Consider the following 72089-nt stretch of genomic DNA (forward strand, 5'->3'; position numbering starts at 1 on the left):
GAATTACTATGTTGTTGATGATGGGGGAGGGAGGAACCAGGGAAGGCAAAATATAAGTAGATTAAAGGTTAGCCTTAAATAAGGTTTTATGTTCGGATTTACAGAGAAAAAAAAAAGCCTATGATCGCATCTCAAATAATAATCTGAACTTTTCCAGGAGTTTTATGTTCGTTCTTTATCATTTATCATTTATTTTTTGGATGTTTTCTCGCCATTGCGACGTCTCTCGCTTTTAAATATTTATAAGTTGGGATAATTACCTTGGCTTCTCATTATATGTTAGTTGGAGAGATCAGAGATCCTCAACTGAAAATATTTTATTTAGAATTAATTCTGTATCTCTCTCATCTTTGTCTCCTTGATCCGTGGCGATACAAACACTGATTCTATCGGCCGGATCGCCGGCGAGACGCATGGCAAAGGAATGGCTGTGATTAATTAGTCAGTGTTACATACAGGACCTGCAGAAAGCCCGTTTCATCTCCGTCTCTTTAACCCACACACTGCAAACATTCTTCATTAAATGCAACTTTTAACAGAAAATGTAGAAATATTCACTTGCCTTCTAATGTTTCCACTGCAACCTGGAGAAATTTTTCGACTTTTTCAGTAACGCTTGTTACACATATTGGGTTTGGTTTGTTAAAGCTGAACCTCGGGCAATCAGATGTGCTGCGATGCAAGGAGCATGCTGATAGGTGGAGAGAGCAGAGTGACAGAGAGATGATCTCATCAGTCTGACGCTTCTCCTTCCACTGTCCAATCACAAGCTGGGGGAGGGACCAGACCTGTAAGCATTACTTATCTGCAACAGAAAAAAAAATGAGGTCTCCTGCTCAGCCAGATAGGGCTTTGGGCAGAGTTGTGTAACTCTAAGGATTGAACGGTCAGCCCCAGTTGTAGGCCACCACTAGCTACTACTATTTTATTATTTATTTATATATGTATTTTTAATGTATACTTTCCTTTTTAAGATATCTTTAAAATGGTCGGATGATGCACTGGATCCTTTTCCTCTATGACAGCCTTTCTCAACCTTTTCAACACAGAGGAACCCTTGAAATAGTTCTCCAGTCACAGGGAACCCTCTGCTAAAAATTAGAAATCTACAACTCATGATACATTACTGATAATTAAAAAGATCAATGACGTGAGTGGGAACTTACCTGAGAGGCAGAAATTGCCCAATTCTGAAGGAACCCCTAGCAACCTCTGGTGGAATCCTGGGGTTTGACAGAACCCTGGTTGAGAATCACTGTTCTATGAGCACCACTGTTGAGAGACTGAGGACATCTGCTGGTTGTGAAGAGGTACTGCAGAGGGGCAGCTGTCACGGTCCGGGATCAGACTTGAAGGCCAGTAGCTATAGCAGTACAAACAAATGGCCATTGCCCTCGCCTATAACTGGCCTTTGCAGCAAGGAGCACATGGAAGGGCAATGCCTGCAAAACAAAACCAAAGCAATTGCAAGCTCAACTTAATGACCAGTCTGCAACCAACCGAATTATCCTGTCTAACAGTATGCGTTAAAAACCGGGTTTTAGTTTGCACACATTTGCAAATACATGCGTAAGCTATAGAGCCCCTTCAAGGCACCCCAGTATTCTGTAGTCCCTAACTCTCTAAATATAGCAGTAGACAGGCTCCCACCGACCATCTGGATAGTTGCAGCAGCAGGTCACCCTGGAGGATGCCACAGGCTCACTGGAGGTACAAAGTCTAAACACTAACTGGTCTTGACTAGAGCAACTGTTGGTGGAGATGGGCTTTGCTGCATGTCAGTACCAAGTCACGGTCCTCAGGATTTTTCCACTAGCAGATGAGAAAGTTGGGGTCCAGTAGCAGATATAGCAGGTAGGGATCAAACAGAAGCGTAGTCAGTAAGCAAGCCAAAGGTCAGTAACAAGCAGTTGCAGGTTGGGATTAAGCAGAAGCATAGTCAAGGAGCAAGCCAAAGTCGCGGCCCTCAGGATTTTCCCACCAGGAGATGAGAAAACTGGGGTCCAGTAGCAGATATAGCAGGTAGTGGTCAAGCAGAAGTGTAGTCAGTTAGCAAGCCAAGGGTCAGTAACAAGCAATTTCAGGTTGGGATTAAGCAGAAGCATAGTCGAGGAGCAAGCCAAAAGTTGGTAATGATCAGTTGCGGAGATACAGGTGGCAGCAGTGGCGGTCCGTCCATTAGGGCGCGCCTGGGCGCCACCCCCACTCTCCACTCCACCCCCCTATAGCATGTATCTATCCACAGCTGCCGCGGCCACCCCCTATTCATGCATGTATTACAGCGGCCAGGGATTTTATTTTAAGCATCCGATTAGAACCAGAGGCTCTAATAGGCTTCAAAATAGGGTGGGCTTGGGACATATTGAATGCGAACGGAGCCCACCCAGGTGTGTTACAACAGCGAAAGAACATTCACTGTTGAAACACTGATCCTCAATCCTGCCAATCAGAAGGGGGTGTGAGACCCTTTTTTTTTCGATTGGCCGAAAAAGAGAAAACTCTCCGCTGACCCGTGGAGAGCAGGAGAACAGGAGGCTGACACTGCTGAGCATGGGAAACAACCGGTGATGGAGTAAGTGCTACCAACCGACCTGGGAATGGGGGGTGGTGGCATACTGTTTGCCACCCCCAATAAATTTTCCACCGGTTGCCACTGGCAGCAGGACTGACATATTGGCTGGAGAGAGCAGAATAATCTGTCAGGTTGGAGGTGCAGAAACATGGCTTTGTTGATGGGAGGAGCAGAGTTCGAGTATTATGAGTTAAGGTTAGCGATCGGGCAAAGAGATAGTGTGTGGCTCAGTTAGAAGAGTCACTGCCAGCCACAGCAGAGGTCTCGGATCCTCCTGACATTAGCACTGGAGAAGAGGTGAATATTGCCAAAGCTGATTTTTTTTTTTTTTCCCTTAAAGCAACTTGGGTTCTAATTTCTTTAAAAAAAAAAAAAAAAGTTGGAGGTTGGGCTTCAAACAAAATAGCCATCTAATGAATAAAATAACAATGGAATGCGTGAATCGGTAATGATAGCAACTTAGGAGATGTATGCGTTTGTGGTTCCTAAAGCGCTCTGCATTCGCTGTCTTCACGAGCCCTCTGAGGGTTTAATCAGAGTCTTGTTGGGAGTTGGCAAAGTAGTCAGCAATAGAGAAAGTCAAACAGAAAGGAAAATTCAAAGTCCAGTAGCCAACCAGGTCAGAGCAGAGCTCAGGATATGAGCTTTCAAAGGAAGGTCTGGTCTGCAGTGCCCACACCGCTTTGTGGTGCTGCTCAGTGGAAGCCTCAAGTTACCATCACAGGGTCCTCATGGGTTCTGAAGAACTTTCACTGGGATGCCTAGATGATGGGTGAACTCAAGGTTGGTCAGTTGAGCAACAGAGACCAAAGAAGGCTTCTGGAAGAGTTGCCATGCAGGATTCTGTCCAAACATGTAGAAATAGGGCATTGAGTACAGATTTTTATTAGGAAATGATCATTGGGCACACCGGTTTTGGTTCAGAAGAACTCCACAAAAACGGTGACAACCCTTATGCGTCGTACACACAATGGGACTTTCCGCCAACAAAACCGTGGAATTTTGTCCGAAGGGGCTCAAACTTGTCTTGCACACACACGGTCACACAAATGTTGGCCAACAATCACGAACGTAGTGACGTACTACCTGTTTGTTTCAGCTCTTTAGCGCCACCCTTTGGGCTCCCTTTGCTAATTTCGTGCTAGTAGATATTTGGTGATGAGTGTTGATTTGCGCTTTTTCGTTTTTGCGTTTTTCATTTCGTGCTTTTCAGTTCGTTTCTGGACGGCCGTTCGTCAGCCAGACATGTTGCGGAATCGGAGGAGATAACGTGTTATTTATTATTGGCCTTGGAGTTATTGCTTTGACATTTTTTTCTTTTATGGTTGAATAATAAGGATTTGATTTGGTATATTTTCTATATTTTTGGATGCATAGAATGTACGTTTTGGTTAAAGAGGAGGGCCGGTTAAAACAAAAAAAAATTAATAAGCAGACTTACCTGTCCAGGGCGCCCGCGATGTCGGCCGCCCGAGGCCGACCCGTCCCTCGGCTCTCGGGTCCCGGCGCCGCCATTCTTTCTAAGGGAAACAGGCAGTGGAGCCTTGCGGCTTCACTGCCCGTTTCCTACTGCGCATGCGCGAGTCACGCAGCGCTTTTTGAATGGGACGCGCTGTGTTCTGGAACACACAGTTCCCAGAAGACAGCGCAACCCATTACCCAGAAGACAACGCGACGAGGAGAGAAGAAAGAAGATCTCCGCGGAGGAGGAAGAGGAAGATTAGGATGATGTGCCTAGCAACAGGCATTTCTGGTAAGTTAAAAAAAAATAAAAAATTCATTTTTTTTTTTTAAGATTTTTTTCTAATTTTTAATGTCTTTTTTTTTTTCAGGGTGGCCCTCCACTTTAAGTTCTTTTGGCAGAGAGCATGTTTAATTTTTTTTTTTTTTTTTTTTTTTTAATGTACAATAAAAAAATCTCAAATTTTGTGTGTCAGAAATTCAGATGGAAAATGTCCGATGGAGCCTACACACGGTCGGAATTTCCGACAAAAAGCTCACATCGAACATTTTCCGTCAGAAAATCCGACCGTGTGTACGCGGCATTAGCCATGATGAAGGTGGACTCTGTTTGGCCCATGAAATGTGTTGGATTTTTTGTTGCTGGACTGTAACTGATAACTGCTGCAGAATTTCTTCCTTTGTTGCTGCTGTGTTGTCCCTCTGCAGTTTGGACAGGGTTAAACTGCATATTTATTAAAGTGATATTAAAGTCTTGTATTTTTTTGTTTAAAAATAACAAACATGTTTTACTTACCCGCTCTATGCAGTGATTTTGCACAAAGCAGTCCCGATCCTCCTTTTCTGTTGTCCCTCGCCAGCACTCCTGGCCCCTTCCTCCAAGCAACTTGCTATGGGGGCACCCAAGCTGAGCCGCTGCTCTGTGTGTCCATTCAGGCAATGGGGCGGCAGCTTATCCCCACCCCTCGCTTTCCTCATTGGCTCACTGACTTTGACAGCAGCGCCCGCTGTTGTGTCTCAGCCAATCAATACAACTTTGCTGGATCGAGATGGGGCTCAGGTAGTTATTAGGGGAGCTGAGGGGGACTGCTGCACACAGAAGGTTTTTTTTTATCTGAAAGCTGAGGTCCACCCTAAAAAAAAAAAAAAAAAAAAATTACATAAAAATGCACCTGGACAGGTAAGTGTGCTTATTAAAAGTCAGCAGTTTTGAAATTCGAATTTCAAATAAAATACATAAAATAGAAAGAACATAACCATCATCTGAAGTTCGAGTTTTGAAAAGAATAGAATAGAACAGAATGGAATATAAAATGAAAGATTAGAATAGAAAATAAAATAATAGAATAGAAAAAAATGTATAAGAAAAAAAAAAAGAATAGAAAGAATATAGCCGTCTTTCGATATTCAAATTTTGAAATTTGGATTTTGAATAAAAAATATAAAAATAGAACATAACCATCATCTGAGTTTTGAAAAAAATAGACTAGAATAAAACAGAATAGAATATAAAATGAAAGAATATTATAGAAAATAAAAGAATAGAATAGTAAAAAATGTAATTGAAAAAAATAGAATAGAAAAAATATAGCTGTCTTTCGATATTCAAATTTTGAAATTTGGATTTTGAATAAAAAATATAAAAATAGAACATAACCATCATCTGAGTTTTGAAAAAAATAGACTAGAATAAAACAGAATAGAATATAAAATGAAAGAATATTATAGAAAATAAAAGAATAGAATAGAAAAAAATGTAATTGAAAAAAATAGAATAGAAAAAATATAGCTGTCTTTCGATATTCAAATTTTGAAAGTCGAATTTTGAATAAAATACATAAAAATAGAAAGAACCTAACCATCATCCGATGTTCGAGTTTTGAAAAAAAAAAAAGAACAGAATAAAACAGAATAGAATATAAAATGAAAGAATAGAACAAAAATGTAATAGAAAAAAAATAAAAGAATAGAAAGAATATAGCCGTCTTTCTATATTAAAATTTTGAAATTCGAATTTTCGAATAAAATACATAAAAGTAGAAAGAATATAGCCTTTATCCGAAGTTCGAGTTTTGAAAAAAAAAGAACAGAATAAAACAGAATAGAATATAAAATGAAAGAATAGAATAGAAAATAAAGGAATAAAATAGAAAAAAAAAATGTAATCGAAAAGAAATAAAATAGAAAGAATATAGCTGTCTTTCGATAATATAAATACAAACAAATAAAATACATAAAAATAGAAAGAATTTAGCCGTCTTCTGAAATTCAAGTCTCTAAATGGATGGAACCAGCTATTCTTCACAATGAATTTGGATCTACGGTATTCGATATTTTCCATTCAAATTCGATTTGAATAATTTGAATCCGGTTGAAAATACATAACTGAAATGAAACTCAATGAAAGTTAATTACGAATGCAGCAAAATGAAAAGAGTAAATCAACAAACTGATCCGAAAAGTGACGAAGTTTTGAAGATTTTGAAATTCAAATTTCGAATTGAATCTAATAAAATAGAAAGAATATAGCCGTCTTGCCAAAATTTGAATAGAATTGAACCAGCCATTCTTCACAATGAATCGTTTCTATTTGAATACTTAGAATCCCTTAGAAACATTTTAATCCGGTCGAAAAACAAACAAACAAAAATAAACTAAATTAATTTAGTTTACGAATGAAACAAAACAAAATTAGTAACTTAAAGTGGAGGGCCACCCTAAAATAAAAAATGTCATTAATATTCTTAAAAAACAAAAAAACAAAAAAACAAAAAAAACATTTTTTAACTTATCTGAAACCACTGTTGCTAGGCAGTCTTCTTAATCTGCCTCTTCGGCGACCTGCCCCGTTGCCTTCTGGGACCTGTGTTTGTCCCAGAAAACAACGGGGCCATTCACAAAGGGCCACGCGACTCGCGCATGCGCAGTAGGAAACAGGCAGTGAAGCTGCAAGGCTCCTCTGCCTGTTTCCCTTCGTTAAGATGGAGGCGTCGGCAGCCGATCCGATGCATGGATCGGCCTCGGGCGGCCGACATCGTGGGCTTGCTGGACAGGTAAGTGTCCTTATTAAAAGTCAGCAGCTACAGTGTTTGTAGCTGCTGACTTAAAAAAAAAAAAAATCGTGTCCGGAACGCCCCTTTAACTAATTTATTAAAATTAATTATCCAAAACTAAAAAAAAAATAAAAAAGAAAAAAAAGAAAAAAAGTTTCGTTCTGCGTATTCCTTATAAAGAGAAAGTATCAGGGTCTGCATCCCTTTTAGCGGTGATTTCCTTTTGGAAGTATCTGGCCAAAAATGACATTTGTGTTGCAGGGGATGCCTGAAATCTGACTTGTATCTTAGGTGTAGACTTTTGGGAAAAATCTGCGAGCCAATCACACAAGCAGGAAATGACATTTCTGGCGGGGCGCTCTGTATACCATCTGTGTACAGAACGCCTCCAGGTGGCCATATTGAATTTTAATGAAAATTACAGGCGGCTGCAGATTGAAGAGGAAAGATCATTTTTAGTTATATTCAATTAAAATATGACTTGTGCCGCAATTGCATATGCTATAGTATTATTATTAGGGATGTTACTGATTAAAATTTTTGCGTTCAAATTTTTTTAAAATCGATTAATCGACTAATTTTCGATTAATTATAAGATCCACCTACTTTTAGCTGATCTCCTTGCATTGCACCTCTGCATTAGTCAGTGGTAAATGTGGTATACACTATATACAATCACCTGACACTAGTTCATTTCCACAATCCATGACTTGACTTCACAGTTCACACAAATACCTTTTAAATTCAAACTGTAGCACTGATGTAAGTCATTTTTTTTCCACAGTAGTGTGACAATCCCTCCACCTCCGATCTAATTAATCACTCTCACCTAATGGCATGGACCCCTGGTCCAACAGGTGGTCATACAAGTGGATATCAAAAGGGTTAACACCGACCATAAACTTCTCTCACGTCTCCTTAGATCTCAGCAAGGACACCAGGTCATGGGTAGAAAGAAAAGATCGAAGTGCTCCCCGCTTAAGTATAAGATTTCATTTTTGTGTTCAAACACAAACTACTCACATAAAGATGATAAAAACACAGCATGTAAAGGCGGCAATCGTGTTAGTTCCCGTAGGGTAGCAGCGGGTGACGTCATGCGTAGCTCCTCCCCTGTACGCGTTACGTTCAATCAGAACTTAGGGTTAGGGTTAGGGGGTTGGGGTTAGGGTTGGGGTTAGGGTTTTGGGGATAGGGTTTGGGGTTAGGGTTAGGGTGAGGGTTAGGGTTAGGATTGGGGTTTAGGGTTAGGGTTTAGGGTTAGGGTGTCCCCTAGAAGAACAAGGTTAGGACTTAGGGTTAAGACTTGAGGTTAGGGTTTAGGTTTAGGGTTAGGGTTAAGGATTAGAGCTTCCCCTAGAGAAAGGTTAGGACTCAGGGATTGGAATAGGGACCTCCCCCAAAGGTCAAAGGTCAGCAGGCGTGTTCCCCAGAGGTCAAAGGTCAAGTGTCAGGCTGACCCACCCCCCACCAAAGTGTTCCGCCTGCCTACCCCTACCCCAACTCCACCCCCCCCCCCTTCCCTTCGTTAGCAGACGGAGGAACTTGGGGAAGGGGGGAGGAGTCCGGCGACGTCGATGTCCGTAACGTCACCGGATCTTCCGACGGAACTCCCTGAAGACCCGGAAGCCGACGGAGAGGTTGAGTGCCGATCGAAAGAATTTTGATCGATCAAAAAAAATTCATCGATTAATCGAGGAATTCATCTTTCATTTCCACAGCCCTAATTATTATTTACCATATTTATCGGCGTATAACACGCACTTTTTCCCCCTTAAAATCAGGGGAAAATCATGGGTGCGTGTTATACGCCGATCCCCCCGCCGATCTGCCGATCTGCGCTGTCTGTGGAGCGCCGCCGACATTTACCGAGCCGAGCCGAGAGTGTACTGTGTACTCGGCTCCACTCTCAGTCACGCCCAGTCCTGCCTCCTAGCCTTTACGTCCCGCCATTGGCCCGGTGTTGTGTCCATCACAGGAGCCAGGACAAAGGGCGGGACGGGGGCGTTACTGCGAGCAGAGCCGAGTAGCCGAGTACCTTCGGCTCGGTCTATGTCGGCGGTGGGAGGAGCCGAAGATCTTGGCGGCGGTGGCAGGAGGAGCCGAAGATCTTGGCGGCGGCGGCGGCGGGAGGAGCCGAAGATCTCGGCGGCGGCGGGAGGAATCAAATATCTTGGCGGCAGTGGCGGGAGGAGCCAAAGATCTCGGCCGCGGCGGGAGGAACCAAAGATCTCGGCGGCGGTGGCGTGAGGAGCTGAAGATCTCGGAGGCTGCGGGAGGAGCCGAAGATCTCGGCGGCGGCGACGACGGTAAATTTAAAACTAAACCATGCTGCCATTTTGGGGAAGGCTGTAGGGGGACAGTGGAAGGCTACATTGATGGGCATTTAAAATGTAAGGTTTTTTCCTTAAACTTGCCTCCTAAACTTGGGGTGCGTGTTATACGCCAATAAATACGGTATTTGCTATTTTTTTCCCCCGTGAAAGTGGAGTTACCCTTAAATCGTAATAATTTACTCTTTATTAACTGGCTGATATAAATTGCTAAACCTAAAACCTGCTCCATGTTGTGGAGAGCTGACACGCTACATTTTGTTTCCTGACCTCCATGCGTTCATATCCATCCTTCGACCCTCATTACCATCACCAGGGCCGCTGATAGAAATCATGGGGCCCCGTACCACCTACCTGATGGGGCCCCCTTCAGCTCCACCCCTGGCCCCCGCCCATGGTCCCTCCTTCAGCCCCGCCCTGTCCCAGCCCCTCCCCAGACCCCACCTTGAAACAAAGTGCTGGTTTTCTACAAGTGATAGGCATGGCTGGCACTGTCTGCAGCACATTACGGCATTGGCGGCATGGGTGGCACTGTCTGCAGCACATTATGGCATTGGCGGCACTGTCTGTAGCACATTACGGCATTGGCGGCATGGGTGACACTGTCTGTAGCACATTACGGCATTGGCGACACAGGTGGCACTGTCTCTGCTGGCAGCACATGCGTTATGGGCCATAAAGCATGTGCTACCGGCAGACAGTGCCGCCAATGCTGTAACGTGCTGCAAACAGTGCCAGCCGTGACACTAATGGCATAACGCATGTGCTACTTGCTGACAGTGCACCCATGCCGCCAATGACATATTGTGCTGCAGACAGTGCCACCCATGCCGCCAATGGCATAATACCATTGGCAGCATGGATGGCACTGTCTCTGCAGGCATCACATGCGTTATGACATTAGTGTCATGGGTGGCACTGTCTGCAGCACAATATGGCATTGGCAGCATGGGTGGCACTGTCTGCAGGCAGCACATGTCTTATGGGCCATAACGCATGTGCTACCTGCAGACAGTGCCACCCATGCCACCAATGCCATATTCTGCTGTAGACAGTGCCACCCATGCTGCTAATACCATAATGTATATACGCTGCTGCATCAGTAGTAGATCTTGAATTCCCCCCCCCCCAAGCAAGTACACACCTGTGTCATTTTTAGCTGGGCTCCATGAGGCACTTCTTCCCTGATCCTGCTGCGCTGCTGCCTGGACTGGAGTGTCCAACTGTCCACAAATGATTCCATTCAGATGTGATCATGTCAGCTACTTATTTTTTGTGTTCTGCCAGTCTGACACCGCCGCTCGCCTCACTGGCACTTCTCGCAAGAGGAGGCGGAGGAATCACTCCACGGCGCCAAGGGGGACGGCACGATAGAGGACGCACTGGCTGGGACTTGAGCCACAGCCAGCATGAAGAGCGGGTGCAGAAGAGGTATTCTTCTGCACCCGAAATAGAGGAAATAGTCCCTCCCTGCCACCACCTAGTCTGCAGATAGCTATCTGCAGAAAAAAAAAAAACGTAAAAATAACCGAGGGGTGGTGGGGGCTATTTGGTTGGTAGTTGAGCCGGAACGGCCATGGCTGGAGGATTTTTTTTTTTTTTTATCATTTATCTGCTCAGCTTGCCTGGGCCCCCCTGCTGGCCGGGCCCAGTACAACAGGGCCAGTCGTACTGGCCTATCAGTGGCCCTGACCATCACTTCCATGTTATGTACACGTTGTGTTTATTGTCATGGGAACATACGTGGAGGTCACTCTCCCGTGTCATTCTCTGGAGACTCAGCAAACCATTTCATTAACAGTATCTCAAATCTCTAATAATTGGAACTACTTACATTGCTTTTCACCCCCCCGCTTGGCATTTTTCGTGTTTTGTTGCCTTTCAATCTGGAATTAACATGCATTGTTTGAGGATTTGCATCATTTCATTTACAGAACACGCCCACAACTTTGAAGATTTTTTTTTTTTTAAAGTGTGAAACAAACAACAAAAAGGACAAAATAAAATAAAAAGTCAATGTGCATAACTATTCACCCCCCTAAAGTCAATACTTTGTAGAGCCGCCTTTTGCGGCTATCGCAGCGTCTTCCCACATCTCACCACTGGGATTTCTGCCCATTCCTCCTCCTTCCAAAACTGCTCCAGCTCCTTCAAGTTGGGTGGTTTGCGCTTGTGAACAGCGATCTTTAAGTCTGACCACAGATTTTCTATTGGATTGAGATCTGGGCTTTGACTCGGCCATTCCAACACATTTACATGTTTCCCCTTAAACCACTCAAGCGTTGCTTTAGCAGTGTGTTTGGGGTCATTGTCCTGCTGGAAGATGAACCTACGTCCTAACCTCAAATCACACACAGAGTGCTACTGGTTTTGCTCAAGAATATCCCTGTATTTAGCACCATCCATCTTTCCCTCAACCCTGACCAGTTTCCTTAAAAACATCCCCACAGCATGATGCTGCCACCACCATGTTTCACAGTGGGGATGGTGTTCTTTGGGTGATGTGATGTGTTGGGTTTGTGCCAGACATAGCGTTTTCTTTGATGGTCAAAAAGTTAAGTTTTAGTCTCATCAGATCAGAGTACCTTCCTTCATATATTTTGGGAGTCTTCCACGTACCTTTTCACAAACTCAAAACGCGCCATTTTGTTCTTTGCTGAAAGTAATGTCTTTCTTCTGGCCACTCTGCCATAAAGCCCAACTCTATGGAGCGTACGGCTTATTGTCATCCTATGTACAGATACTCCAGTCTCTGATGTGGAGCTCTGCAGCTCCTCCAGGGTTACCTTAGGTCTCTGTGCTCCTCTCTGATTAATGCCCTCCTTGCCCGGTCTGTGAGTTTTGGTGTGCCGCCGTCTCTTGGCAGGTTTGCTGTTGTGCCATGTTCTTTCCATTTGGTTATGATAGATCTGATGGTGCTTCTAGGGATCGGCCAACTCAGAGAAGGAAGAGCTGAGCCCAGCCCTGACACTTGTGCTGTGACTAATCACAACACAAGTGGTGCGTACCGCCCTTCCCAGAAGTAAAACCACAGTGCGTGGTCGGCAAGTGGTTAAACTATAGAATCATAGGGGTGTGCAGGGGTGTGCCTGGGCACAATCCTTATCACTATGTGTACTTTATAGCAGATGATGTAAGAAGGGAATCATCCACAGGAAACTTTACCGGATTCTTTACACCGTTCCTCCGTGGTGATCTGTCTGAGAAGTCTCCAATAAAGTGTCCACTCTGGATGATACCGGCGGAGTGCCACCCTACTTTTCACAGAATTGTATTATTCTCATAATAATTCTAAGCAGATGTCCAGAGCAACTGCCACCCACATCGGAAATCCTGAGCCCCTCCCACCCTCCCATACATTACAGTGCAACCCCCCTTATCTTATGCTGCTGTCAGGAAGAAGCTGGGGGTGGATCTGGGTGGCAGAAAGTGCAGGGTCTGGAGAAGGACCAGAGGATCAGCTGAATGCTGCTGCCGGAGTCTGTGGGGTGCTGCGACTGCACAGAGGCGCACAGGATTTGTAGGAGGAGCTCTGCCCTCCTCTCTACTGAGGAGGGGGATGAGGAAAAAAGGGGCCTCCCCCGCTGCTGCATGGAGAGGCACCGAATCTGGCAAATGAGTTCTGTCCTCCTCCTTGCTGCTGACTGCTGAGACAAAGTGGGGGTGGAGATGAGGGGATGCTGCGGCTGCACAGTGAGGCACAGGATCTGTAGGAGGAGCTCTCCCCTCCTCTCTGCTGCGGAAGGGGTGGGAAAAAAGGGGCCTCTCCGCGGCTGCACGGAGAGGCACTGAATCTGGCAAAGGAGTTCTGTCCTCCTCCTTGCTGCTGACTGCTGAGACAAGATAGGGGCAGAGACGAGGGGATGCTGTGGCTGCACAGTGAGGCACAGGATCTGTAGAAGGAGCTCTGCCCTCCTCTCTGCTGCTGACTGCTGAGGAGGGAGTGGGAAAAAGGGGCCTCTCTCCGTGGCTATATGGAGAGGCACAGAATCTGGAGAAGGAGTTCTGTCCTCCTCTCTGCTGCTGACTGCTGAGACAAGGTGGGGGCAGAGACGAGGGGATGCTGTGGCTGCATAGTGAGGCACAAGATCTGTAGGAGGAGTTCTGCCCTCCTCTCTGCTGCTGCTGACTGCTGAGTGAAGGTGAGTGCAGAGATGAGGGGATGCTGCAGCTGTACAGTGAGGCACCGGATCTGTAGGAGGAGCTCTGCCCTCCTCTCTGCTGCTGACTGCTGAGGAGGGAGTGGGAAAAAGGGGCCTCTCCGCGGTTACATGGAGAGGCACAGAATCTGGAGAAGGAGTTCTGTCCTCCTCCTTGCTGAGCAAGGTGGGGGCAGAGACGAGGAGATGGTGTGGCTGCACAGTGAGGCACAGGATCTGTAGGAGGAGCTCTGCCCTCCTACCTGCTGCTGACTGCTGAGACAAGGTGGGGGTGGAGATGAGGGGATGGTGCGGCTGCACAGTGAGGCACAGGATCTGTAGGAGGAGCTCTCCCATCCTCTCTGCTGTGGAGGGGGTGGGAAAAAAGGGGCCTCTCTGCAGCTGCATGGCGAGCACAGAATCTAGTGGAGTTCTGTCCTCCTGCTGCTGACTGCTGAGACAAGGTGGGTGCAGAAAGGAAGCTGCAGGAGAGATACGAGGGCCACATGAAATGGCTGGATTCGGCCCGATGGCCTTGTGTTTGACACGTGTGATCTAAATGATGGGTAACCAAACTACGGCTATGGGCCCTCAGCTGATGTGCTCACTCTCCCGCTCTGATGAGGACCTCGATGTGTGGTGAGTGTCCGATGTGCTTTCTGATAAAAGAAGGATGCAGATGTAAAGGAAGACTCTGATGTGGACTCTGACATAAGGAGGACTCTCATTGAAGGGAACACTGTGATGGGGACTCTGGTGTAATTGGGGACTCTGAGGGGAACCTAATGGGGGGATTATAATGGGGGACTCTGATGTAGACTCTAACACAAGGAGGGCTCTGATGTAAGGGGACACTCTGGTGGGGACTTTGATGTAAGGGGGGCTCTAATGTAAGGCAGAATCTGAAGAGGACCCTGATAAAAGGAGAAAAGGGGGACCCTGATGTAAGGAGGGACTCTGATATGATCTCTGACATGAGGAGGACTCTGATGTATAGCAAGTGGGGTTCTAATGGGGACCCTGATGTAAAGGGGGACTCTAATATGGTTTCTGACGCAAGGAGGATTCTGATGTAAGGGGACACTCTGGTGGGGACTTTGATGTAAGGGCATTCTTATGGGGACACTGATATAAGGGGGGACTTTGATGTGGACTCTGACATAAGGAGGACTCTGATGTAAGTGGAAACTCTGATGGAGACTCTGATGTAAGTGGAAACTCTGATGGAGACTCTGATGCAAAGGGGATCTGATGTAAGGGGGATTCTGATGGGGACCCTGATAAAAGGAGACAAGAAGGACCCTGATCTAAGAGGGGACTCTGATGTGAACTCCGACATATAAGAGGGGACTCTGATGTAAGGGGGCACTCTGATAGGGACACTGATATACAGTAAAGGGGATTATAATGGGGAGCCTGATTTAAGAAGGGAATCTGATGTGGTCTGTGACACAAGGAGGATTCTTATATAAGGAGACACTCTAGTGGGGACTTTGATGTAAGGGGGACTGTGATGTAAAGGGGACTGTGATGGAAATCCTGATGTAAGGGGGGGGGGAGATTTTGATGTAAGAGGGGACTGTGGTGGGGGCCCTAATGTAAGGGGAACTCTGATGAAAAGGGGACTCTGATGGGGACCCTGATGAGGTCTCTAATGTAAGGGGGGATTTTGATGTAAGACGGGACGCTGATGGGGCCCTATTGTAAAGGGGACGCTTATGTAAAGGGGCATTCTGATAAGGACACTGATTAACAGTAAAGGGGGTTCTAATGGGGAGCCTGATTTAAGGAGGGACTCTGATGTGCTCTGTGGCACAAAGAGGATTCTGATATAAGGAAACACTCTGGTGGGCACTTTGATGTAAGGGGGACTCTGATGTAAAGGGGACTCTGATGGGGATCCTAATGGGGTCTCTAATGTAAGGGGGGATTTTGATGTAAGAGGGGACTGTGATGGGGTCCCTAATGTAAGGAAAACTCTGATGCAAAGGGGACTCTGATGGGGACCCTGATGGGGTCTCTAATGTGAGGGGGAATTTTGATGTAAGATGGGACTCTGATGGGGCCCTGGTGTAAAGGGGACTCTGATGTAAAGGGGCACTCTGATAGAGACACTGATGTACAGTAAAGGGGATTCTAACGGGGAGCCTGATTTAAGGAGGGACTCTGATGTGGTCTGTGACACAAGGAGGATTCAGATATAAGGAGACACTCTGTTGGGGACTTTGATGTAAAGGGGGCTCTGATTGAGATCCTGATGTAAGGGGGAGGATTTTGATGAAAGAGGGGACTGTGATTGGGACCGTGATGGGGTCTCTAATGTAAGATGGGACTTTGATAGGGCCCTGTTGTAAAGGGGACTCAGATGGGGACACTGATGTAAGGAGGGATTTTGATGTAAATGGGACTCTGATTTAAAATGACTCTGATTAGCTAATTTTCTATTGGTTTTCTTTACTGAAGTTCAGAATTCTATCACACTGATTAAAAAATAAATAAATAAAAAAAAAAGCTTTAGTGCAAAACATTTTTATTCATTTATTTATAAAGCTCAGTTTTATTTTATTTTGTTGCCTTCTCCATTATCTGCTCTCCCGCTGGCAGGGAAGGAGGTCGATCGGCGCGTGTTCCGCATCTCATGCGGCTCCCCAATCATTATTAATACCGACTCTTTTATACAGCCGAATTCTTCCAGCCGCCAGACGTTTTATACTGTTTTGCGACCAAAGCAAATAATAAAAAATAATGAAGAAATAACCCGACAATGACTCTGGGTTCAGCTTCTTCCATTGACTTTTGATCATGTTGATCGATAATCCTAATTGTTTGATAAACCCGATCACAGGAGGCCGCCTCCCATTATTCATTTAGTAGCTGCCCTGTAATTGGCTCAGTTTGGACTAAAATCCATTTCAGTCATCTGGCAGCGGAACGCCACTCCGCACTTCCCAATGAAATACTCGGCTTTTCCTTCACATAACCGGCTCAGACATCGGGCTGAGTATAGTGTAGGGGGGTCTGCATGGAGTTTGCATTCTCTCACTGGTTCAGTGTTCTCTGTACAGCACTGCAGTATATAAATGTATAATAATAATAATAGTGTGTGACTGTGGGGGGACATTAGAGTGTAAGCTCCTCTGGTACAGATACTGATGTGATTGGCTCAGTGTTCTCATAACAGCACTGCGGTATACACTCACTGGACACTTTATTAGGTCCCCCTTGCTAGTAGCGGGTTGGACCCCCTATATTATGAACACCTTGCTAGTAGAGGGTTGGACCCCCTTTATTAGGTCCCCCTTGCTAGTAGCAGTTTGGACCCCCCTTATTAGGTGCACCTTGCTAGTAGCGGGTTGGACCCCCTTTATTAGGTGCACCTTGCTAGTAGCGGGTTGGACCCCCTTTATTAGGTCCCCCTTGCTAGTAGCGGGTTGGACCCCCTTTATTAGGTGCACCTTGCTAGTAGCGGGTTGGACCCCCTTTATTAGGTGCACCTTGCTAGTAGCGGGTTGGACCCCCTTTATTAGGTCCCCCTTGCTAGTAGCGGGTTGGACCCCCTTTATTAGGTCCCCCTTGCTAGTAGCGGGTTGGACCCCCTTTATTAGGTACACCTTGCAAGTAGGGGGTTGGACCCCCTTTATTAGGTCCCCCTTGCTAGTAGCGGGTTGGACCCCCTTTATTAGGCCCCCCTTCTAGTAGCGGGTTGGACCCCCTTTATTAGGTACACCTTGCTAGTAGTGGGTTGGACCCCCTTTATTAGGTCCCCCTTGCTAATAGCAGGTTGGACCCCTTTGTTAGGTGCACCTTGCTAGTAGTGGGTTGGACCCCCTTTATTAGGCCCCCCTTGCTAGTAGCGGGTTGGACCCCTTTATTAGGTGCACCTTGCTAGTAGCGGGTTGGACCCCCTTTATTAGGTGCACCTTGCTAGTAGCGGGTTGGACCCCCTTTATTAGGTGCAACTTGCTAGTAGCGGGTTGGACCCCCTTTATTAGGTGCACCTTGCTAGTAGTGGGTTGGACCCCCTTTATTAGGTCCCCCTTGCTAGTAGCAGGTTGGACCCCCTTTATTAGGTCCCCCTTGCTAGTAGCATGTTGGACCCCCTTTATTAGGTCCCCCTTGCTAGTAGCGGGTTGGACCCCCTTTATTAGGCCCCCCTTCTAGTAGCGGGTTGGACCCCCTTTATTAGGTACACCTTGCTAGTAGTGGGTTGGACCCCCTTTATTAGGTCCCCCTTGCTAATAGCAGGTTGGACCCCTTTGTTAGGTGCACCTTGCTAGTAGTGGGTTGGACCCCCTTTATTAGGCCCCCCTTGCTAGTAGCGGGTTGGACCCCTTTATTAGGTGCACCTTGCTAGTAGCGGGTTGGACCCCCTTTATTAGGTGCACCTTGCTAGTAGCGGGTTGGACCCCCTTTATTAGGTGCAACTTGCTAGTAGCGGGTTGGACCCCCTTTATTAGGTGCACCTTGCTAGTAGTGGGTTGGACCCCCTTTATTAGGTCCCCCTTGCTAGTAGCAGGTTGGACCCCCTTTATTAGGTCCCCCTTGCTAGTAGCATGTTGGACCCCCTTTATTAGGTCCCCCTTGCTAGTAGCGGGTTGGACCCCCTTTATTAGGTCCCCCTTGCTAGTAGCGGGATGGACCCCCTTTATTAGGTACACCTTGCTAGTAGCGGGTTGGACCCCCTTTATTAGGTACACCTTGCTAGTAGTGGGTTGTACCCCCTTTATTAGGTCCCCCTTGCTAGTAGCGGGCTGGACCCCCTTTATTAGGTACACCTTGCTAATAGCAGCTTGGACCCCCTTTATTAGGCCCCCCTTGCTAGTAACGGGTTGGACCCCCTTTATTAGGTACACCTTGCCTGAACCGGTGATACCCCATTCCCCACACCATTACACCCCCCACCACCAGCCTGAACCGGTGATACCCCATCCCCCACACCATTACACCCCCATCACCAGCCTGAACCGGTGATACCCCATTCCCCGCACCATTACACCCCCACCACCAGCCTGAACCGGTGATATAAGGCAGGATGGATCCATGCGCCAAATTCTGACCCCACCATCTGAATGTTGCAGCTGAAATCCAGACTCATCAGACCCAGGGCCGTCTTTAATATTGATTGGACCCTGGGCAAGAATTTTCTCCCCCCCCCCCCCCTCCCATGCAATTTCACTCTCCACCTTGCTCTGAGACATACAATAATTAGCAGCTAGACTTAAAATAAGTTTACTGTATCAGATCAGGCTGTGATTGCGATTGGTTGTCATTGGTTACAGCATATCATTACTGCTTAATGCCTGGTTGCTAGAGGTTACAGCACACATTACGGTTCACTGATTAGTTGCTAGAGGTTACAGCAAATGATTTCTGCTTGTTAATTGGTTTCTAGAGATTAATGTGCAGTAATACTGCTCACTGATTGGTTGCTAGAGGTTACAGCACACCATCTCCTCACTGCAGGGGAGCATGATACACATATCAATGCCGCCGGCCGCAGCTATTTACTTAGTAATGCCACCGCTATTTACATATGAATTCCGGTTATTTACATGTAAACACAGGGTCTGCAGGTGAGTCATCTGTACACAACAATAGGGCAGAGCTGGGCAGCATTAGTACCAGCACTTCACACTGAGATATCGGGACACAGCACAGGACTAAAACTTCAAGGGACAAGGGAATTTAAACTGGGATAGTTGGCAAGTATGAGGCAGCTGCTTTGGGCCCCACAACAATGGCAGGGCCTAGGGCAGCTGCCCCTTTTGCCCTGCCTTAAAGACGGCCTGATCAGACCAGGCAACGTTTCTCCAATCTTATATTGTCCAATTGTGGTGATCCTGTGCGAATTGCAGCCTCAGTTTCCTGTTCTTATGTGACAGGAGTGGCACCCGGTGGGGTCTTCTGCTGCTGTAGCCCATCTGCTTCAAGGTTGGAGGTGTTGTGCATTCAGATATGGTATTCTGCATACCTTGGGTGTAACGAGAGGTTATTTGAGTTACTGTCGCCTTTCTATCATCTGGAACCAGTCTGCCCATTCTCCTCTTGACCTCTGACATCAACAAGGCATTTTCCTCCACACAACTGCCGCTCATTGGATATTTTCTCTTTTTCCCACCATTCTCTGTAAACTCAAGAGATGGTTGTGCATGAAAATCCCAGAAATACTCAGACCGGCCCATCTGCCACCAACTACAATAATATATAATAGACTGATATTTTAACCACTTGACATCTGCGCTATAGCTGAATGACGGCCACAGCGCGGATGGGAATTCCCGGGAGTCCGTCATATGACTCCCTGCGTGCGCTCTACAGGGTGCACGCGGAGCGAGCGGTGTTCACCGAGTCACTGAGACTCGGTCCCGACCCCTTACCATGTGATCAGCTGTCAGCCAATGACAGCTGATCACATGATCAAAACAAAACCTCAGTGATCGCTTTTTTTTTCTCCTCACGCTGACAGTGGAGGAGAAAACAAAAAAAAAAGGAGATCACCAGCTCATCTTAAAGTGGTTGTAAAGTCATTTTTTTAACTTTTACCTACAGGAAAGCCTATAATAAGGCTTACCTGCAGGTAAAAAAAAATATCTCCTAAACCTGTACGGTTTAGGAGATATTCCCCTCGGTATGCGCAGCTGACTGCAGCGGGGCATGCGCACAAGGGGATTCTCGGCTGAAAGCCCGGCAGTGGCCGGACCCGGCCGGGATGAAATCTCCCGCGCCCATGCGCGGGAGTGACGATATCGCGGCTCCGGCCACTCACAGCGCCGGAGCCGCGATACCCGGAAGAAACGCAGAGGGAGCATGTCCGCTCCCTTGGTGTGGATCGGACCAGATGTCGGAGCCTCGTTCGAAGGTATTTCATAATGAGCTAGTATGCGGTGCATACTAGCTCATTATGCCTTTTTCTTTGCAGGTAGAAAAAAAAAACATCTGCGGGTTTACTCCCGCTTTAAAGGGACATCGGTCCCAAAATGGAAAAGGCAATTATGCCTCATGTATGCCATATGGAAGTGCGTACAAGTGCCACCTATCAATGCCTACAAGTGCCACCTAGAAGTGCTGCCTATCAGTGTAACCCTTCAGTGCCCATGGCGGCACAGTGGTGTAGTGGTTAGCACTCTCGTCTAGCAGTAAGAATGGTTGCTGGTTCCTATCCCAACCATGACACTACCTGCCTGGAGTTTTCATGTTCTCCCTGTGCCTGCGTGGGTTTCCTCCGGGTACTCCGGCTTCCTCCCACACTCCAAAGATATGCAGGTAGGTTAATTGGCTTCTGTCCAAAATTGGCCCCTAGTATATGAATGGGGACCTTGGATTGTGGGCTCCTTGAGGGTAGGGACCAATGTGGGAGTGCAGTGCACAGGGATAGGGATTGTAGACACTCACTCAGGTTGAACTGGATGGACTGGTGTCTTTATACAACCTTACTAACTATGAAAACTATGAAAACTGCCACCCATCAGTGCCCATCACTGCCATAGCATCAATGACAGACAAAAATTACCAGTTTTAAAATTTTATAACAAAATACTTTTTTTCTTTTATTCAGTCTTTTTACATTTTTTTTTAACAAAAAATAAAAATCGCACAGGTGATCAAATACCACCAAAAGAAAGCTTTATTTAGAAGGAAAAAAATGATAAATTTCATTTGGGTACAGTGTTGTATGACCGCGCAATTGTCATTCAAAGTACATCAGCGCTGAAAGATGAAAATTGGTCTGGATAGGAGGGGGGTTTAAGTGCCCAGTAAGCAAGTGGTTAATGTATTGTTTACAACAAAAACAACAACAGAACCACATATTAATAACAACAGTCATGATAATAATAATAATAATAATAATAATAAATATTTTAATCACCATCATCATGATCATTGTTATTAACATGTGATTCTGTTGTTTTTGTTGTAAAAACAATGAATTTATTATTATTATTTGTATTATTATTATTGTTATTACTATTATTATTATTGTTATTATTTTAGCTCCTATGGGTAATATACAGACATGTTTTGTAGACTTCTGGAAGTCACAGTAAAATAATACAATGTTGAAATGATAAACTGAACAAAAACAGCAACATCTGATATTATAATGGAGGACCCTCCACTCTGCATTGTGATACATTGTCATCTTTCTTGTATTGCGCTTTTGACAAGATGACATTGTGTATGATATTTCCAGAAAATAATCACAGATTAGGATCAAAACGCTAACATGAAAACCACCTATATGTATATTTTCTTCTTGAGATGATAGAAGATGATTAACAGTTGGGGAAAAAAAAAAATGACAAGTGTTTGAGGTGCTAAGAGGATTATGTATAAAGCGATAATGCAAATCCAGTTACATCTGATCTCCGGCAAACATGACTGGCTGTTTTCAACGATCGGTTTCCGTGATTTTGAAGAGGGTTTATTTTTTATTTTTATTTTTTTTTCTTGCCATCTCAGTCCGTTACTTTATCCTCGCGGAGTGTAATCAACTCAATGTTCATATCTCCGCTTACTCCTTTTGACATCATTATGGCAAATTTTTATTTTTATTTTCATTACCTTTAATAACCTTCCTTTTTATTTTCTCTTTCTCTTCTCTTTTCTTTTACTTTATCGGTTTTACATTTGAACATATATGAATACATTACAAGAAATTACTTATACTCCCTAATTTCCTTAACCCTCCCCCTCCCGACAAAAAAAATAAAAAAAAAATAACCTGTCCAATATAAATCTTTCTTTTTTATTGAGTGGGAGGGTCTGTCCCCCTCACTTCACACTCAATGTCCTCTCCCTCTCTGTCCCCTTATCCCTCAATTATTTCACGACAGTCCTCCCTCTCCAAGAATGCCAGCCATTGTTGCCACTCCCCATGATCTTCTACCTCTATATCTTGTAATTTATGTATTGATTCCTCCATTATCCTCGTTTGCTCCACCCTCTGTACCCATTCCGTTATTCTTGGGATTTGTTTGGATTTCCAATAGCGAGGAATCAGTACTTTAGCAGCATTTAGGAGATGGGGGACTATCGTGTTTCTATATTGTGTTACTCCTAATTCGGTGTCATGGAAAAGGCATGTCCAGGGGTTTTTCTTAAGTTTCTTTTGTGTCACCATGTTTATGATTTCTACAATTTTATCCCAAAACAGAGTTATTTTGGGGCAGCCCCACCAAATATGTGAGAGGGAGCCCTCTTCCGAACACTCCCTCCAACACAGTGCCTGCTGTGCCCCTGTAAACCTCTGCATACTTTGGGGGGTCATATACCATCTTGATAGTAATTTATAAGACATCTCTATCATGCGGACTTCTCTTGATACTGAGTGAGTCAGTTTAAATATTTTTATCCTGTGTTCCTCGTTCCTTAGTGAGCCTAAATCTTCTTCCCATTTCCCTAAAAATCTCGGAAATTCTAAATCCGTTTCCTGTCTTAATATTTTATAAATTTTTGATACTTTTCGAACTAAACACTTGTTGTCCTTCAGTAAATTCTCCAAAGGTCTCAAATACTCTAATCCCCGTAACGGATGTGGTAAACTTTGTGAAAAGTGTAAAATTTGGGCGTGCCTCCATTTGTCTAACGGTTTGTGTCCCCATTCTTGTGTAAGTTCCCTATATGTATATAACCTATTCCCTTTAATGATTTCTCCTAATTTTATTTCCTCTTTACTTGCCCATCTACTAAAATACAGTCGCTCCTCTTTACCTGGTAAAAAATAATCTGTGTCCAAAAGTGACATTAAAGGTGAATTGTGAGTCCAGTTATGTGCCCTATTGATACTATCCCATACTCTTAACGTGTGTCTCGTTAAATTACTTGTGTTTTCTCCTAAGTTCCGCTGCTCAGCTGGTATCCATACCATTTTTTCCAGAGGCACCCCACTCAGTCTTGAAGAGGGTTTATGACTTACTTTTCCTGTTCAATTTTTTTTTCTTCTCCTTTTCTCTCTCTCTTTTTTTTTTTTTTTTTTTTCAGGCATGCTTATGATACTCTTCTGAAATGTTTAAGAGAAGATTTGTATTGTAAATCAGAAGTGCTTCACTTAATAAGTCTGAACATCAATGAATCCCAAAAGTCCATAATACGCAATAATCTCAAAGTGTAAAAAAAAAACATTCACAGTCCATACGCTATACTTCTCCCCACCTACTTAAAAGCTCCACCATCTTCCACGTGTCTTACTTTTGTTTCTGTATTAGGCGGAAGCACCCAGTTGGCTTTAGTACCTCCCAAAACACTATAGTTGGCTCCACATCTCTCACTTGCGGGGATATTATCCAGTGGGGGTGTTGGCATCCGCACTGCACCCCGGGGCACCTGACTCTCCCTTGTCCCCATCCTGCATTCAGTGGGGGGGCCACTCAGGAAATCAGATCTGTGGAAGCCATAGGGAGACAAGCTGTCACTTGTAAACACAGAAGCCGGACATCTGTGTTTACAAGTGATAGTGGGGAGCAGAGAGCCAGAGGTGATGGAACTCCCACCAAGTTCCAGCTGAAAAAAAGCCCTGGCGTAACCGTATATGGATGAGGACCCAGGATACGCTCCAGGAACCACCAACAAGAGACACGGCCAACTGAATGCTTCTCAATTTATACATCCACAAGTACAGCTGTGGCCAAAAGTTTTGAGAATGACAGAAATATTAATTCTCACGAAGTCTGCTACCTCAGTTTTTATTATGGTAATTTGCATATACTCCAGAATGCTACAAAGAGCGATCAGATGAATTACAATTAATTGCAAAATCCCTCTTTGCCATGAAAATGAACTTAAAGTGGGGTTACACCAAAAAAAAATAAAAAAAATAATAAAAATTCATTAAAAAAAAAAAATTGGATTTTTTTTTAACTCACCTCTAAATGCCTGTTGCTAGAGGGTCCTTCATAGTCTGCCTCCTTCAGTGCCTGGGCTGGGGACATCACTTCCCCTCGGTGCAGGAAGGGCTCAGCTCTGCCCCCTCCCTCCTGTCAGTCATCTGGGACACGTGACAGGTCCCAGATGACTGCGTGGCCAATCACGGCGTGTGGCGCCACTTGCGCATGAGCAGTGGGTGCCCGGCTGTGAAGCCACAGTCAGGTGCCCACAGTTACAATGCCAGCGCCGCTGAGCGGAGGGGGGGGGGGGCTGCAGTATTTGTAGCTGCTGACTTTTATTTTATTTTATTTATGGAAACTCCTCTTTAATCCCATAAAAAAAAATTCCACTGCATTTGTGAAGAAGGCTTTGGGGCACCCAAGAAAGTCCAGCAAGCGTCAGGACCATCTCCTACAGTTGATTCGGCTGTGTGATCGGGGCACTGCCAGTGCAGAGCTTGCTCGGGAATGGCAGCCGACAGGTGTGAGGACATCGACATGCCGAGTGAGGAGAAGACTTTTGGAGGATGGCCTGGTGTCAAGAAGGGCAGCAAAGAAGCCACTTCTCTCCAGGAAAAACATCAGGGACCGACTGATATTCTGCAAAAGGTGCAGGGATTGAACTGCTGAGGACTGGGGGAAAGTCATTTTCTCTGATGAATCCACTTATTTGGGGCATCTGGAAGAAACCTTGTCCAGAGAAGAAAAGGCAAGCTCTACCATCAGTCCTGCAGTCAAGCATTCTGAGACCATTCATGTGTGGGGTTGCTTCTCAGTCAAGGGAGTGAGGGGCTCCCTCATAATTCTGCCTTCGAACACAGCCACGAATAAAGGATGGTACAAAATCATCCTCTGAAGTTTTTCTCGGAGGAAGTAGCTGATATTGTATAATCAATCAGTTTAAGGTCTCATGCACACTGGACATTTTTAATGTGGCTGTTAGGGGCGTCTGGCATTTTTTTTTGTTTGTTCTGCCTCTAAACGCCCTTGCATGTTCTCCTATTTGTCCATGCAGTGTTTAGAGGCAAAAAGAAAACCCTGCCAGCGTGGGGCCGGTGGCGTTTTGGCAGAAAAAGACTTGACGCGTGTAAACGCTAGGCGCATATATTGCTTATGCATTGGTTAATTTTAAAGGCCAGAATTAATTTTTATTCTGGCCAATTAAATTAATTATGCCCAAGCCCTTGATGCGCCTAAAAGAGTTACACACGTTTGCAAGCGTCCAGCGTTTTTTTTTGCCAAAACTCTTCTGCCAGGAGGAAGGCATCTAGAAGAGACGATGAGACATCCGGTGTGCAGGAGGCCTCGTTGTTTTATATCCCCTTTCCTGAATTGGCAGTTGTTCAGCTTAACATGTAAAAATAAAAAAATAAAATGTAATCCTCAAGAGCTAAACCATGGGTCATGTCAAGGAAGTCTATAGAAAGCAAACCCAGTGCAGCTGACCAGAAAAACTTGGAAATGTGGTGTGCAGAAGAAACTTGGGTGGACAGCGCTCAATGGGTTAAATGTGAAGGTAAGTGCAAAGTCAATGCAACCAGATTCATGGAAACAAGAACAATGTTTAATAGCATCAAAGCATAATAGTTCTGATAATAAGATTGGCGAATAAAAAGTTACCATAAAACGGTATCACTGGAGGTCTCACGGGCAATGAGAAGTTAAACACCATCTGTTGATCCAGGCTGTGAAATGGGGGGGGGGGGCACCAATGCCCATGCTATGCAGGATGGAACCCATGGTAAGGGACCCACTGACCGGGAGCAGAGATTTGGGCTGACATGCAGGCTGGTGGTACCACAGATGGCAGGATCAGACTATGACAAAGCACATGCGCGTGAAGCGCGTCGTCACGGCAACAGACGAGCCTGTGTTTCACGCTGGTTCCTGGTTCTCCACCCTCTTTGTACTTCCAGCTGTCACTGCCCACCATCTGGATGCATCCAAGGCTCGGCTCCCCTGGCTCCCGACTCTGGGTTATGGAGTCATTGGTTATTGGTCAGCTGACCATCCTGTACACACATGCTGTCACGTACCTGGTGGCTGAGCCCACGGATGCTTGTATTCCTCTGGCTCAAGAACTCCTGGTAGAGCGGACAGATGTTCAGGAGCACAGAAGGGGCACAAGCGCCTAGCAGGTCACTGGTGCAAGGGCTGGTCCGGACTTCAAGAAGCAGAGGGGTACCGGATGCAGGCTAGAACTGAGGTCAGCGAGGAGCAGGAGCAGCAGGAACACTCACACCGGATCGGAGAGGAAGGTGTCACAGCAAGGCAGCAGGCAGGCGTAGTCGGAGACGAGCAGGGTCATACACGGGTGGGCAGATATGGTACCAAAACAGCAGGCGGAAGAATAGTCAGACAGGCCGAGATCGGAGGCTGGCAGCAAGCGAGGAGTAGTCAGAGGCAGGCCGGGTAACAGGAATCAGGTAATGATCAAGGTAGTAACAGGGGGTCTCTCAGGAACACTGTAGACCGGACAGCAAGGAGGCAATGTGACAGGTCCCTTTAAATAACCCCTTTTGCGCTAAGAACTGTCATACTGCGTGCCCGCGCTCACGCGCATCCGCGCATGCCTGCGCGCACACACCAACTCCACCGCGCACGCGCGTGCGCCCACCAGTATTAGCGCGCACACCGCGTGTGTCCATCCGCGTTAGTGCGCACCTGTGTGCGCCCGTCAGCGTGCACCGGTTGGCTCCTTTGCAAGAAGCTTCACAGGTAAGACCAGAATGTCCTTCTTGACATTGCCCCCTCCCAAGGGGCAGCCTTCGGATGCCCAATTGAGCCAACTTAGTTGGGTGCGCTTTCTTGAAAGCCAGGATCAGTCTTTCTGCATGAATGTTAGATTCCGGCTCCCATGAATTATCTTCCGGGCCGTACCCCTTCCACTTCACCAGGTACTGAACCTGCCCACGACTCTTCCTGCAGTCCAGAATTGATTCCACCTCAAACTCGATTTCTCCATAGATCAGGACGGGTTCAGGCGGACCAGTATTTATGCCAACGAAGGGATCTGGGACAGTGGGCTTGAGTAGAGCCACATGGAAAACCGGGTGAATTCGGAATGACTCTGGCAGCTGTAACTCGTAAGTCACGCTGTTGATCTTTCTTTTCACAGGAAAAGGACCGACGAACTTAGGGCCCAACTTCCTAGAAGGGCATGCCAGCTTTAGGTTCAGAGTTGACAACCACACTTGCTCTCCAGGCTCCAAGCTAAGTTCCCCTCTCCTCTTCCTGTCAAATATTTCCTTATAATACTCCTGGGTCCTGGACATTTTTTCCTGAAGAAGTTTATTGTTGGTACTGAAAAAGGTTAAAGTCTCTTGAGCAGCAGGTACCGAGCATTCCAGAAGGTTATTCGTCAGAAACAGGGGATGAAATCCATAGTTAGAAAAGAATGGGGTTTGCTTGGTGGCAGAGTGGACAGAATTATTGTATGCAAACTCAGCAAGAGGTAAGAGAGGAACCCAGTTGTCTTGGGAGAAGGAGGAAAAACATTGTAACAACGTAAATATTGTTCCAGAGTTTGGTTCGTCCTCTCCGTCTGGCCATTAGTCTGCGGGTGGTAGGCTGAGGAGAAGGAAAGGTTAATCTCCAGGGAGCCACATAATGCCCTCCAGAATTTTGAGGTGAACTGCACCCCTCGATCGGAAACAATATCTACAGGAATCCCATGAAGTCTCACAATTTCTCTGATGAAGACCTTGGCAGTCTCGGCAGCAGAAGGGGTTCCCTTCATAGGAAGAAAATGTGCCATCTTCGAGAGTCTGTCCACAACCACAAAGATGGTAGAATGGTTTTCAGAAGGAGGCAGCTCGACGATAAAATCCATGGAGATCATCCTCCATGGTCTTTCAGGAACGGGCAGAGGTTTCAGAAGACCCCAGGCCTTGGATCTGCTGCCCTTGTTCTTAGTGCAAACAGAGCAAGGCTCCACGTAATCCTTGCAGTCCTTAGCTAACCATGGCCACCAAAACCTGCGCTGAAGAAGTTCAAATGTCTTGTGCACCCCGAAATGACCAACTTGTGATCATGGCAGGCACTGAGAACAGCAACTCATACCTCCTAGGGTACAAAGACTTTATCCAGATGCCACAACAGATCGTCCCTTGCTTGCAGTGTGACACCAGACGGAGAAGAGGTACGAACAGAAGCCCGTTTGATCTGGTCCAATAGGTTTTCCTGGAGTAAAAGGAAACTTCCTGGAGACAGGATGGTGTCTGGGGGTGAAGAGGCCTCAGACTTGCTAAACATCCTTGAAAGAGCATCTGGCTTGGTGTTCTTTAACCACTTCAATACAGGGCACTTTCGCCCCCTTCCTTCCCAGCCCAATTTTCAGCTTTCAGCGCTCTAGCGCTTTCAGTGACAATTGCGCGGTCATGCTACACTGTACCCAAATGAAATTTTTATCATTTTGTTCGCACAAATAGAGCTTTATTTTGGTGGTATTTATTCACGACTCCGTTTTTTATTTTTTGCGATATAAGCGCAAAAAAGCGGAAATTTGGAAAAAAAAAACAATATTTTCTTTTTTCTACTTCAATAAAAATCCAATAAAATCAAATTTTGTCATAAATTTAAGCCAAAATGTATTCTGCTACATGTTTTTGGTAAAAAAAAATCCGTTAAGTGTATAATAATTGGTTTGTGTGATCACGGACATATGTACGCAAATGATCATGTACATATGTGTGCAGGTGATCACGTACATATGTGTGCAGATAATCATTGGGACATGTGATTTTAGTGGGACATATGTGGGGGACATGTTTTTATTATTAGGGACATGTGTTTTTATTATTTGGGGACATGTATGTTTTGGGGACATGTGTGGGGACATTGTGTTTATACTGTGTGATGTGTTTACTGTGTGGTGTGTTTACTGTGTACACTAGACTGGTGATCAGTGAGTAAAAAGCTGTAAAAAGCAGCTCATACTCACTGATCAGCAGCCGGCTGCAGCGATCTGCTCTCCTCTCCACAGCGATGACTTCTGTGTGAGGAGAGGAGGAGCCGATTGCCTAGCAACCGGCTGTTTGTTTACATCACATGACGGCCGTGATTGGACACGGCCGTCATGTGATCAGGAGGGCCAATCACAGAGCCCTCCTGCCGATCTGAGATGCGCCGTGTCCGGGTGACACGGGCGCATCGGGATCGCGCCGCTGTGCGGGCGCGCGCGCGCGCGATCCCGCTACTCCTGAATGACGTTCCTGAACGTCATATCAGGAGTAGGCGGCTCCCACCCGGCCGTATATGTGCATTGGCCGGGTGGGAAGTGGTTAACCCCGGTCTGTATGTGATATGAAAAGAAAATCGAGTAAAGAAGAGTGCCCACCTGGCCTGACGTGGTTTCAACCTCTTAGCGACTTTCAAATACTCGAGATTCTTGTGGTCGGTGTAGATGAGGATGGGGTGTGCAGCTCCCTCCAGAAGGTACTGCCATTCCTCAAGTGCCGACTTGATGGCCAGCAGTTCCCGGTCTCCCACATCATAGTTCTTTTCAGCTTCATATAGTTTACGGGAAAAGAATGCCACCGGATGCAGGAGAGCCTTGGATGCTTGTCTCTGAGAGAGTACTGCCCTCACTGCAATATCGGAAGTGTCTACCTCTAGAATGTAAGGTAGCGCCGGATCAGGATGCTTCAGGACCGATGCAGAGGTAAACAGGTTCTTGAGGGTCACAAAGGCTTTCTGGGCCTCAGATGACCAACGGAAATGATTGCCCTGTTTTGTGAGTTCCGTAATGGGGGAGATGATAGTGGAGAACCCCTTAATAAACTTCCGGTAGAAGTTTGCAAAACCCACGAAACGCTGAACGCCCTTCTTATCCATAGGGGCAGGCCAGTCCAAAATGGCAGAAACTTTCTGTGAGTCCATCTGGATGCCCTCCACAGAGATGATCAATCCCAGGAACTGAATGCTCTGCTGCTCGAACACACATTTTTCAGGTTTAGCGTAAAGGCCATGGCATTGCAGTCTTGTTAACACTTTTTTAACGTGTTCACGGTGCTCGGGCAGAGAAGGGGGAGAAAATCAGCATATCATCGAGGTAGATGATAACGAACAGATCAAGATAGTCTCTGAAAATGTCATTCACAAAGTGCTGGAATGTAGCAGGGGCATTGCACAGACCAAAGGGCATAACCAGGTACTCGAAGTGCCCGAACCGGGTGCGAAAGGCAGTCTTCCACTCGTCACCACTCCGGATGCGGACTAGGTAGTAGGCTCCGCGAAGATCCAGTTTAGTGAACACTGCTGCCGTCCCCAGCCTTTGGAATAGCTCGGGTACCAAGGGTAGAGGATACCGGTTCTTGATAGTAATTTTATTGAGCTCCCGATAATCTACACAGGGACGCAGCGAGTGGTCCTTCTTTTCTACGAAGAAGATTCCGGCTCCTGCAGGGGAGGTAGAAGGCCGAATGAATCCCCTCTCTAAGTTTTCATCTATATAAGTCTTTAAAGTTCCCCACTCCAGCTCTGTTAGGGGGAAGATTCTCCCAAAGGGGATTTCGGCTCTAGGGAGGAGCTCGATCGGGCAATCGTATGGCCTGTGAGGAGGGAGAGTATCCGCACCCTTCTTGTTGAAGACATCCAGGAAACCATGATAAACTTCGGGAACAGATTGGAGGCGCTCCTTGTCAGTTTCCAAGCACAATAAAGACGGGGAATGATCGGCAGTTTTTAACAGGCAGTGCTGGTTACAGTAGGGGGAAGAGAAGCTGATCTTTCCGGTACACCAGTCAATCTGTGTGTTATGGGTCTTCAGCCAGGGCATGCCAAGGATGATGGGAAATAAAGGAGATTCAATAATGTCCAGGCATAACAGCTCCTGATGGTTCTTGGTTAGCAGGGGTTTTGTCTCCTGCGTGACTGGCCCGGATTTAAGAACAGAACCATCGGCCAGGTGAACTGAAAGTCCTCTCGGTCTGGGATGCAAAGGAATATGGTGTCTGGTGGCAAAAGTCAAGTCCATAAAACAGCTGCAGGTTTCGGAGTCAATAATTGTGGTGACCTGGATATTCCCTCCTGGGAGCTGTGAGGCCGCGTACACACGGGCGGACTGTTCGCCCAACTTTGTCCGTCAAACAGTTTCGGCAAACAGTCCGCTCAAAATTAGCATGGACGGACATGGCCACACACGACGAACGAACAGTTTGCTGAAACCGTGCGCGATGACGTGAACGGCACGTACGACGGGACGAAAAATACGACGTCCTATACACTGCATTATAACTTTCGGCGTGTAAATCCTTTCTGAGCATGCGCGGAACTTAGTTTGACGAACAAGCCTACACATGGGCGGACTGTTCGCTCAAACAAGGTTTCAGCGGACAGTTTTACGGAATTTCCGAAAAACCTTGTTCGTCAAACTGTCCGCTGAAACTGTCCGCTGAAAGCCCACACACGAGCGGACTGTCCGCCCAAACACTGTTCAGCGGACAAAGTTGGGCGAACAGTCCGCCCGTGTGTACGCGGCCTAAGAGAGCGGAAACAGCCAGATGAGAAGCATTGTCAGACAAAGTGGAGACAGGAACAGAGGTAGTGGCGAAGCACTTACGGAGCTTGGCGGGGCAGGTCCTCACGTAGTGCCCAGGTTCCCCACAATAAAGGCACAGGTTGTTAGTTCTCCTGCGTTGTCGTTCCTCTGGAGTGAGAGAAGGACGCAGGAGGCCTAGTTGCATGGGCTCAGAGGAGTCTGAGGTTGAAGTCACTGGAGCAGAGAAAGCTGACTGAGGATAGCTGGTAACTCGGGGAAGCATTCAGACTGGTCGGGAAGGACCGGCAGAGCGTTCGGATCCTCGCTCCCTTAGCCGCCTATCTATCTGGATGAATAGGTTAATGAGGGCATCTAAAGTCTCAGGAATACCCACTCGGGCCAGTTCATCCTTCAGGGATTCAGAAAGACCCATACGAAATTGATAGCGCAGAGCGGCGTTATTCCAGTTGGTATCGTAACTCCAACGTCTAAATTCTGATACATAGCCCTCCACTGGTCTGCGGCCCTGCTGTAAGGAGTGCAGAGCTGCCTACACGGTGGCTGTCAGTTGGGGGTCTTCGTAAAGCTGGGACATGGCTTGAAAAAAAGAGTCCGGATTGTTAAGGGAGGCATGTTTCTGTTCCAGAAGACGATGGGCCTAGGCCTGAGGTTCTCCCAGCAGCAATGAAATGACGAACCCCACTTTGGTAGACTCAAGAGAGAAAGTTCGGGGTTGCAGGGCGAAGAACAGTCCTAAATTTGCTTCGGTCCCCTGAAAACCTCTCGGGTGTGGGGACCCTTGGCTCGGGTGGCAGCATCACCACTGAGGGAGCTGAGGCTGTTCCAGACGAAGAAGGTGAAGGTGCCTACAGGGCCTGAACTTGCCCCTCCAGGCGATTATAACCTTCTTGCAGGCTCTTCACGGCTTGGGTAAGACTGGCAAGATGGCGGCAAAATTCATCCATTGGAGAGGCTCCCTGCGTGGGCTCGGACATGGCTGTCCGGTACTGTCACGTACCTGGTGGCTGAGCCCACGGATGCTGGGAGCTGCTGCTCGTATTCCTCTGGCTCAAGAACTCCTGGTAGAGCGGACAGATGTTCAGGAGCACAGAAGTAAGGGCTGGTCCGGACTCCAAGAAGCAGAGGGGTACCGGATGCAGGCTGGAACTGAGGTCAGCGAGGAGCAGGAGCAGCAGGAACACTCACACCGGATCGGAGAGGAAGGTTGGTCTTGTAGTTCAGGACACTCAGCGGACCTTCAAGCAGATCGGGTAGGATGCTGGTCGGCAGGAACACAGCAAGGCAGCAGGCAGGCGTAGTCAGAGACAAGCAGGGTCATACACGGGCGGGCAGATATGGTACCAAAACAGCAGGCGGAAGAATAGTCAGACAGGCCGAGGTCGGAGGCTGGCAGCAAGCGAGGAGTAGTCAGAGGCAGGCCGGGTAACAGGAATCAGGTAATGATCAAGGTAGTAACAGGGGGGTCTCTCAGGAACGCTGTAGACCGGACAGCAAGGAGGCAATGTGACAGGTCCCTTTAAATAACCCCTTTGGCGCCAAGAACTGTCATGCTGCGTGCCAGAGTTAACGCGCACCCGGGTGCGCCCATCAGCGTTAGGGCGCACCCGCGTGCGCCGGTTGGCTCCTTTGCAAGAAGCTTCACAGATAAGACCTCCAGGGACAGCCGGACGACCAGAACGTCCTTCTTGACACACGCACAAGGCAGCACCATCAGGCTTTCCATTGAGTCCGTTGGTCAGCTGACCATCCTGGACACACCAGCATGCACAGGGCAGCACCATCAGGCTTGTCACTTTGTCCGTTGGTCAGCTGACCATCCTGGACACAACAGCAAGCACAAGGCAGCACCATCAGGCTCTCCACTGGGTCCGTCGTTCGGCTGACCTTCCTGTACACACCGGCGTGCACAAGGCAGCACCATTAGCTTCCCACTGGGTCCATTGGTCAGCTGACCCTCCTGGACATACCGGCACGCACAAGGCAGCACCATCAGGCTCCCCACTGGGTTCGTTGGTCAGCTGGCCATCCTGGACATACCGGCACGCACAAGGCAGCACCATCAGTCTTCCCACTGGGTCTATTGGTCAGCTGACCATCCTGGACACACCAGCACGCACAAGGCAGCACCATCAGGCTCCCCACTGGGTTACGTTGTTTGGCTGACCCTCCTGTACCCACCGGCACACACAAGGCAGCACCATCAGGCTTCCAACTAGGCTCCCTGTGTACACACTCCATCCCACCATCTGCGGTACCACTAGCCTGCATGTCAGCCCGAACCTCTGCTCCCAGCCAGTGGGCCCCTTACTCTGGGTTACATGCTGCATAGTATGGGCATTAAGGCCCCTTCCGTGCTTTACAGCCTGGACCGTCGGATGGCGTTTAACGTCTCATTGACCGCAAGACCATCAGTAAAACCGTTGGACCTTTTTATCATAACTTTTTATTCACCAATCTTATTATCAGGATTATTATGCTTTGATGCTATTAAACATTGTTCTTGTTTCCATGAATCTGGTTGCATTGGCTTTGCACTTACCTTCACATTTAACTCAATGAGCGATGTTCACCCACGTTTCTGTCTAAAGCAGGGGTCCCCAACCACCGGGCCGCGGCCCACTATCGCTTCAATCATCCTGACACCATATCAACCATGGTGCTGGGATGATTGACACACCAACACCAACCAGCCACTGCCCCAAAAAATTGCCCATGAAAAATCACATACACCCCCCCCATTTTCTTCCCCGAAGCCAGTCCTAGCTGGCTAAAATGTTGGGGACCACTGGTCTAAATGCACCAGGGTTTGGGGCTGTCTATGCTGTAAAGTAACAGATGTAGATAGGCCCCCTTCTCTGGTGAGAGTGAGACACATAACTCATCTGGTCAGACATGCCCCCACCCTGCTCAGACATCCCCCGTCTAGTCAGAAATGCCCCCTCTCTAGTCAGAAATGCCTACTATCTGGTCAGATACACTACTGACACCTTAAGAGGGACATGTCCTCTTCCTCAGAGCTCTGGGTAGAGGGCATGTTTCTCGAGATGCGTCAGAGTTGCCCTATTCAATGAGTTATACAGTAATGCACTGGACTGGTGCGCCTTCTTCTTTTGTTTGCTTTTAGCATTGGTTTTCCCCCGAATTGAAGAGGGCAGCAAGGATTTAGTGCCCACATTGGTGGTCAAAGTTGGTGGAAACATATATGGGTCCATTTGGGGTTGTTCACTGTGGAAAATCTGTTCACTGGGGCTCCATGAAGATTGAACTGCCAGTAAGATTATCGTATCTGTAGCACGGACTCTATGCACCATTTTACCTAGGTCTACCCTAAAGGGTTCACTTCCTGGGCCTACATGTAGGGTTGCACCGATACAGTTTTCTTTTATCGGTGAGTACGAGTACCGATACTTTTGGTCAAGTACTCGCTGATACCGAGTACTGATGTTTTAGAACTCACAGTACATATTTGGCCACATGCAAAATAATCAACATTGATGTCCCGGTCAATGATAGCAAATCACAGCTTGCTGGAGGTGCTCACAGGGCTGGAGGAGAAGCTCCGGGACCCCATGGGTAACGGGCGGAAGTGATGTCAGCTTGGGGGCGGACCGCCTCTACATCTCCTCCAGCCCTGTGAGCACCTTCATCGGCGGGCCGGGACACCCATGTAGATTATTTTCCATGTGGCTTGATATGCACTGTGGATTCTCCCATTTTTTTAATTACCTACTAGAATGCACATTTCCCTTTCTATCCACACACATAGAAGAGCAGTGGGGGAAATCACATGCAATTCGGACAGGAATCGCACCACATTCTTGTTCAATTTGCATGCGATTCTTTGCAGTGCGATTTGAGCCCATTCATTTTGTATTAATGCAAATCGCATTGCAAAGTATTGGTTTCGGTGTTGGGAGCTTTTGGGCGAGTACCAATACTTGTTTGGCATCGGCACCGGTATCGATATTGTTGCATCCCTAGCTACAAGCTTGCATGGTAGTATGCTGAGGTTAGCCGCTTCCCATAAACCTCTGTCCCAAGTTCTTCTGGGAGTAAGCTAGTCCTACCAACAGTATCCCCCCCAGGGGAGGGGTCTCCCAGAAAGGGGTACTAGCCCCTGCTTACAAGCTATTAACTGAAAGGCTCACTACACTATCAGTGCCCAGGATATTACATCCGCTATGATGACATCTGGTGGTGGAGAACCAGGGGGCGTTAAAGGGCGCCCTGAGGCGATTCAGTTCGCATAGGTAGCGCTATACAAGTCATTCATTCATTCATTCTACACTATCAGTGCCAAGGACATTACCTCTACTATGGTGACATCTAGTGGAGGGCCAGGGGCATTAAAGAGCACACTACACTATTGGTGCCAAGGACATTACCTCTACTATGGTGACATCCAGTGGAGGGCCAGGGGCATTAAAGGGTACACTACATTATCAGTGTCCAGGATATTACCTCTACTATGGTGATATCTAGTGGAGGGTCAGGGGCATTAAAGGGCACCCTACACTATCAGTGCCCAGGATATTACCTCTACTATGGTGATATCTAGTGGAGGGTCAGGGATATTAAAGGGCACACTACACTATCAGTGCCCAGGACATTACCTCTACTATGGTGACATCCAGTGGAGGGCCAGGGGCATTAAAGGGCACACTACACTATCAGTGCCCAGGATATTACCTCTACTATGGTGCGATCTAGTGGAGGGCCAAGGGAGTTAAAGAGCACCCTACACTATCAGTGCCCAGGATATTAACTCTACTATGGTGAGATCTAGTGGAGGGCCAAGGGCGTTAAAGGACACACTACACTATCAGTGCCCAGGACATTACCTCTACTATGGTGACATTTAGTAGAGGGCCAGGGATATTAAAGGGCACACTACACTATCAGTGCCCAGGACATTACCTCTACTATGGTGACATCCAGTAGAGGGCCAGGGGCATTAAAGGGCACACTACACTATCAGTGCCCAGGATATTACCTCTACTATGGTGAGATCTAGTGGAGGGCCAAGGGCGTTAAAGGGCACCCTACACTATCAGTGCCCAGGATATTACCTCTACTATGGTGAGATCTAGTGGAGGGCCAGGGGCGTTAAAGGACACACTACACTATCAGTGCCCAGGACATAACCTCCACTTGGGTGACATCTAGTGGAGGACCAGGGGCGTAAAAGGGCACACTACAGAATCACTGCCCAGGACATTACCTCTACTATGGTGACATTTAGTGGAGGGCCAGGGATATTAAAGGGCACACTACACTATCAGTGCCCAGGATATTACCTCTACTATGGTGACATTTAGTGGAGGGCCAGGGATATTAAAGGGCACACTACACTATCAGTGCCCAGGACATTAACTCTACTATGGTGACATCCAGTGGAGGGCCAGGGGCATTAAAGGGCACCCTACACTATCAGTGCCCAGAATATTACCTCTACTATGGTGAGATCTAGTGGAGGGCCAGGGGCGTTAAAGGACACACTACACTATCAGTGCCCAGGACATTACCTTCACTTAGGTGACATCTAGTGGAGGACTAGGGGCATTACCACATGGACTACTCTCTTGTGCATCCTAATCTATCCTGCATTCCCCTACATGTATATTCTACATTAAAAAATGATCGCTTTCCTTTAACATTCTAAACTCAACAAAAGTTCTGAAAGACAAAAGAATGTGAAAATTCAGCAGCTTTTCTTTGGATTCCTTCGTTTTTTTTCTAGGTCACAGCCGGTGAAGGTGTCCAATATCTACACGTCTTCTAACGATGCCTCCTTACACCATAATTACCACACTTGTCTTACGCATTGCCGAAAGTCCGCTTGAATCTTCTAAACAGGCCCGGCGCATCCCCGCCGTGTAACTCTCTAATTCTCCGAGCAAATAAGCAAATTAAGACACCGCGCTTTCCAAACCACGCAGGGAGGGCGCGAAGGATTACCACTTTCCAAGGTCGTAAAACGTAAGATGTTTAATATGTTCGGCAGATTATTCCTCCTTGTTTCAAATTGCCTTTTAGTACATGATGAATGCTGAAGGTGTCTTTGCAGACTTGTCAGCACAGATTGTGTGCGCCGCGCCGCGAAGCTTTCAGAAAAGTCCCCCACTGCGTGTTTTATCCTCACCAAACAAAACAAAAAAAAGGTAAGGATGCTGGAAACACTTCCACATTTTAATAGGATTTAGAGATACCGAAAATAAGTTATTTATGATATAAATGTGTTTCTCTCACAAGTCAGTATTCATAGCAAATTCATACGGTGTCAGTCCAGAAATCAGACATGTGCAATTCGTTTCATACCGAATTATTTATTTTTTTAACAAATTTAAACGAATTTGTTCGTAAATTCGAATATTCTAAAATTCATAAATTCAAATATTTGGAAATTCATAAATCCGAATATTCATAAATTATTTGAATATTTGAAAATTTGAAAATCCGTGAATTCATAAATTTCAAAGTTCATAAATTTGTAAATTAGAAAACTCGTAAATGCGAAAATTCAAAAATCTGTAAATTCATAAATTCAAAAATTTGTAAATTTGAAAATTTCGTAAATTTGAATGTTTGAAAATTTGGAAAATTCGAAAATTCCTAAATTTGTCATTTACATATTCAAATAACTTATCTGATTAATCGAAAATTTGTAAATTTGTAAGTTTGAATATTTGAAAATTCGTAATTTCGAAAATCCACAAATTCCAAATTTCATAAATTCGAAAATTTGCAAATTAAAAAATTAGTCAATTTGTAAATTCATAAATTAGAAAATTCGTGAATTTGAAAATTCATAAATTCATAATTTACGAATTCACATAATTTAGTCGAATATAAAAAAATTCCAAGATTTGTAAATTCAAAAATCTGTAAATTAGTCATTTCAAAAGTTAGTCAATTTATAAATTGGAGAATTCATAAATTTGAAAATTCGTAAGTTCGAAAATTCTAAATTAATTTTGCAATTTACATATTAGAATCATATTTTTCATTATTCAAACCTTTGTAAATAAAAAAATCTGTAAATTTGAAAGTTCATAAATTCATAAATTTGAAAATTTGTAAATTGTAATATTTGAAATTCGAAAATCCGTAAATTCTAAAGTTCGTAAATTAGAAAATTCATAAATTAGAATATTTGAAAATTCATAAATTAGAAAATTCATAAAATAGTCATTTACAAATTTGAATAATTTATTTGACTGTTCGAAAGTTAGTAAATTTGTAAATAAGAGAATTCGTAAATTTGAATATTTGAAATTTCAAAAATTCATAAATTCGAAATGTTAAAATTCATAAATTCGAAAATTCGTAAATTTGAAATTTGGAAATTCGGAAATTCAAAAATACGGAAATTCGAAATTCTAAAATCCGACAATAAGAATGGAAATTCAAAAGAACGAAAATCCGAAAATAAGCATGAAAATCCGAAATTTTGAAAATGATAAAATATGAAATATTAACTAACAATAATAACTTAACTATTACAAACTATTATATATATATATATATATATATATATATATATATATATATATATATATATATGCTCCTGCGCTATTTATGGAACGGAAAAAATAACATCTAAACGGATGCTGCACACACCTTATGAGCCAAACACTCTCATTAAAATAAATGGTGATAATAAAAGTGGTGTTGCGCTCCCACACGTGAATATATATAAATATCACAAAAGAAAACCAATCATTATTAACAAAACAATCTCAAATATAAAAGCAAACGTGTCACTTGTGCAATTATTATGTTGGTGTCCAAGACCAATAAAGTGCTGATGTGCATAACAAATCAATAAATAAACCCACCCATAAATATCCTAAAATATATATAAGCGGATAAAATGAATAAAAATGATGTAGTGGACAATGAAGGAAAACAAATAAACCAATAAAAAAAAAAAAAAAAAGCAAAGTGATGGTGTCACTCAAAGTGAAAAATCCATATAATCAATAAAAAAATAGTCCAAGTGAAAGTGTCACTTAAAGTGAAAATCTATGACACAGTGGATAGCATCCTCCACACAATAGTGAAACACACATATATGACAAACAAAGCAACGGCCAATTGGACACTAACACTTTTGACATGTTGGAACGAGTGATACTAATACAGTGATTGGTGCTAAAAATATGTACTGTCACTGTACTAATGTCACTGGATAGGAAGGGGTTAACATCATGGGGCGATCAAAGGGTTAAATGTGTGCCTAACAGTGCTTGGTGCAATCACTATGTGCTGTTTTTTACTACAGGATGTGTTTTGCAGGGAAACAAAAACCGGCACATCCCTGCTGAGAGGACAGAGCTCTGCATTTACATTCACAGAACTCTGTCCTTTAATCCTCTTGGCTGATCAGCAGGTGTCGATGGCCAATCATTGGCCAGGATCCGCTGATCGGCTTGTGCTGTGACCAATCACAGTACAGCCGGCGCGGCGCGCACGCGCGCCCTTTACCCGGGACATCTGGGTCACTTTTCAGAGACATGATGCAGCGCAGAAGAGGCGCTCTGCCACCATACTTCTACGTGATGCGGTCGGCGAGCTGTTAACGCAGCTTAAGGTCCACTCACAGTATACAGTATATACTGCAGATGGTTGGTTCCGCTGCACTTGATCACGTACATGATTCAGGCTTTCTAGGTATAGGCCGCTCCCTGCCCAATCTGTGCTGCCATTCAGTACAGCACAAGTTGGGACCCGCAGATCGGCTCAACGAATCACAGTACAGAGCTATGTGTTTGCTAACAACACAGGGCTCTGTACACGGAGCAGGGATCTGGCTGTATCGTCTCCCTGCTTGCAGGGAGAAAAAACTGCCAAATCTCTTGGTAAAAGCAGCACATATCAACATTGTTAGGCACACAGTTAACCCTTTGATTAGACATGTGCACTGCCGAAAAATTTATTAATTTTCATTTAATTCGTTGTTTTTTTTTACTTCGTTTTTCGGGTCATTCGTTATGATCGAAATTTGTAAATTTGTAAATTCGAAAATCTGTAAATTTGGAAAATCTGAAAATTAGGAAATTCAAAAATTCGGAAATTATAAAATCCAAAAATAAGAAAGAAAATGTAAAATTCGAAAACTAGAATCCGAAAATTCGAAATAATAGAATCCAAAAAAACTAACTAATAATAACTAACTATTAAATTATAGGTATAGGAATTTCCTTTCAAATTTGTTGTTAGCAAACGTAACAAATACGAATTATCCAAAATAACGAATGCCGCATTTAACAAATGGAACAGAACAAATTAATAATGGATAATAATAATAAAACATTTTTATTATTATTATTGTTATTTATTATTATTAATTTGTTATGTTTCATTCGTTTAGATACTGCATTCGTTATTTCGGATAATTTTTAACTTTGGATACATTCGTATCCGTTACGTTCACTAACAGCCACATTTAAAAGCAAATTCCAATAACTATAATTGAATTGTTAGTAATACTTAAGTTATTATTAGTTATTACTTCAGATTTTAGAATTTTGAGATTTTCATTCTTATTTTTTAATTTTCGTTCTTATTTTCAGATTTTCAAATCTAAGAATTTCCGAAATTTTGGATTTTCATTCTTATTTGTGAACTTTCGTTCTTATTTTCGGACTTTCAAATTTCGGACTTTCGAATTTCTGAAATTTTGGATATTCATTCTTATTTGTGAACTTTCGTTCTTATTTTTGGATTTTCAAATCTAGGAATTTCTGAAATTTGGGATTTTCATTCTTATTTGTGAATTTTGGTTCTTATTTTTGGATTTTCGAATCGAGGTTGGGGTTAGGGTTATTTATTATTTATTTATTTTTGTTATATACTGTTATATACTATATTAGTGTTAATACTACTACTACCTTGTTTCCGCGAAAATAAGACCTAGCGGGATTGTCGGTGATGGCTGCAATATAAGCCCTACCCTGTTTCCCCAAAAATAAGCCCTACCCTGAAAATAAAACCTACACAGACTTTTACTAGGGCTTATTTGGGGGGGTAGGGCCATCACGGACAATCACGCTAGGTCTTACTTTCGGGGAAACAGGGTAGTACTACTAATAATAATAGTAATAGCTTAATAAATAAATGTAATATTAATATAAAAATAATAATAAATAAATAATAAATAAATACAATAAATGTAATAATAAATAAATAAAAATTTTGTGGTTGAACTAGATGGACTTGTGTCTTTTTTTAACCTGACTAACTATGTAACTATACATTTATAGGTAAAGTTGATCGGGGGAAAATCCGATTGCCTCTCGGGGGATCAGGAAATGTTTTCCCCCGCTTTAGCAAATTGAATCATGATCTGCTGTTTTTTTTTTTTGACTTCTTCTGGATCAACTGTGGGTATAAAATTGGGTATATATGGGATTGTATGATATTATTATTATTTTTTTTTTTGTGGTTGAACTAGATGGACTTGTGTCTTTTTTCAACCTGACTAACTATGTAACTATTTAACTATGTAAATAAATAATTAACCGGTTCACACTGCAGGCGAGGCAAGGTGACTCCGACTTGCCTCGCCGCGACCTGCCGCGACCTCAGCGGCAACTTGCAGATGACTTCTGTATAGAAGTCAATGCAAGTCGCCCCGAGGTCGCCCAAAAGTAGTACAGGAACCTTTTTTCTGAGTCGGAGCGTCTCGAGTCGCTCCTCTCAGAACGGTTCCATTGTACAGAACGGGGGCGACTTGCAAGAGGGCGGCGAGGCGAGTCGTGTCGCCTCGCATCGCCCGCAGTGTGAACCGGCCCTTACCTCTAATCCTTGAAAAACAATACTAACATAATAATAATAAACTAAACAACCTAACACAAAATAAATAAATTTGGAATTCACGAATTTTCGAATATTCGAATTTACGAATTTACGAATTTTCGAATATTTGAATTTAAGAATATTTGGGAAAAAACATTTGTTAAACGGGTTTTCGTTGATTTGGATATTTTAATAATAATTAATGAATTTGTCGAAGTTCGTTAAAAAAAACAAAAAACTAATTCGGAACGAAACTAATTGCAAATGTCAACCTTTTGTTAACCCCTTCTCAGCCAGTGTCCTTAGTACAGTGACAGTCACTATTGACGTCAGTTAGCCAGTAAATGGGGGAGAAACAGCCCCACTCAGTAGGCATCCATAAAGGTTAATACATTTTTATTTACTGCATATTATTTTTAATTTATAAAAGGGGTTAAAGGGCAGGGTTACATGGGGCCACTTATCTTCGGTGGCACTGATTTCCGATCCTCAAGAAATAAGATATGACATGATTATTGTTATTTTATTTTCTATTTTATTTTTTTATTTCCATTCCTTTGGTGTTACAAATGTCATCATTATCTACAAGGATTGAATGGCATAAACAAGTAACTAGTGCTTAATAGCAAAATTTCCCACAATTAGGATCCGAGAATTCCAGATGGAGAAGAGTTAACGGGGGGGGATACATTTTAGCAGACGCGGTGATTGTCTGAGTTTTAGGGATTTTCAGGACTTTACTATATAATGTAATAATATTATAATCTCCTTTTTTTTTTTTTTTTTTTTTTTTTTTTTTAACTGCTTTAGAGAGATCAAATAATTGTGTGGAGAGACCAGCTGGCTTTGAATCACTTGGGGCTGTTTAAGGTGAACCCGCCTAAAGCCGGAGCCAAGGAAGATATTTTATTATTTTATTTTATTTATTATAAAACGAAGATTATTTAATCCAGTTCAGTGCGATCACAAAAATAAATGAATGAATAAATTAGTAAACAAATAAATAATAAAAAAAATACAAATAAATAAAAATTAAATTAAAATATAAAAATTAAAGTGGTTGAAAAACTTTTGACATGAAATATGAACAAAGCACATCCCTCTATAGTGTGTGCTTATCTCAGTCCAGAGCACTGAGTGTAATTTCTGTCTGCTGCTTCTTTCCTCTGCTAACAGCATGAGTCCCTTCTGACAAGTCTTTATGACACCAAGAGAAAAATGGTGATGGAGGGGGGGGGGGGGGGGGAAGCTTCAGCACACAGCCAGTGATTGACAGCCGCGTGTGCTTTGTGAGGGAGGTGGGGAGGGGTCCCGTTCCATCCAATCAGCTCTCAGAGCTCTCCTCACTGATGTAACTTCCCTTGCTTTTCAGAGCTGAGAGATCCTGTACACAGGACTTTGAATGGATGTAGAGGAAAGACAGCTGTAGATATATACAGTATCTGACAAAAGTTAATACACCCCTAACATTTTTGTAACTATTTTCTTCTATCTTTTCATGTGACAACACTGAAGGAAATGACACTTGTCTACAATGTAAAGTAGTGAGTGTACAGTTTGTATAACAGTGTCAATTTCCTGTCCCCTCAAAATAACTCAACACACAGCCATTAACGTCTAAACCGCCGGCAACAAAAGTGAGTACACCCCTAAGTGAAAATTTCCAAATTGGGACAAATTGGCCATTTTCCGTCCCTGGTGTCACGTGACTGGTTAGTGGTACAAGGTCTCATGTGTGAATGGGGAGCAGGTGTGTTAAATTTGGTGCTATCGCTCTCACTCTCTCATACTGGTCACTGGAAGTTCAACGTGGCACCTCATGGCAATGAACTCTCTGAGGATCTGAAAAAAAGAATTGTTGCTCTACATAAAGATGGCCTAGGCTATAAGAAGATTGCCAAGTCCATAACAGAGACTGGTCCAAAAAAGAGAAAATATCCAGTGAGCAGCAGTTGTGTGGAAGAAAATGCCTTGTTGAGGTCAGAAGAGAATGGGCTGACTGGTTCCAGATGATAGAAAGGCAACAGTAACTCAAATAACCCCTCGTTACACCCAAGGTATGCAGAATACCATCTCTGAACGCACAAAACATCCAACATTGAAGCAGATGGACTACAGCAGCAGAAGACCACACCGGGTGCCACTCCTGTCAGATAAGAACAGGAAACTGAGGCTACAATTGGTGCAGGATCACCAAAATTGGACAATAGAAGATTGGAAAAATGTTGCCTGGTCTGATGAGTCTGGATTTCAGCTCCGACATTCAGATGGTGGAGTCAGAATTTGGTGCATGGATCCATCCTGCCCCGTATCACCGGTTCAGGCTGGTGGTGGGGGTGTAATGGTGTGGGGGATGGGGTATCACTGGTTCAGGCTGGTGGTGGGGGTGTAATGGTGTGGGGGATGGGGTATCACCGGTTCGGGCTGGTGGTGGGGGTGAAATGGTGTGGGGGATGGGGTATCACCAGTTCAGGCTGGTGGTGGGGGTGTAATGGTGTGGGGGATGGGGTATCACCGGTTCAGGCTGGTGGTGGGGGTGCAATGGTGTGGGGGATGGGGTATCACCGGTTCAGGCTGGTGGTGGGGGTGTAATGGTGTGGGGGATGGGGTATCACCGGTTCAGGCTGGTGGTGGGGGTGTAATGGGGTGGGGGATGGGGTATCACTGGTTCGGGCTGGTGGTGGTGGTGTAATGGTGTGGGGGATGGGGTATCACCAGTTCAGGCTGGTGGTGGGGGTGTAATGGTGTGGGGGATGGGGTATCACCGGTTCAGGCTGGTGGTGGGGGTGCAATGGTGTGGGGGATGGGGTATCACCGGTTCAGGCTGGTGGTGGGGGTGTAATGGTGTGGGGGATGGGGTATCACCGGTTCAGGCTGGTGGTGGGGGTGTAATGGGGTGGGGGATGGGGTATCACTGGTTTGGGCTGGTGGTGGTGGTGTAATGGTGTGGGGGGGATATTCTCTTGGCACACTTTGGGCCCCTTAGTACCCATTGATCATGGTTTAATCACCATGACCTACCTGAGTATTGTTGCTGACCATGTCCATCCCTTTATGACTACAGTGTCCCCATCTTCTGATGGCTCCTTCCAGCAGGATAATGCTCCATGTCACAAAGCTCCAATCATCTCACCACTGGACAATGAGGTCCCTGTCCTCCAATGGCCTCCACACTCATCACATCTCATCATCATGGATGTGCAGCCAACAAATCTGCAGTACTGTGTGATGTCATCATGCCACTATGGAATTGTTAGCTCAACGGTGGAAGCATTGTCCGTGCCGAATGTCAGTATGGTGTTTTAGGACTTGTTGGTCCATTTTTAGTAGACAAAAGCAAATTTCTACAGAAAAGTTGCCCATGCAGAACCTTTTTTTAAAAAAAAAACATTATTTTTTTTCATTTTGGCTTGGGGTTCCCTCTCAAATCCATACTAGACTCAAAGTATTTCTAAAATAAGGCATGCAATAAAATTAAAATATATAAATAATAACTAAATTTCATCCAATTATGGTTTAAATCAAATTCCCGCCATGTATGGTGGTGCAAAACAATCGTGGTGTAAAAGCCCTGGAAGTGTCTCTTCCCCTTGCAGTGAGTGGCAGGGACTATGAAACCAGCGCTGTGTCTGTGGACCGTGCGTTACATCGATACCGCGGCTCTGTGGCCCTGCGTTACATCGATACCGCGGCTCTGTGGCCCCCGAGTTACATCGATACCGTGGCTCTGTGGACCACGTGTCACATCGATACCGCGGCTCTGTGGACCACGTGTCACATCGGTACCGCGGCTCTGTGGCCCTGCGTTACATCGATACCGCGGCTCTGTGGCCCCCGAGTTACATCGATACCGTGGCTCTGTGGACCACGTGTCACATCGATACCGCGGCTCTGTGGACCACGCGTCACATCGATACCGCGGCTCTGTGGACCACGCGTCACATCGATACCGTGGCTCTGTGGACAACGCATTACATCGATACCGCAGCTTTGTGGTCCGCACATTACATCGATACTGCGGCTCTGTGGCCCCACGTTACATTGATACCGCGGCTCTGTGGCCCGCACATTACATCGATACCGCGGCTCTGTGGCCCCGCGTTACATCGATACCGCGGCTCTGTGGCCCCCTGCATTACATCGATATCGCGGCTCTGTGGCCCGCGCATTACATTGATACCGCTGCTTTGTGGCCCGCACATTACATCGATACCGCGGCTCTGTGGCCCCCTGCGTTACATCGATATCGCGGCTCTGTGGCCCGCGCATTACATCGATACCGCGGCTCTGTGGCCCCGCGTTACATCGATACCGCGGCTCTGTGGATCGCGCGTTACATCGATACTGCGGCTCTGTGGATCACGCGTTACATCGATTCTGTGGCCCGCGTTACATCAATACCGCGGCTCTGTGGCCCCCGCGTTACATCGATACCGCGGCTCTGTGGCCCCCGCGTTACATCGATACCGCGGCTCTGTGGCCCCCACGTTACATCGATACCGCGGCTCTGTGGCCCCCTGCGTTACATCGATATCGCGGCTCTCTGGCCCGCACATTACATTGATACCGCGGCTTTGTGGCCCGCACATTACATCGATACTGCGGCTCTGTGGCCCCACGTTACATCGTTACCGCGGATTTGTGGCCCGCACATTACATCGATACCGCGGCTCTGTGGACCCCACGTTACATCGATACCACGGCTCTGTGGCCCCGTGTTACATCGATACTGCGGCTCTGTGGACCGCGCATTACATTGATACCGCGGCTCTGTGGACCCCGCACTACATCGATACCGCGGCTCTGTGGCCCAGCGTTACATCGATACCGCGGCTCTGTGGCCCCACGTTACAATGATACCGCGGCTCTGTGGCCCCACGTTACATCGATACAGCGGCTCTGGGGCCCCGCGTTACATCGATACCGCGGCTCTGTGGCCCTGCGTTACATCGATACCGCGGCTCTGTGGCCCCGCGTTACATCGATACCGCGGCTCTGTGGCCCCCGCGTTACATCGATACCGTGGCTCTGTGGCCCCCGCGTTACATCGATACCGCGGCTCTGTGGCCCCCGCGTTACATCGATACCGCGGCTCTGTGGCCCCCGCGTTACATCGATACCGTGGCTCTGTGGCCCCTGCGTTACATCGATACTGCGGCTCTGTGGCCCCGCGTTACATCGATACCGCGGCTCTGTGGCTTCACGTTACATCAATATCGCGGCTCTGTGGACCGCAAGTTACATCGATACCGCGGCTCTGTGGCCCCCGTGTTACATCGATACCGCGGCTCTGTGGACCACGCGTTACATCGATACCGCGGCTCTGTGGCCCCCGCGTTACATCAATACCGCGGCTCTGTGGCCCGCACGTTACATCGATACCGCGGCTTTGTGGCCCAGGGTGTTCTGTGTGTGGAAAACCAACCAGCAAACCCTTCTCACGCTCTCTTTCATTTCTGAGCAGATAGCACAGCTGTCCTCTGATGATTAATAAGATGAATGAATATTAAATACAATGTTTCTTTAGCGCTTCCAGGAGGGATTTTGCAGCGCTTGTGATAAGCGATCGCCCGCTGTGAGACAGGTGAGCGTTATGGAAATCCAATCTTCCTCTGAAGTCCGGCGCCCCTTTGTTCTTTTTCAGCACAAATGCTGCAAGTTTGAAGTCCAGCGTCCCCTTCACCCCCCGTCTGACGCTATCAATGGTTTCTTATTCAAGTGAAAGAATTCTTACAACCAAATGTAACAGATGTGGGGGGGGGGGGTGTGTGATGGTGGGGTGGGGGGGCATTCAACAAAATATTAAAGCCAAGGGCTTAGCCCCCAACTCTTCAATTGCCCCAATCATTGACCCCCCCCCCCCCCCCTCTCGTTCTCCTGCTCTCCTAGAGTCATCACAGCAGCAGCAGCGGTGGCTTCTGTTTCCTCCCTCCTCCTCAGGAGTCTTCTCTTTTCAGCCAATCGGAAAATATTGTAACGCACCTGGGTGGGATCGGAGCGCTTTCCCTGCGACCCCAGCCCATGCGATTTTGAAGCCTATTAGAACCTCTGGCTCTAATCAGATGCTTAAAAAAATGCCACTGTAATTCATGCGCCTGGTGCCCCGAGAGGGGCTGGATGCATGAATAGAGGGTGGCTGCTGCGGCCCTGGATAGATTCATGCTGTGCACAAATCTACCACTGCATATAGGGGGAGGCATGGAGGGAGGGGGCAACGTCCGGGTGCCCCTTATGGATGGGCCGCCACTGGACCCAATGCTATGAAGACCCTTCCCTTTTCTTTTTTTTTTAGGACAATGACTCGCTGGTTCGTCTTCATTTTCTCCAGCCTTGGGCGATCCTCTGAAAATGCCGGTGTGGCTCTCTACATCAATAGAATGACCCGGGGGGGTATGTCTTCAGTCTTCCAGGTTGAAGGTTGCTGTGTGCTCTTTCAACTTGGAAGACTGAGGGCATCTTGTGGCAAAAAAGAGGCACTGAAGGGTGCAGTTTAGGATTTCACCTTTTGCCAGCCACGCAACTCATATAGGGTGGTAATAAAGGTGTGATTTAATGCCCAGCCGCCACACATACACAATATAGCCAAAAGTATTGGGACGCCTGCCTTTACACGCACATGAACTTTAATGGCATCCCAGTCTTAGTCCGTAGGGTTCAATATTGAGTTGGCTCCGCCCTTTGCAGCTATAACAGCTTCAACTCTTCTGGGAAGGCCGTCCACAAGGTTTAGGAGATGTGTCTATGAGAATGTTTGACCATTCTTCCAGAAGCCAATTTGTGAGGTCAGGCACTGATGTTGGATGAGAAGGCCTGGCTTGCAGTCTCTGCTCTAATTCATCCCAAAGGTGTTCTATGGGGTTGAGATCAGGACTCTGTGCAGGCCAGTCAAGTTCCTCCACCCCAAACTCGCTCATGCGCAGTCATGTTGGAACAGGAAGGGGCCATCCACCAACTTTTCCCAGAGAGTCGGGAGCATGAAATTGTCCAAAATGTCTTGGTATGCTGACGCCTTAAGAGTTCCCTTCTCTGGAACTAAGGGGCCAAGCCCAACCCCTGAAACACAACACCACACCATAACCCCCCCCCCCCCCCCCCTCCACCAAATGATTTGAACCAGTGCACAAAACAAGGTTCATAAAGACATGGATGAGTGAGTTTGGGGTGGAGGAACTTGACTGGCCTGCACCGAGTCCTGACCTCAACCCAATAAAACACCTTTGGGATGAATTATAGTGGATACTGTGAGCCAGACCTTCTTGTCCAACATCAGTGCCTGACCTCACAAATGCGCTTCTGGAAGAATGGTCAAACATTCCCATAGACACCCTCCTAAACCTTGTGGATGAGCCTTCCCAGAAGAGTTGAAGCTGTTATATGAGCTCTGGTTATACAATACAAAACACATTCCATCATAAATAGTGATATTGATACAGTGGAGAAAAACATTATATATAGTTACATAGTAGGTGAGGTTGAAAAAAAACACAAGTCCATCAAGTCCAACCTATGTGTGTGATTATATGTCAGTGTTACATTGTATATCCCTGTATGTTGTGGTAGTTCAGGTGCTTATCTAAAAGTTTCTTGAAACTATCGATGCCCCCCCGCTGAGACCACCGCCTGTGGAAGGGAATTCCACATCCTTACCGCTCTTACAGTAAAGAACACGCTACGCAGTTTAAGGTTAAACCTCTTTTCTTCTAATTTTAATGTGTGGCCACAAGTCTTGTTAAACTCCCTTCCGCGAAAAAGTTTTCTCCCTATTGTGGGGTCACCAAGACCGTATTGGTATATTGAAATCATATCCCCTCTCAGGCGTCTCTTCTCCAGAGAGAATAAGTTCAGAGCTCCCAACCTTTCCTCATAACTAATATCCTCCAGACCCTTTATTAGGTTTGCTGCCCTTCTTTGTAGTCGCTCCATTTCCAGTACATCCTTCCTGAGGACTGGGGCCCAGAACTGGACGGCATACTCCAGGTGCGGCCGGACCAGAGTCTTGTAGAGGGGAGAATTATCATTTTATCTCTGGAGTTGATCCCCTTTTAAATGCCAATATTCTGTTTGCTTTGTTAGCAGCAGATTGGCATTGCTGAGCCCATCATCTACTAGGACCCCCAGGTCCTTCTCCATCCTAGATCCCCCCAGAGCTTCTCCCCCCAGTCTATAGATTACATTCATATTTTTGCCACCCAAATGCATTATTTTACATTTTTTTACATTGAACCTCATTTGCCATGTAGTTGCCCCTCCACCCATTCATTTGTTCAGATCTTCTTACAAGGTTTCCTCATCCTGCGGAGAAGTTATTGCCCTGCTTAGCTTAGTATCGTCCGCAAATACAGAGATTGAACTGTTTACCCCATCCCCCTCCTCCAGGTCATTTATGAACAAATTAAATAGGATTGGTCCAGCACAGAACCCTGGGGGACCCCACTACCCACCCCGACCATTCCGAGTACTCCCCATTTATCACCCCCCTCTCAATTCGCCCTTGTAGCCAGTTTTCAATCCATGTACTCACCCTATGGTCCATGCCAACAGACCTTATTTTGTACAGTAAACGTTTATGGGGAACTGTGTGAAATGCTTTCGCAAAATCCAGATACACCACGTCTACAGGCCTTCCTTTATCTAGATACACCACGTCTACAGGCCTTCCTTTATCTAGATACACCACGTCTACGGGCCTTCCTTTATCTAGATACACCACGTCTACGGGCCTTCCTTTATCTAGATACACAACGTCTACAGGCCTTCCTTTATCTAGATACACCACGTCTACAGGCCTTCCTTTATCCAGATACACCACGTCTACGGGCCTTCCTTTATCCAGATACACCACGTCTATGGGCCTTCCTTTATCCAGATACACCACGTCTACGGGCCTTCCTTTATCTAGATACACCACGTCTACAGGCCTTCCTTTATCCAGATACACCACGTCTACGGGCCTTCCTTTATCCAGATACACCACGTCTACGGGCCTTCCTTTATCCAGATACACCACGTCTACGGGCCTTCCTTTATCCAGATACACCACGTCTACGGGCCTTCCTTTATCTAGATACACCACGTCTACGGGCCTTCCTTTATCCAGATACACCACGTCTACGGGCCTTCCTTTATCCAGATGGCAATTCACCTCCTCATAGAAGGTTAGTAGATTGGTTTGGCAAGAACGATTCTTCATGAATCCATGCTGATTACTGCTAATGATACTGTTCTCATTACTAAAATCTTATCTATGGTCCCTTATCATCCCCTCCAAGAGTTTACATACTATTGATGTTAGGCTAACTGGTCTGTAATTCCCAGGGATGTATTTTGGGCCCTTTTTAAATATTGGTGCTACATTGGCTTTTCTCCAATCAGCTGGTACCATTCCAGTCAGTAGACTGCCAGTAAAAACTAGGAACAATTGTCTGGCAATTACATGACTGAGTTCCCTAAGTACCCTCGGGTGCAAGCCATCTGGTCCCGGTGATTTATTAATGTTAAGTTTCTAATTCTGTCCTCTATTAGCCATGAGGGTGCTTCCTGTGATGTGTCTTGAGGACAAACACTGCAGTTTTGGTTACAGAAGCCCCCTGATTCCCTCGTGAAGACAGAGGAGAAGAATAAATTAAATACCTTCGCCATCTCTGCATCCTTTGTAACCAGATGTCCTTCCTCATTCTTTATGGGGCCAATATGGTCTGTCCTCCCTTTTTTACTGTTTAACCACTTGTAGACCGGACCATTTTACTGGTCAAAGACCAGACCACTTTTTGCGATTCGGCACTGCGTCGCTTTAACTGACAATTGCGCGGTCGTGCGACGTGGCTCCAAAACAAAATTGATGTCCTTTTTTTCCCACAAATAGAGATTTTATTTGGTGGTATTTGATGACCCCTGCGGTTTTTATTTTTTGCGCTATAAACAAAAATAGAGCGACAGTTTTGAAAAAAGCGCATTATTTTTTACTTTTTGTTATAATAAATATCCCCCAAAAATATATAAAAAAACATTTTTTTCCCTCAGTTTAGGCCGATACGTATTCTTCTACATATTTTTGGTAAAAAAAATCGCAATAAGGGATTATTGATTGGTTTGCGCAAAAGTTATAGCGTTTACAAAATAGGGATAGTTTTATAGCATTTTTATTAATAATTTTTTTTTTTTTTTTTACTAGTAATGGCGGCGATCAGCGATTTTTATTGTGACTGCGACATTGTGGGGGACCCATCGGACATTTTTGACACATTTTTGGGACCATTGTCATTTATACAGCAATCACTGCTATATAAATGCAGTGATTCCTGTGTAAATGACACTGGCAGTGAAAGGGTTAACCAGTGGGTGGCAGTGTAGGGGTTAAGTGTTCCTAGGGGTGTGTTACTAACTGTGGGGGGGGTTGGGCTTTCATTTAGTGAACACTGATCTCTGCTCTAATCACATGGAGCAGAGATCATCGTCACTAGTTGCTAGGCAGAATGGAGAAATGTTGTTTACACAGCATTTCCTCCATTCGGCCGCTCCGTGAGACGATCGCGGGGATGCCCGCGGCGATCGAGTCCGCGGGTCCCGCGACCGGACTCACGGGGGTCCCGACCAGCGCGGGAGCGCGCCGCCGGCGGCGCGCTCCCGATGGCAGGGCGGCATTGAATATTGGACGTACCTGTACGCCAATATGCCTGCCCGTGCCATTCTGCCAACGTACATCGTCTTGCGCTGGTTGGGAAGTGGTTAAATACTTAAAGAATTTCTTGGGATTTTTTTTGCTCTCCTTCGCTATGTGTGTTTCGTGTTCTATCTTAGCCTCCCTAATTGCTTACGTTTCTTGTTGCATTCTTTATAAAGTTTGAATGCTGATGATTATCCCTCAACCTTGTATTTTTTGAAAGCCTTCTCTTTTGCTTTTATTTGCATTTTTACATTGGCGTTAAGCCATCCAGGACTTTTGCATTACAGAATGCTAGCCACATAGATAAACGAACGCGTTTCGATCCATACTGCCATGGTCTTCCTCAGGGGGTTATTTACTCGCTAAAAGATTTTGGTACAGAGATCCTATAACCAGAAGATTAAAAGAAATTAGATATTCCAGATGGATCCATGATCAATCCTCGTCCCCCCAAGACGCTTGCAAGAACCCACACTCTTGACACCCCCAGAGAAAGAAACAAACAGCACTTTGGCTAGTGAAATAACTGGTGTGCAACCATCAGCTGAATGTAAATGAATACAGAGCTGCAAAGTGCAAATAAGGGGTCACGTACCTGAAGGGAGACTGAATTGACTAGGTTGGCCTCTCTTGTATCTCCAGCCTAGGTCCCGCTGAGGGTGGAACAGAAGGAGCCAAGGGCCAGGGGGAACACGATTGCCCATAGGAGAAGACCCGGAGACCTGTTGCAGGAAGTCGCAGGACTGTAGTTGCAGAAGTGCTGAGCCCAACAGGACACTGGAGCGAGGTCAAAAAAGAAGCCGGGTTCATTAACAGGCAGGCAGCGAGGTACCAGGACAACAGGCAAAGGCAAGGTCAGATGAGAAGCCAGGATCAGGAGCCAGGGATCAGGTAATCACAGTCCAGAAACAAGGTCAGTGGAGAGCCGAGGTCAAAAGCCAGAGATCAGATAAGCAGGATCCAGAAGCAGGGTCAAACAGGAGCCAAGGTCAGCAATGGGTATTCAGACAGGAAATCACAAGTTCAGGGTATCAGGAACACAGCTGAAAGACCAGTCAGCACCGTTCAGGAGTCAGGGCAGCCTTTAAATAGGCCATCTGGTGCCAACTGGGTTTAGGGGCAGGAGCACGATGGGCACGCGCGTGCGCATAGGCGCTCAAGGATCTTCTGTTGCCTGTGAGTGTGCGCCAGTTGCTCGTGAGTGTGCGCCTGTTGCCCCTAAGTGTACGCCTATTGCCTGTAAGTGTGCACATGCGCACGTGTACACACAGAACGTATTCTGACAGTTCCCTTACATAAGGTAATAGGCTACAATAGCATTGGTGTGTATTGATTACCTGTACTAGTGGCGTCCATGGAAACATCTCATACCTGGCACACCCCCTGCACACGCCTATGAACCCCTGCAATGTTTTTTTGTGCTGTGTCCCCACAAGGGAGATTTCCTTTCGCTTCCTGCCCAGGTGGCAGGCGATAGAAAGAACAGGAAGTGAAAGTAAATCTCCACAAAGCAATCACAGACAGCAATGAAAGCTGACAGTGGTGATACTAACCCAGCTTTACTCTAAACAAAGGCTAGTCTGGACAGTACTTGAGGTCTCCTATTGGCGGATCTTTCCATTGACGCTCCCACGTCCTCCTCACAGCCAGGAGCAGCTCTCGATTTGTCTTTGGAGATGAATCCTCCGTATTCTCTCTCTCTCTCTCTGATTTCCTGCCAAGGTCGCCCATTCTTCCTCACCACCGATTGTTCCATTGACAACCCTCTTCCAGTCTAAGCGGCTGACACCGGAGAATTGGAAATATCAACAAGACATTGTAGATGGAGCACAATGACAGCAAGCGATACATTCACATGAATGGAGGGAATTGATTGAGTTTTTGTTCTTCCAGCCCTCACTTGATACATTCTACAGGAAACAGTTAAGAGCGATCCAACAGAACACAATATTAGAAGATGAATTCAGCGGAACTCTCAGTGCTGGGAATAGTAACAATGGCACGGATCATCTATTACTGCATTCAGGCTGACGAATCGGCTTATATTTTGCCTTCCCTGGTCCTTCCTTTCCTTCCTTATCAACATGCTAATAAAATGTTTCAATTAAATCTTTCTGTTTTTTATTTCATACCCTAATTTAGACCCTGTGATGTCACTGGGTCTCTGTGCTTCTCTATATAATGCAGCCAGATCATGGCTGGTGGGAGGAGCCAGCAGGAGCCTGCCTTTTGCTGAAAGCAGTAGGAGAGGTTATGCAAATATTAAAATGTCATTTAATTAACCACTTGCTTACTGGGCACTTAAACCCCCCTCAGTCCCAGACCAATTTTCAGCTTTCAGCGCTGATGCACTTTGAATGACAATTGCGCGGGCATACAACACTGTACCCAAATGAAATTTTTATCATTTTTTTCCCACAAATAGAGCTTTCTTTTGGTGGTATTTAATCACAGCTGGGAGTTTTATTTTTTGCTAAACAAACAAAAAAAGATGCAAAAAAAAAAATCATGTTTAATAGTTTGTTATAAAATTTTGCAAACAGGTCATTTTTCTCCTTCATTGAAGTGCGCTGATGAGGCGGCACTGGTAGGCTGCACTGGTGGGCACTGATAGGCTGCATTGGTGGGCACTGATAGGCTGCACTGGTGGGCACTGATAGGCATAGTTAAGGCGGCACTAATAGGCACAGATAAGGCAGCACCGATGGGCACAGATAAGGCGGCACTGATGGGCAAAGATGGGCACAGATAAGATGGCATGGATGGGTGGCACAGATGGGTGGCACGGATGGGTGGCACTAAGGGGCACTGATAGGTACCACTGATAGATGGGACTAATGGGCACTGATAGGTGGCTCTGATAGGTGGCACTGCTGGGCACTGATGGGCGGCACTTCTGGGCACTGATGGGCACTGGTAGATGACACTGATGGGCACAGATATGTGGCACTGGGGTGCAGCACCTTTGTTGAGGCAGATTGTGGGCACTGCTGGGTGGCACTGTGGGCACTGCTGGGTGGCACTGACAGGGGGGGACACATTTTTTATTCATGTGGCACTGGCAGGGGGCAGGTGGGCACTGGCAGGGCTGGCCTTGATCGGGACTGATGTCCCGATCACGGCCGCCGGTGATCGGCTCTTTTTTTTTCTCCTCGCGCTGTCAGCGTGAGGAGGAATAATAGCCGATTACCGGCTCCGTTATATCACATGATCAGCTGTCATTGGCTGACAGCTGATCACGTGATAAGGGGTCGGGATCGACCCCTTGCTCGGATCGGTGATCAGGCGAGTCTCATAGACTCGCCGATCACAGAGCGCGCCGCGCGCGCCCCTCAGGGGGCGCGCAGGCCGCTCGTGCACGGGACAACGTCAATAGACGTAGTCCCGGCAAAGGAGATCCGTGCTGTAGCCGTCATTCGGCTATAGCGCGGGTCTCAAGTGGTTAAAATGCAAGTCAACCTGGAAGAGTGGGTGTTTCATTTGCATGCAGACCACCCAAGGTAACACCTACATGTGATTGAAAAAAAAAAAAAAATCCAATCAATGAAAGAGGCAGGGCTGGAGCAAGGATTTATGACAGCCTAGGTCGGTGATGGTGAACCTTGGCACCCCGGATGTTTTGGAACTACATTTCCCATGATGCTCATGCACTCTGCAGTGTAGTGGAGCATCATGGGAAATGTAGTTCCAAAACATCTGGGGTGCCAAGGTTCACCATCACTGGCATAGGCAAAATCTAATTTTGCCGCCCCCCCCCCCCCCTTGGCTCTGCCCGCTGACCCCACCCCCTTTGCCCTGCCCATGTATACGGTGAAGGTGGCAGGGGTGGAGATTTTTGCAGCGCCTCTCCACCCTTGGTCCGCAGGCACCTCTGGACCAAGCCCGAAGACCAAAAGTGGTGGTGCCGACTTCTTCACACCAGCTGGGGTGCGCAGGCCCGGGTTCGCACCTGCGCCTCTGGACAAACAGCGTTGGAACGCTTGCTTAACACGCCAGCAGCACCCCAGACCGATGTGGGCACTAGGCCAGCGCCTTCCTTGCCTATAGGTAGCACCGGCCCTGCAAAGGGGTGGGCCAGGAACCAGGGCCAAGATAAGGGATGGGTAGGAGTGGAAGCAGCCTTTGGCGCAGTGGTAGGGAGAAGCACCTCCTTCTGTCATGCCTTGCCCAGATCAGTGCCTCTGTGATTGCAAAAAACTGTAATACAATGAATGAAAGGGGTGGGCAGGGGACCAGGGCCAAAACAGGGGTGGGCAGAAGGGAAAGCTGCCCTGGGCGCAGTGGTAGAGGGGGCACCCCCTTCTGGCATGCATTCTCCAGATCAGTGCCTCAGTGATTGAAAAAAACTGAAATCCAATGAATGAAAGGGGTGGGCCAGGGACGAGACAAAAGGTGGGCAGGAGGGGAGGCTGCCCAAGGCACAGTGGGGTACCCTCTTCTGGCATGCATACTCTAGTTCAGTGCCTCAGTGATTGAAAAAAACTGAAATCCAATGAATGAAAGGGATGGGAAGGGGGCCAGGGCCAAGACAAGAAATGGGCAGAAGGGGCAGCTATCCTGAGCGCAGTGGTAAAGAGGGCCCCCCCCCTTTCTGTTATGCATTCTCCAGATCAGTGCCTCCGTGATTGCAAAAAACTGAAATAAAATAAATGAAAGGGGTGGGCAGGGGACCAGGGCCAAGACAAGGGTGGTCAGAAGGGAAAGCTGCCCTGGGCACAGCGGTAGAGGGGGAACCCCCTTCTGGCATGCATTCTGCAGATCAATGCCTCAATGATTAAAAAAAAAACTGAAATCCAATGAATGGAAGAGGTGGGCCAGGGACCAGGGACAAGGGGGGTGTCTATAGTATGCCTGTAAAGGGGCGCATGTTTCCCATGTTTAGAACAGTCTGACAGCAAAATGACATTTCTAAAGGAATAAAAGTAATTTAAAACTATTCGTGGCTATAATGAATTGTCGGTCCACAATACACATAAAAGTTCATTGATAAAAATGGCATGGGATTTCCTCACAGGGGAACCCCGAACCAAAATTTATAAAAAAAAAATGCATGGGGGTCCCCCTAAATTCCATACCAAATCGCCCAAATTCGCCCAAATCATCCCCTCCGCTCCTCCGAGGACCTCCTGCTCTCTAGCTCCTTTGTTACCTCCTCTCATGCTCGCCTTCAAGACTTCTCCAGAGCCTCTCCCATCCTCTGGAACTCTCTGCCCCAGTCTGTCCGCTCAGCCCCTACCCTGTCCACCTTTAAGAGTTCCCTGAAAACTCATTTATTCGGGGAAGCCTATCCCACACCCACCTAACAACTGTCCCCAAGCCGACCCCATCAAATCATTCTCTGCAGCTATTACCTTTTGTACCACCACCCCCTCCCTTTAGAATGTAAGCTCTACGAGCCGGGCCCTCCTGTACCTTTTGTATTGTACTGTAATTGTGTTGTCCCCCCTATACATTGTAAAGCACTGTGTAAACTGTTGGTGCTATATAAATCGTTAATAATAATAATAATAATAATAATACCAGGCCCTTCAGGTGTGGTATGGATTTTAAGGGGAACCTCGCACCAATTTTTTTTTTAAATGGCGTGGGGTCCCACCAAAAATCCATGCCAGACCCTTATCTGAGCACACAACCTGGCAGGCTGAACTTTGGGAGGGTGCTTTGAGGTAGCCCCTCAAAGCACCTTGTCCCCATGTTGATGGGGAGAAGGGCCTCATCCCCACAACCCTTGCCTGATGGTTGTGGGGGTCTGTGGGCAGGGGGATTATCAGAATCTGGAAGCCCCCTTTAACAAGGGGACACCCAGATCCAGCCCCCCCCGTATGAATTGGTAATAGGGTACAAATGTACCCCTACCATTTCACAAAAAAAGTGACAAAAAGGTTAAAAAAGACAACACTGGGAAAGCCATAGGGAAGTCCCTGTGCGTCGGAGGGGGGCGGGGTCACCGGGTGACCGCCCTCCGTTATTTAAGAAGTGTCAGAAGAAGCGAAGCGTCACACTGCTGAAGACTTCCACGGAGTCAGATCGTGCGGACGCCGCAGAGCAGAAGCCAGAGCAAGATGCGGGACGAGAAGAGCGGAGGAAGAAGAAGATGAAGAAGAAGAACAACACCGAAGGAAGATCAGAAGAAAGAAGATGAAAGAAGAAGAGTAAAGAAGAATTTAATAAAGGTCTTGTCAAAAACTATCTCTTGTCTTTTTTAACTTTTTTGTCACTTTTTTGTGAAATGGTAGGGGTAAATTTGTACCCCATTACCAATTCACACGGGGTGGGGGCGGGATCTGAGGGTCCCCTTGTTAAAGGGGGCTTCCAGATTCCGATTATCCCCCCCCCGCCCGCAGATGAGGCCCTTCTCCCCACCAACATGGGGAACAAGGTGCTTTGAGGGGCTACCTCAAAGCATCCTCCCAATGTTGAGGGCATGTGGCCTGGTACGGTTCAGGAGGGCGGGGGGGGGGCGCTCTCTCGCCTCCCCTCCTGAACCGTGGCCTGCCAGGTTGCGTGCTCGGATAAAGGGTCTGGTATGAATTTTTGGGGGGACCCCACGCCATTTTTTTTTTTTACATTTTGGCACGGGATTCCCCTTAATATCCATACCAGACCTGAAGTGCCTGGTATGGAATTTAGGGGGACCCCCACGCATTTTTTTTTAAACTTTGGTTCGGGGTTCCCCTGTGGGGAAATCCCCATGCCGTTTTTAATGAACTTTTATGTGTATTGCGGACCGACAATTCATTGTAGCCGCCAGTAGTTTTAAATGACGTTTTCTTTAGAAATGTCATTTTGCTCTCGGACAGTTCTAAGAAGCACGGGAAACATGCGCCCCTTCACAGGCATACTATAGACACCCCCCAGGTACGAAGTTTAAAGGAATATTACACTTTTATTGTTTCACTTTAAGCATTATTAAAGTCACTGCTCCCAAAAAAACGTCAGTTTTTAAAACTTTTTTTTGCATTGATCCATGTCCCCTGGGGCAGGACCCGGGTCCCCAAACACTTTTTATGACAATAACTTGCATATAAGCCTTTAAAATTAGCACTTTTGATTTCTCCCATAGACTTTTAAAGGGTGTTCCGCGGCTTTCGAATTTGCCGCGAACACCCAAAATTTTTGCTGTTCGGCAAACTGGTGATCAGGCCCGTCTTTAATATAGATTGGACCCTGGGCAAAATTTTTCTTGGGCCCCCCCCCCCCAAGCAATTTCCCTCTCCGCCTACTCTGAGACATACAATAAATAGCAGCTAGACTTAAAATCAGTTTTCCGTATCAGATCAGGCAGCAATTGCGATTGGTTGCCAGCAGTTACAGCATATCATTACTGCTCACTGATTAGTTGCTAGAGGTTACAGCACATCACCTCCTCACAGTAGGGGAGCATGATATACATAGGAATGCCGCCTTTATTTACATATCAATGCCACCAGCCTCAGCTATTTACTCAGTATTGTCACCGCTATTTACATACGAATGCCGGTTATTTACATGTAAACAAAGGGTCTGCAGGTGAGTCATCTGGACACAACAATAGGGCAAAGCTGGGCAGCATTAGTACCAGCACTTCACACTGAGATATTGGGACACAGCACAGGAATAAAGTAGTAGGCAAGTATAAGCAGCTGTTTTGGGCCCCACAACAATGACAGGGCCCAGGGCAGCTGCCCCTTTTGCCCTGCCTTAAAGACGGCCCTGCTGGTCATCATATCCCCCCTCTTATTTTAATGTATGAACGTGGTGACCAAATTCCCTCTTAATTGCCTCTTCTCAAGGGAAATATTTGATTCTTCTCCTTTGGTTTAGAATAGATACACTTTAACTTTCTTCAACCATGCACACGGGTTAGGTGGTGTTCCATTTCAGATGCCACTTCATGCATTGCCCCATCCCCCCTTGGACCTAGCCTGTCTGGACAGTATGGTCACCTGCTGACTTGGCACAATCCACAGGCAGCTTAACTCTTCAATAAGGTACATAAACTGAATCACACTTTTACTTCTGCTAATTGCAGTACAGAGAATGCTTTTCCAGTCTTTTAATATTTGAGAAGACATTCTCTTTCCCGGGCCCATTCCCACCTTGGTGTTTTTATTGCCGGCCAATACATTCGCACAGGTTAGGCTTATTTGTTTTTGTTGTTGCTAGTTCACATGTATAAAATACGTTGACATTTGTTGTCCATTTTTTAAATACGTCAGCGCAAGTTAAACTGTCCTTCAATGATAATGGCAGGGCATAAAAATCCATCTACACGTGTGAAAACGTGAACATGAAGCTTTTAATGCCCTATAAAGGCCCTCTAAAGTATTTTGAAAGCATTGCCCTTTTATCATTATTATTTAATTGTATCCAGTTGGCATGAAATGCTTGGAAAATGGATTCGTCAATTCCTTCCCTACTGTTTTACTTCCCAAATAATGACTTAAACGGCTTGACTTGGGTTTTAAATTGGCCAAAATGGCTCTTTAACAACCGTTACCAATTTTATATAAAAAAACAAACAAAAAACAGTAAAATTTATCGACTTACAACAATACCAGGCTTATTGTTTTTAACCTTCATCTGTAGGCTTGCAACCGCTAACCTTTCTGTGAGTTTGTGTATTTACAGTATGTCCAGATGAAACGCGTCGGGAAAAAACTTCTACATCAAGACTGCTACAGTCTACTAAACATATGAGAGTTACAGTATATATGGGGTTTTCCCCCTATGATATAAGCCTACAGTGTATGATTTGAGATAAGGTTTTATGTTATGTAATAAAGAAGTAATAAATTGTTTTTGAATTATATTTAGTGCCGGAAAAGTCCCATACACCCATGATACAATTTGTTGGATAAAATAAAATGTATCAACATAAATAGGCAAGTGTTGCTAGCAGAGGGTCTGATAAAAACAACTTTTTCACTAAATTCCACCCCCCGTCTTCAGTAGGGATGAGCTGGGTGTTCGAGACGAACGCATGTTCGACTCGAACACCAGCTGTTCGCCCGTTCGGCGAAGCCAGAACTCTGTGGGCCGTTCGCGCCAATATCATGTGGCGCTCATGGCTCAAAATGCACTGCGCCATCACAGTGCATTGCTGGCTCATGATTGGCCAAGCATGCACTGTGACCCCACATGCTTGGCCAATCACAGCGCCGGCAGCGAGGAGAGCCATAATTGGCCACAGGCAGGATGCCTGTATTACAATTTTTGATGCAAGTATATGGTAGAGGTTGCAGTGTCATGGCACCAGTGCCTAATGCCCAATTTTTCAGTCCCTGTTTAACAGGGGCATGTAATACCATTTTTGATGCAATGCTTTGCAGCAGGGCTCATTTCTGCACTACAACTAGAGTATCTGGGAGAGGTTGCAGTGTTGTGGCACCAGCAAGCAGTGCCTAAGGCCCAATTTTTTAGCCCCTGTTTAACAGGGGCATGTAATTACAATTCTTGATATAATATTTCACAGCAGGGCCCCTTCCTGTGCCCACCGAGAGTAACTGTGAGGACTTATAGTGTTGTGGCACCAGCACCACCACTACAACAACCAAAGGCCCAATTTTTCTACCATTGTTCAACAATGGCATGTAATTACAATTCTTGATATAATCGTTCACAGCAGGGCGCTCCAGCGCCCACCAAGAGTCACTTTGAGGGCTTACAATGTTGTGGCAAAACCAACACCTTGTTCCGCCATTTCTGCAGAGCATATAGGGCAGGCCCCTACTTTCAAATATCCAACTTACAAACATCTCCTACTTGCAAACAGAAGGAGACAACAGGAAGTGAGATGAAAAAAGACGGATGGTAAAAAAAATTATACAGGGGTGATAGCCCTTCCCTATGTTTTCCAAAAAGCTTAAAAATAGTTTTTTTGACTGGAGCTACACTTTAAAAATGTACCAGTTCAAAATTACAAACAGATTCTACTTAAAGCGGACCTCCACCCTGAAGTGGAAGTTCCGCTCATCTGATCCCTCCCCCCCTCCAGTGCCACAATCGGCACGTTTCAGGGGGGAGGGGGGTGCAGATACCTGGATAATCCAGGTATCTGCACCCACTTCCGGGACAAGCTCGCCACAGCCCGCCACAGATGCCCCCCCCCCCCCCGTTGTGTTCTGGGAAACACACAGTTCCCAGGACACAGCGGGGACCAGTAGAGACGTGCAGCGTGACTCGCGCATGCGCAGTAGGGAGCCAGGCAGTGAAGCCGCAATGCTTCACTTCCCGATTCCCTGACAGAGGATGACGGCGGGGGCAGCAGAGAGACGAGCGATTGTTCGTCATCTGCCACCGACATCGCTGGACCCTGGGACAGGTGAGTGTCAATTTATTAAAAGTCAGCAGCTGCAATTTTTGTAGCTGCTGGCTTTTAATATTTTTTTTAAAGGTGCAGCTCCTCTTTAACACAACAAATCTACACAGTCCCTGTCTTGTTTGCACCGCCTGTATACTGCCGTTCTGAGTATATAGGGCCTGGGGGCCCCACGCCTTTCCTTTTTTTAATATGGGTACGGGGTTCCCCTTAATATCCGTACAAGACCCAAAGGGGCTGGTAATGGGTGGGGGGGGGGGCTACCCATGCCATTTTTCTCAATGATTTTCATCCATATTGCCGGAACCAGATATTACATTAAAACCGCAAGCAGTTTTAAATGACTTTTTTTCAGTTAGATGTCATTTTGTGCAGGGACTGTTCTAAACATGGGAAACATGTGCCACTTCACAGGCATACTACAGACACCCCCCCCCCCCCCCCCGTTTTTAAAAACAATTTTGGCATTGACCCATGTCCCCTGGGGCAGGAGCCAGGTCCCCAAACCCTTTTTAGGACAATATCTTGCATATTAGCCATTAAAATTAGCACATTTTATTTTGAACGTTCGAGTCCCATAGACTTCAATGGGGTTCTAAAGTTCGCACAAATTTTCGGTCCGTTCGAAAGTTCTGGTGCGAACCGAACCGGGGGGGGTGTTCGGCTCATCCCTAGTCCCCAGCAATGTCCCACGATCTCAAGGAAGGTTCAACATTGAGTGTATACAGTATATTGCCCTTCACCAAGTAGGCGAGCCCCTGATAGAACCAGAAACAATTATCCAAAGGGAATCCACCATATGTCATGTAATTTGTTGATGTCAAGTTGTTGAGATGAGGACTTCCCTTACACCTTCTGTCTCGTTTCCTCTGGAGTTAATGACAGGGCATAACAGGGCACAGAATGGCATACCTGTAGAAGATCCTGGTCAGACGATGTTCTGGGTAGTGCAGAAATATAGTGAAGGCAGAACTGTGCAGAAGGTAACCTAGAAGCTTGCAGATGCAGGGTCTTCAGGTGTAGTTGGGCAGACTGGAGTCAGCAACAACTGGATGGCAGAGGTGCAGAATCAGGGCCTTTTGGGTGTCCGATAACTCGCTTTACTAATTTCCACCCCCTGTCCACAGGTATTCCCCACTGTGATCCCTCTACTGATAAAATACCTACCGTATATACTCGAGTATAGGCCGACCCGAATATAAGCCGAGGCCCCCAATTTACCCCCAAAAAAACTGGCAAACTTATTGACTCGTGTATAAGCCGAGGGTGAGACATGCCTGTCCATCCCTGTGTGTGTGTCCGTCCCTGTGTGTCCGTCCATCCCTGTGTGTGTGTGTGTCCATCCATCCATCCATCCCTGTGTGTGTGTGTGTCCATCCATCCATCCATCCCTGTGTGTGTGTGTGTCCATCCATCCATCCATCCCTGTGTGTGTGTGTCTCCATCCATCCATCCATCCCTGTGTGTGTGTGTCTCCATCCATCCATCCATCCCTGTGTGTGTGTGTCCATGTGTGTGTGTCTGTGTGTCTGTGTGTGTGTGTGTGTGTGTGTGTGTGTGTGTGTGTGTGTGTGTGTGTGTGTGTGTCCAGCCTACCTGTGTCCTGAGCCTCCGTCCCGTGCCTTGCCTCCTTGCCTCCGTCCCGTGCCGTGCCTTGCCTCCTTGCCTCCGTCCCGTGCCGTGCCTTGCCTCCTTGCCTCCGTCCCGTGTCGTTTCGTGCCTTGCCTCCGTCCCGTCCCGTCCCGTGCCGTGCCTTGCCTTGCCTCCGTCCCGTGCCTTGCCAGGATCGCCTCGGCGGCCATTCTAAAATTCAAAAGCCCCGCCTCCGCCTCCGCCTGTGATAGGCGGAACACTGAATTTCCCAGCAGCCTGTGTTCCGCCTATCACCGATATCGTCTCATCCTCGTACTACGGACGAGGATGAGACGATGTCCGTGATAGGCGGAACACAGGCTGCTGGGAAATTCAGTGTTCCGCCTATCACAGGCGGAGGCGGAGAAGGAGGCGCGGCTTTCAAATTGTAGTATGTCCGCCGTCTGTCTGCTCGATACGCTGATCGAGCAGTCAGACGGCGATGACTCGAGTATAAGCCGAGGGGGGCACTTTCAGCCTCAAAAAAGAGGCTGAAAATCTCGGCTTATACTCGAGTATATACGGTATATAAAGGAATCAGGACCTCCTTCCTCCTGCTGGTGATCCCTCTAGTGATATAAAGATCTATATAGAGGTATTAGGACCTCCTTCCTCCTGTTGGTGATCACTCTATTATTATTATACGGAATTTATATAGCGCCAACAGTCTACGCAGCACTTTACAATATAAAAGGGAGACAATGCAGTTACAATACAATAAAATACAAGAGGATTAAGAGGGCCCTGCTCAGAAAAGCTTACAATCTAATAGGGTGGGGCAGGTGGTACAAAGGGTTGTGACTGTGGGGAATGAGCTGATGTAAGTGGTAAAAGAATAGTTGGAGGTGTGATAGGCTTCCTTGAGGATCCAAACAAGAAAAATTGCTGCTCCAGGTGAGATAGGAAGCCTGATGATCTAATGGGTGCCCGCCCTGCATGCAATCAAAGTAAAAGAAATGTATGTGCTCCGTAATCGATCAAAACTCTTTATTAGAACATCCCAAGTGCTGACAAAAACAGGGAGCTGGTAGATGTCATGGAATAGGGTGGCTGCCCTTAAGCTGCCTCCTAGAGAACATCCTGCCTCGTTGGAGTTGTGCCTCCTCCTCCTGACTTTCCTCCTCTCTTTTCTCAGGCACCCAAGTAGAGTCAGTGACCTCATCATCCCATCCCTCCTCGTCGCTGGAGCAAACTTGACAGTATGCTGCAGCTGGGGAAACATGACTGCCAGTTTCTTGTCCCTATTGGGCACCCCCTTCCTCTAGGCTCATGTTACTCCCTTTCTAAACTTGGGAACCAACATCAGAGCCTTCAAATCACTGTGCATCCTCCAGCAGCATGTACCCGAAACTGTGGTCAAATAATTCTGGGGACAGGGTGCATGATGGTGGGGCTATTGAAGGAATGACTGTGGACAAGGAGCCGGTGGAATAGGCCGCTTTGGCAGCTTCGTTGGATGGAAAGCAAACTACTCTGAGCCTGGGACAGAGGATGAGGAGGACGAGGACAGTTTTGTTATACACTCCACCAGATCTTTTGCATGTTCTGGCTCAATAACATGGCCAGCAGTAGAAAAAAAGGACAAGCGTGCCCCACGACCACCAGCAGAGGATGCACTATGTCAATGACCAGCACTGTTGACTGTAGACACAGAGGCTGCTTGCCCTCTTTTAGTAGCCTGTGAGCATCTGCCTCTCCTTGGTGGCCTTCCGGACATGATGTATATTTAGTTTTGCAACACCACACTGCACTGTATTAGATATTGTGTACCCCACCAGAAAAGTAGTAGAAACTGTACTATGGCTGCACTGTATTGTGTACTGTGTACACCACCAGAAGTGTAGTAGAAACTGTACACACTGTATTACATACTATGTACACCACCTGAAGTGTATTAGAAATAGTACACCACAGAATGCACTGTAGATATAGGCTACACTGGATGCAGAGTATATATATATATATATATATATATATATATATATATATATATATATATATATATATATATATATATATATATATATATAATATGTGTGTAGCGCCAGCTCCTGACGACGAGCAGGCGCTATTGTTTTTGTAAAGTTAACTTGCCTGAAGCCACAATTGAGCTTCGGGATTATTTCTCTAAATTGCTGGTTTCAGTACCAGTCTAGCTAGGTTGCACTGGGTTCTCCTTGAATGCAGGTGTCGCTGTCACAGCCGGCAAGAGTAGAAACGCAGTCTAGCTGGAACCAGCCCAGTGGGAGTGTTTTCCTGCTGTGCACTCTGGGAGTGGTATTTAGGTATCTCACAAGTCTGTGGCAGAGACTTTATCGAGCATCTCACCGGCTGCTAGGCCTAGGGAGAGGAGGTCTATCCGGGGGTTGTTGAATCCAGTTGTGGAGCAGTTTTATTCTCTGGATTCTCTTAATATTTTCACCTTGCAATTTAAGTGCCGGAACTCACCCCTAACCCTCTACTCTCCATTAAGAGACTTTGTTTTCTAAATAAATAACCCAAAAGAGAATTTGGTGTCAGTTTCAACATTCTTGTGGCATGGGGTATTTTTCAGCTCAATGGTACATGCTTTTTAATGTAGTGAGTCCACACCAGACAGGCGTTTATAGTTAAGGGCCTGGTAGCCCATGTTTATTAAATGATAAAAACAAAACAAAAGTCCACTCAGGAATCCCACGCAGGGGGTTAAATGTCATTCAGACACAACTGAAAATACAAGCCCACCTGGCTACTCAACAGCACTGCTGCTACAGGTACTGGTCCCTCAAACCACCAGCTCTTCCAGGCCCACAGTCTTGGATGCACACAGCTTCGGGCTTCTTAAAAGCACACAGGCTTCAAGCCCCTCAATGCACACAGCTTCTTTCTTCACACAGAGACACTCACTAGGAGCCACTGCTCCAACTCCACCTTCCTTCCACCTTCTGCTCTCACCAGCCCCTCGTTATATGGGCTGTGTGCAGCTGGGCACACACCCTGCTGGCTGTCCACAAGACCCAGACAAAGGGTTGGAGATCCTGTCCCACCCATGACTCTCAGGGATTTCCAAAATCCCTGGATGCAGAGTATATATATATATATATATATATATATACACACTATATACACTGACTGAATATAGAGTAAACACTGAATTTATAGGCTATACTAAATGCAGAGTATATATATCTATATATATATATATATCTATATATATCTATCTATATATCTATCTATATATATATATATATATATATATATATATATATATAGATGTGTGTAGCACCCCCTGGGTCTATTGGGAGCCAAGAGGTACCTCCAGATACAGGGAGCGAGCTTACATTCACCCCATGGCTATAATGGGAAGTTGAACAGAATTTAGGTGCCAGTCACTTTAGGTACTTTTCAATGCTTTAATGAGAACTTGAGAAAAGTTGTAGGAAAAAGGGTTAGGGGAGGTTTCAGGTACCCTTTTTAGCAGATCACTTACAGACTCCTTGAATCCAAGTTTACATAGATATGTGATATATGACAGGCATCACTCAAGGAAATAAATATACTACAATTGGGTGGTTATAGGCATGTGATGAGTCAAAAAATGCACCCCCGGAGGGGCAGTCTATGGAACCATCTTCTCTTATGTAAATCAGATCAAACCGGTATTCCTACAGGGTCTTCTTGTCTTGGGACTCTAGCCATATGTTCCAAACCTTTTGAAACTTTAGGGGACATCCTCTACTGTAGTATGTTTCTTTATATAAGGCTACTGCAAGGTTGACTAATGATTGATTTCCATGCATTCAGGGTAAGGGCAGACATGGGATCCCTCCACTTGAGTATAATGGTTTTCCTGGCATAGAAGAGAAGTAATTCTAGTAGTGTATGAACTGCCCTTGAAGGGGTAAAAGCGTCTACCAAGCCAAGCAGGCAAATCTCTATCTTTTGGGGCATAAGGATTGTGATTAGCTTAGTAATGAAGGTTATAATTAATGACCAGTAACGCTGCACTTCGGGGCATGACCAGATCATGTGCATGAAACCCGCAGAGACAGCTCGGCAGCGCCAACCCTGCGACGTGGTATATTTTGTGAAGCCTATATGTATATGTATAATAAAACTTGTGTAGTATTTTAACCCCTTTCATGACTAAGCCTATTTTTGACATTGGGTGTTTACAAGTTAAAATCCATATTTTTTGCTAGAAAATTACTTGGAACCCCCAAACATTATATATGTATATATATATATATATATATATATATATATATTTTTTAGCAGAGACTCTAGAGAATAAAACGATGATTGTTGCAATATTTTATGTCACACGGTATTTGCACAGCAGTGTTTTAAACGCAACTTTTTGGGAAAAGGGACACTTTCATGAATTAAAAAAAAACTAAAAGGTAAAATAGCCCAATTTTTTTTGCATAATGTGAAAGATGATGTTAGGCCGAGTAAATAGATACCAAACATGTCACACTTTATAATCGCACGCACTCGTGGAATGACGACAAACTACGGTACCTAAAAATCTCAATAGGGGACGCTTTAAATTTCTTTCCGGTTACCAGGTTAGAGTTACAGATGAGGTCTAGTGCTAGAATTATTGCTCTCACTCTGACGATCGCGGCAATATCTCACATGTGTGATTTGAACACCGTTTACATATGCGGACGCGACTTCCTTATACGTTTTCTTTGCTGCACAAGCTTGCGGCGACGGGGGGGGGGGACTTTATTTTAAAATTAATAAATTGTTTAAAAAATAAAAAATGTGATCACTTTTATTGCTGTCACAAGGAATGTAAACATCCCTTGTGACAGTAATAGGTGGTGACAGGTACTCTTTATGGAGGGATCGGGGGGGTCTAAAAGACCCCCCACCCCTCCTTTACACTTCAATGTATTCAGATCGCCATTTTCGGCGATTCTGAATACTGTATATATTTTTAAAACCGGCGCCGTTGGCAGCCGAGTAAACCGGAAGTGACGTCATGCCGTCGCTTCCGTGTTTACAATTAGGAGACTGGAATGAAGCCGCTTATGGCTTCATTCTAGTCCCTCCCTAGCCGCTAGAAGCGGCGGATTGTACATCGGTGGTCCCGATTGAACGGGAGCCCCGGTAAGAGTGGCAGGAGGTGGCGGGAGGGGGGGAGGTCCCTTCCCGCTCCTCCGGCATAACAGCCGAGCGGCTTTTAGCCGCATCGGTTGTTATGGCTGGAAAGCCAATTGCCCGCTCTGAAAAACGGTACCGGGATGATGCCTGCAGGTGCGGGCATCATCCCGGTATAGCTCCCGGAAGCCGAGTACGCACATCTGCGTACGCTCGGTGGCAAGGGGTTAAACTGGATCAGCCAATCTCTAGAAGAGGCCAGGTGTCTAAAGGGGGAGTCCCAAAGATCCTCCCAGTCCTCCCCATCCAGCCCCGCCAGCTCCGATACCCAGAAGTCACAAAGTCGCTCCAAACCATGATGTACAGTAGGCGGCAGAGCCTTGTAAATTGTAGATAATGGTTTAGTTAGTGTCTCTTGACGTTTGAGCAACTCCGTGTTTGACTGGTAAAGGGTCAGGGGAGGGCCCCCGAACTGTGCCCTATAAGCGTGGCGGAGCTGCAGGAACCGGAAGAAGTACACATTGGGTAAGTCGAATCTAGATTTAAAGTGGGAGTTCCGCCGTTTTTTTTTTTTTTTTTAAAAAGCCAGCAGCTACAAATACTGCAGCTGCTGACTTTTAAAATAATGACACTTACCTGTCCAGCGCGCCCGCGATGTCGTCACCCGAAGCTGATCTCTCGATCGTCTCTCGGGTGCTGCCGCCGCCATCTTGGGTATGGGAATCAGGAAGTGGAGCCTTGCGGCTTCATTTCCCGGGTTCCCTACTGCGCATGCGCGAGTCGCGTTGCGCAATAAGGACGGTCCCCGCTGTCTCTGGGATCTGTGTGTTTCCCAGCAGGCAGCGGGGGGGACCTTCGGAAAGGGGCGTAGATTCTGCGGAAAGGGGCGTATATTCTGCAGATATCTATGCCGGAAGTGGGTGCAGATACCTGTACTGTACAGGTACCTGCACCCCCCTCCCCCCTGAAAGGTGCCAATTGTGGTGCCGGAGGGGGGGGGGGAGGGTTCCAATGAGCGGAAGCTCCACTTTAGGGTGGAGCTCCGCTTTAAGTTGGTCAAATGTCAGCAGTGCACCATTTTCACAGATATGATGTAAATATCGGATACCCCGCGACGCCCCTAATTTAAGGTTCCTTTTACAGCTGAAAAAAAAAAAGTTTTTCAAAAATTGTTTCTGATTTGCACTCTGTGATGTTGGCGTTGTTATTCATTCATCTTTTTTTTTTTTTACATTTTACCACTTAGTTTTTCATTCCTGTGTTTGTCCTCTTAGAATAAATTTTGATTATCTTTGGCTTTTATTGCATCGCACACTGAATATGTCATCCTCACCCCGATGACTTCCTGCGCGCCCTGCCTAGAGGAACGTCATCGTGAGGTCTTTATGACTTTTTGTTGGAATACAAGGTTCCATCTCACAATGGTGAGCATTTCTCCAGCCGGAGCTCCTTTCTAAATCTTTGTGACTTTTATTACAAATATTGGGTTAGGAGGGAACGGTTAGAGGACAGATTTCCTCTGGCGAAGAGGATTGTGTGTCCTTGGCTGTTAATGCTGGAAATATTTTGTTGATTCACAAAAGACGGACTTTATTGTGATATCTGTCAGGACTTTGTGAATGGATTCATCTGTGAAGACTCTTAAATGAAATGAAAAACGTGGAAAGAGAGGAAATTGTCGG

The sequence above is a fragment of the Lithobates pipiens genome, unplaced genomic scaffold, assembly GCF_037356315.1.
Source record: "Lithobates pipiens isolate NorthernLeopardFrog02 unplaced genomic scaffold, aLitPip1_a1.2 Scaffold_22, whole genome shotgun sequence".
In the NCBI taxonomy this organism is placed as follows: domain Eukaryota; kingdom Metazoa; phylum Chordata; class Amphibia; order Anura; family Ranidae; genus Lithobates; species Lithobates pipiens.